Raw genomic sequence first — 72,089 nt, forward strand, 5'->3', positions numbered from 1 at the left:
GACCGGATTACAAAGTACTGTCTCTTTGAATATCAAATATCTTTAAGAGTTACTGATTATCAAAATTATATTCATTTTAAGAGCATCTTGGCGGTACAGAATTTTAATATACAATTGAATGGCATATTCATATTTAAATGATCTATACTTCTATAGTATTTTCGCCTGATACTCGTCAGGGGGTAATCGTCAGCAACTAGTAGAGCATTGGAAATAACATTGTATATCAGCAATCGAACCGTGGGATGGACTGTAAATAAATCGCCTCTGCGTTGGAATTCATTTACGTTTTCAAGAATGATCTCATACTGAACTGTAAAGTTCGTCTTAGAAAGTCAATAGTATCACGGTCCTCAGAGAAATATGTTCTGCGTAAATAGAAGTGGTAAACAAAATCAGCCATCGCTAATAATACTATTCGCGTGGGCAGCAGTGTATTGTATACTTCATTAAATATCTGTTCCTATTGGGAGCTGTCTGTATCGTGGAAGTAAAATTATATATAAATGAGTCGGGAGGTTATAGTTACTTTCTGTTCATTGTCGACGAGGTTGGTTCAGACCAAAGATTAGTTTATAAAATTGTTATCCATGGCTAAACCCTGTAGGCGCACGGTGTACAGGGGTAAGGGGTTGCGTGTAGAGAGGAAATGGTCACGCAGACTCGATGAATGAATGTTTAAGCCGCACCTCCATCGTCATAGGTCCGCGTTTCTCAATCGGGGGTCCGCGAAGCCTCAAAATATTTGATAACCTATTTTGTATTTTTATTGTAATTTTGAAAATCGCGAGGCAGTTTCGCTCCATTACTAGTAAAACTCCGGAGCTCACATCAGCAGATGAGATGAAATATGATACTTTGTGGACTCATTTTAATTGCTAAATTGCCAACTGATACAAACATTTTGCTGTTTAGAGATTTTCTGTTGGGGAGTGTGGAAAAGAAAAGTTGAATGAGTAAGGTCAATCACGGTTACTTCGAAATGTTTGAAAAAAATCCATTCTCTCCTGTGATACATAACCATTTTTTCCATAATAACTTCAAGATAAGCTGCTAGATAAAAAAAGACCAGGCTTGACGTTATATGTTTATTAAAATAATAGTTTGTCAATTTTGGTGCCAGATTTGCTGCGATCATACCCAAATGTGTCGTCTGGCGCGTTCCGCGTTATTCTTACATTCGCCACCATCTATATTTGTGGAAACGGATTTTCGGCACTCGTTCATGTCAAATCGAAGGCGCGGATTTTTAAGACACGACCACTTATTTCAAGAAATACAGTTGCAGAATTTGCTTTGAAATGATAACAGTAGTCAACCCAATTTCTATACGTGAATAGTATGATCCTAATTTCAAGAAAAGTCATTTTGGTGATGTTTGTCACTAAGGCTAAACTTATCATTTGCACAAGAAAGATGGCGATTGCACGATAATTGAGCTAAATTTGAACTAAAACTTCGTGGGGTTCCGCGAGGTCCGTGACGGTCCGAAAGGAGTCCGCGAAGACAAAAAGGTTGAGAACCACTGTCATAGGTGGTGCAGACGGAAAAGTGCACCTTCCCTTATAAGCCCTTTATGTAATACTATTCACTAATATTTAAAATGTCATTCAATTCTGATGTACAATGTTATTTCCAATTCTCTACACTAGTTGCTGACGAATACCCCAGAAGAGTGTCAGCCGAAAATATTCGGATTCATTTCAATGTGAATATACTTTTCAATCATATTGAGGCTCTTTACCTCCAAGAAGCTCTTCGAATTCTGATAGGGTAAGAGTTCGAAACCATATGTTCGGCCCAAAGGCCTCAGACGCATGAAAATTATAAATTGTTATCGGCTTATCGCCACAAGCAATATAACCAATTCATATTGTCAAATTTATGCCCCTTTAAACTTGTTGACTGACTCTCCTCTGGAGCGAACGTCAGCAAATGCGGTAAACCCATTTCGCAATTTGAGATAATTCTTCTCGCTGTGGCGTAATAATGAGAAGTGAACAGGCTAGTGAACTATGATAACAATTTTTAATATTTATAAATCAATGAGATACATCACTTATATGGATGTATACCAAGCTAAAATAATAATAATCTACATCTGGTCCGGCTAAAATCTGCAGATCCATTTTCACTCAAATTCATACTCAAATGTGAAAGGGATTTGGATGCGCTGATCAGCACCCGAATGCCGCTCTGCTCGGTTACATGTTAGAGATGCTTATTTCTACTAAAAGATTACGGACGTATACCTACCTTTTTCGTTCAGTTTCGCTGCGAATTTCTGGGAAGCAACTGTGAAGGTCTCGGTAGAAAATATTAAAAATGCATTCCGAAATGCGATGTCGACTGAAGGTGTAGCTAAAATCGCAGAAATTAATGAAAATAATACCGGTCTATCGCAACCCCCGCACACTATACAAAGTATCGTTTTGGACTTGGATATTCTGATAGTTTTGAATGCGTATAGCCGTGCCATTGGTTTATGATTTAGCTTAAGGTCAGGCGCGTAAGAGCTAAGATCAAAAGGGGTAATAAAAGGGAATAGGCACAAAAATCGCTGAAATTTCTATGTGCTTCGTGATACCAGGGCTCATGAACATGTTTAACAAAATATTTAATTCGGGACTTTTTCGTGCTCCACGCGATTTGCCTCCAGCTCATACCTCATAGTTATTGTTTTGTGTATATTCCGAATTCCATATTTGATAAGTGTCTCAACAGCCATAACTCCTTTCGTGCCAACAAACAATGCGTAGGTATTGCAAACACTCTGGTTGCTCTTATTATTTTTTGATATGACGATAAGGCGGGGGGCGGGGGATTTTTCACTATCATCAAGGGTCGTATCGAAAAAAGTTTGAGAACCACTGGCTCAAAATCATAAAACGATTGGGCAAGTAGTGCACGTGGTACTTCGTTACTGCGTGTTTCTCGACCAACATTTCTGAACAAGCCCCACACCCCTTTCAATTTCTGTCATATATGCGATACTGACGCTGCATACTAGTACAGTGCTCATTAGGTAATGAGAGAGTTCACAGAATATACAAGTGCATGTACAAAATGATTTATTTAAGTTGATACATTGGCAGTAGCCTAGTCCCACTTTTCTTTTGGCTGCTACCAGGGCTTTGGAGCCGGAGCCGGAGCCCCGGAGCCGTGTATTTTTACCGGAGCTGGAGCCGGAGGCAGATCTCTACATAAAATTCAGCCGGAGCCGGAGCTGGAGCCAGTTATTTGAGGGGTAGCTCCGGCTTCGACGGATTTCATAAGATGCTATAATATATGCAACAACCATATCTGCATATATGCCTTCGCCAAATTAAGAATCTTTTCCTCTTTGGCGCTACCTTTTCCGACTAACCATGTTCCTGGGGATTTAACAGCAGAGCAATCATATGTTCAATGTTCAATTTTCATACATGAGTGCCGAGCCTCGGTATGCAAAATATGCCTGTGAATATTGTGGGTATTCGGCATAACCTTGTTGGTTTACGGTTCGAAAATAATGATCACTATGTATTACGCGAAATGAGGGAGAGGATAAAAATGTGATTTCGTTGCACATGGCGATATGACGAGCACGAGCCGAGAAATTCCATCTCATTGTTGCTATGAATCGGATGAGCAAATACTCGTTCTTTCGTGATAGTTCTTCGATCGGGACGCGAAATTGGACAGTGTTATTGAGTATGCAATTATGCATGCTAATTGAAATTCATTACTGCGCATCATCGTCATGCACTCCAGTAAGGATTTTTGAGCGTAAATAGGGGATGGCAGAAGAGTAGCCCAAAACCCCATGGTGTTTTATGTTGGAGACAAATTACTGATTTGATACGCGGTTTCCCATTTGTAATCATATGTTTCGTAAATTCATTCTTGATGTCTGCTTGATACTCTAGTATTCCCGGATTATCGCGCACTGTGACTTGTAAATGTGCAATGTGCATACTGCATAGTTTAATTCGTTATGGGCATGGCGCAATGTGCATGGCACAGTGTTTATTTCGATTGTTCGATTCGTTTCAACGGCAAATATTATATTCCGATAATCTTGATCGACACCGCATGGACTGGTAACAAGTGCACCAATATCGAACGTCAAACCATTGGCCATTTTGGTACAAGTCGAATTTCTATTGATCACTTCGTTATATCCGCCCATATTTCTCTTACTACAGTTGCAGTTGAATAATAATCGCACATTTAAAGATTGAATTGAGCTGTATGGCTTAATGTCAACGAGTACAGGGCCAGTGTTAAAACGCCGCATCAGAATTTGAATGCTTTACATAAGCAATGGCACGGAGTAAAGTACGTTCTAGTGCAGCTATGATGTTGTCGGCAATTGACAAGTATTCATTATGTCGTCACAAGCCCGCACGGCGGCACCTTTGTCTTCATGCATCCGATGTTACTGACGGCTGACAGACTCTAGATTACTATAGATAACTAACCTACGGGTAAATTAGTACTCTATATAGACCAGGGGTGGCCAACCTTTTCGGCTAGAGAGCCACATGAAATCGACGAACGAGTGCGCTGCCCACTAGCCGCGCCGGGCGCGTAAAATTTTCAAAGTTAATATTATTTTAACTTGGGTATATTGCGGGTCGATTGTATACCACCCGCTGGGTTCAGTTTGCAAGGACAGGACTATCCGACATCAGGAAATATCGATATCGAAGATATCCGCTAATATACGACAATCATTTTGTGTCTACATTTCATCGTCGACGATCTTTCTGCGAGCGCAAATGCGAAGACTTTCTCTCGTAATAGCGAATATAGTTAGAATCAATCGGCTAAATCAGGCGTTTTATCATTTTCCCGTGGGGGTAGGCTACAAAGAAAGAAATCGTGTGACAATTAAACACGCGATGCGTGAAGAAAAATTTAACCACTTTTTCAGTTTATAGTTACGACGATTTACTAAAAATGTGACTGGACCCTGGATCTGCCAATGCGTCGGAACTGATATTTTAGTCATCAACATCCCAAGTGTCGCAGCCAGACTAATCATATTTTTGGTTGGCCTTGCAAGTTCACAATCTGAGCAATTCAATTTCGATAATAAAATAGATAATTTCGATAATATAATGTGAAATTAGCTCGCGGGCTACTCAAAACCTTCTCGCAGGCCACAAATGGCCCGCAGGCCGCGGGTTGCCCGCCGCTGATATGGACAGACTCCTTCGATAGTTTTCAGAACCAGAGCCGGAGCTGGAGCCGAAGCAATGGTAATAATGCGGCTCCGGAGCTGGAGCCGGAGCTAATGTATGATAGCAGAAAGCTCCGGAGCCGGAGCTGGAGCAATGTAAATTTGCAGCGGCTCCAAAGCCCTGTTGGCTACTGCAAATTTCGGGAAGTAACAAACAGAAGACTATGCAAGTCTTGCTCATAGCATTTGATAGGATATATCATATATGTATGAAGAAAGAGGTATTCCGGAGATACAAAGCGTCAACATAACAGGGTTTGATTCTTACAACTGAGAAAAAGTCTAGTCGCTGTTAAGCGATATAATGTCGGTGATCCAAGAAATGTAGTCAGAAACTTTTGTGTACACGCCGGGCGTATCCTTCAGTCCGCATTGATCTCCCCAACTCGTGATGCCCCACACAACAAAAGGCGACAATTTATTTTCTGTGTCGCGTTGGCACGCGAGAGGACCGCCGCTGTCTCCTTGGCAAGTATCAGCGTCACCCTGTATATGCGCAAAAGGAGTTTAATACTGCCCCCATCCCCACAGGCGTGGCTTGCAATGAAAAACTTATACTTTGTCGGGCTGACCAAGTGTGCTTTCCTTATAGTTTCACTACTTAGTACTTACTCAGTTGCTGGTTCACGTTTTCGCACCACTTCCATTCTCGTTTTATACTTTTAAGTTTGCAGGGTAATAAAATGTAATGGGAATTTGCATCACTTTCATGAGTGAGATTGTCATAGTATATCGTCGAATTATCACCTGTATCAATGGGATTGAACAATTTTCGGAAGTCGCATCTATATACTTGTCGGCTCGTTATAGTCGAGTTGCGTCAGTCTCGAAAAATATACTATGCGATTTCGAAGGAAATAACCCCGACTAACCGCTAAATGTATGCGAACGCTATGATACTATTTACGTGAGTAATTTTCGAAAGTTATCATCTACTTCCCCTCAAAGAAGTTTCGACATATTCTGGGAAACGTTACCTATAGGTTTATCAATATATATGTAGTTTCTGGCAACCTCTGTATAGCTCATATATTTTGATATCACCTACCCCAGCACAGAGCATCCCATTTTTGAGTCTTGTCCCGTGAGTTGTTCGACACTTCTGCTCGGATCTAATATTTACCTTTCCTCCTTGAAGCTCGTGGGGGTATCTGCTAGGTGCTAAATTACATAAAGTTCAATATGAAACAATGGATATCATGTAATCGCGACTATATAGTTTAATTGACGAAGCAAGTATTCCGTACGAGGTGAAAACCGATCCGTATATGCCTAATGTCCATAGGTCGGTGGTTCGAAACTGGGGTTCAATCGAGCCCCAGAGGATCGTCGAGTCATTCGAGTATTCGGCAGAAGTTACGACACACACCCAACTCATATGACTAGCGATGATACACTAGTCGTGGTGTAATTGGCTGCAGGGAATCAGTACTCGAATTGTAACTGTTATGGTGGTACTTTATGCGTAATGACGTACGCAGGAGAAGGCTAGGGATCGAAACCGAAGTCCCGCGCCATTGAAATATCAAATCCATCTCCAATAACGCTGTTGCGGAACAATTTCCAATGTGAAGCCTCGTATTTCTTAACTGGTCACATGAAGCAGACAGCTGAAGTCTATCTGATTCGCAGCAAACATTTTTTATAATCATTTTTTCATGATGCAATGTTAATGAATTTTTTCGTTCGGCACTGTTGTCGATGCAGAGTTCATTTTGTGCACAAGATGCCAATTATACAGTATTGACTGTGTAGTTAGATAGGTAGGCCTGTTGTACAATTTTGTTTTTGCGACTCGACGTAATGTTTGGGTTCACCGAAGACTCGCCGATTAACGTGAGGGATAACTACATTTGTACTGCTAGGAACCAAGGCTATGGAGGTATCATGTCAATTAAAACATCCAGCCTATAGTACATAAATACCGCAGTCCATAGACTTTTAAGACAGAACGTGTTATTGGACGCTAGCCATCACCCAAGTTGTAGTACAACAGCAAAGACTCTACGATGTAGGAAGCAGGGATGGTGTGATGGTGAGGTTCACGTTCGCTTTCTGTGTGTGATCCTCCGAAATTAAGAGGTTCACGTTCACAAACGAACCTTGGTAGGCTCTCTACTGTGAACCTTTTTTCACTTCATTTTAACACATTTTGTTGAAATTTATTGCATTTCAACTGCTGGCCACTGGATGCATGGCGCTGGCAGCATAAAATAATCAACACTAAAGGAGCATGCACCTTGACCATCTCAAAAATTCTACTTGCTGTGTTACAAAAGTTTGCTCGAAATATCCTGCTTTTCGTTTGTGAATATTTGGTGACTCTCTGCTGTGAGCTAGACCCGCAATCACACAACATCAAGAGCGAAATACACTACATGTAGGTAGTCAGTCAATGATGCTTATTCAACCAATCAATGAAATTGATTTCTGTGTCTGATGAAAAAATCTAGCTGGTGTACCAGTCAATCTTGAATTCATATGTTTTATGCATAATAGAAAGCAAATCCGTGCGATTGGGGTGTTGGCAACAGCTGTATAACTTGTAAATGGGGCAATATCGGTAGCAAGTAGGCCTATAGAAACACTCTGCTCAATATCAACGTAGCAGTACTTAGACGCCAAATATATTGTCCGGTTTGGCCTGAACCGTCAAGGCGTAAGCTTATATTTCCTTACAAGACCTCGTCGAAATTGTTGGCAAAGCCACGGAAGATATTGATTTTATGGGATTATTATGCCATTTGATTGCCCAGTTGTACTTCAACATTGTGGCATTATGTGGCCCGAGTCTTCGCTAGGTATCGTGTACATACATTGATATAGGCTATCACTTCACTGAAATGCAGGGTTAGAATTAGCAAAATGACGTCACGTGACGTCATGAGGTTCATGTTCGCGTTCACACGAACCTGAACCTTTCCGAGGTTCACACCATCCCTAGTAGGAAGGCTTCTATAGTGTAATATTAAGCGATAAATCGGCGGTTAGCCTCGTAATTGATATAATTATTAATAACTTACCCTGATCATACGATTGCGCTCCCCAACCGCTTATCACGCATGGGGCGTTTTCATCGAAATGATCCACACTCGGGTCTGGTAAGCATGCCGGGTTGGCGTACTCACTGTAACACAAGTAAAATTGAAAGGTGAAAATTTCGGCCACCAGTCAAAAGATTCAACCGGCATCCTCGGTTTGGAAAGACAAGGTAGTTTCGGTCTTTTATTACATTTCATTTCAAAACTATTTTTACAATGCTCTTGGTTTGAACCTGAGCTTGTGTGTAACGGAGTACTCGAGTGAGTTTTATTAATTGAACTAATTATTGAGTGACGCGTTTTTCTATACCGCGTCCACTTCTGATGTAGCAGTAAGTTCGTAAAACTACTTCCTTTTAAAATCTCTGATTTTGGAAACTAGAAGGTAGTTTAGTGATCAGTTTGATGACTGAAATTGTCTTAATAACCGCCTGCAATGACAGCTGTATCACTGTAACTGTATATATTGTTGAAGACTGTTGCGATTCAGGCATCAGGCATTTTTCGTCAGTCGCGTAGATCTATTTTCTCGTTACGAAAGTAGCTCTCTCCAATTAACCACATTTTTATATTGAAACAACCTAATTGTGTAGTTTCAGACTTTTCCTCCAGTACCTCGAAAGTAGTGTTGACACGTTTTGAGAATTTCGTCTTCTCTTATAACATAGTTGAAATTCACAGCGTACGGCCTCCTACTATAGTGTAGCAACTCTGACTACTCTGAACACATCCGTTTTTTGGAACATAACGGGACCACAGGAGGGAGCAATCAACCTCGGTCATTTGGTGCACATAGCATTCCACCCTACAAGGAAGTGATCGTCAGGCCTACTACAATGTAAATCATTACAGAACAGGCGAAAAGTTAATGAGAATCGGTAAAACGCAACGACGAAGCAATGTCGTGAGCATTTTGTGAGGTAACAAAAGAAATAACGTCAAAATAAATAAAACTGAGTTTGATGGAACAAGAACGCCTTCTAACCTACTAGGATATCAACAATGTCCGGGTTTAATATTTCCATATCCTATAGTCCAGTGTTTCTCAACCTTTTTGTCTTCGCGGTCCCCCTCCACAGTGTTAGTTTAAAGTCATCTCAATATTCGGACAACCGGCATCTGTCGTGTGTATATATTAAATGTATAGGCTGCTGATGAACAGCAACAAAATGACTTTAAAAAAAAAACTTATTATTTATCAAGAGATTAGGAAGACTTTTAGGATTTCAAAGCTAATTTTGTAGATGCATATCTTGATATACTCGGCCGTGTCTTCAAAATCCGTGCCGTGGATTGCTGGATATGAAGCAGTGCCGAAAATGCCTCTCCACAAAGATAGGTGGTGGTGAATGTAGTAATAATGCTTAACGCTTTTGACGATACCTTTGGGTAAGATCGCGACATATATGACACCGAAATTGAGAAGCACATCTTCCATGAACATACAGCGTTCAGTTCAGTTATTTTTATCTAGCAGATCATCCGAAAGTGTTTCTGGAATTGCGGTTTATCAATTAGAATCAATTAGAAATGCGCAAGAAAATCGAAAATTATTCGACCTACTGAGTTAAATCCCAAACATATGTTGCGAAAATCATAAATTAAAACCGGTCAGAATCTCCGTTTTCACAAATCCTGATCCACGCTCATCTCTGGTGGATGAGTGTTATTGGTATGTTCAACGAACCTTGTTTCGACACAGCTTCCATTAACTTTCTTCAACTTGATGAGGGCGATGTCATATGGTGGCGAGGTGCCACCCCTATACTCCTCATGTTGAAACACCTTCTCGATGGCCATATCCTTAACACCAAGAACATGCGCGACTTTACAGGCTGGAATCTTTATCATCGATTTCGTCGCAAGATAAAACAAACTTAGACCATTTAAAGAATTGTGATCGAACGGAAGAACAGACGATCTCCTAGCTATGCGATGGAATTTCTGAGGTGTCTGTGGGGGTAATGCATCAGAGCCAAGTCAGACACATGAATATCCACTGGGTGGGATTTCGAAATTGTATTAGATATACCGCTAGAATCATAGCAATTGGTCCATCATTGGAAACAGGTAGGCCTATATCATTCTAGTCCGTTGTTCGGATAGAAACCTCGCATGTGTAATTGGTGGAGTCGGTGATTTTTTCTGCCGACTCGAACACCAACTCCGACTCCAGACATTTTAAACAGACCGTCTCCGACTCTATAGAGTATTTAAACGTACCGACTCCGACTACGGCTCCAACTCCGGCTCCGACTACGACTATTTTCCTCACAGAACACCGACTCCGTCTGCAACTACAAATTTACTTCGAAAATTACAATCCACCTTGACGGTTGAATGAATTTCATTTAACCATCAAACACATGTAAACATATTGCTCACGATGGCAGGTATAATTGTTTCATTGTGGCACATCTCGAAATATTCACCGTGCAATTATCATGGAATTATTCGTTTCGAAATATTCTTCCTCTTTCGTATATTATAGTTTTTATAACAAAGCCAAGCCACGGATGCAGCGTTTGGTTATATTTGCATCAATTTTACAAGTGACGTTGTCGCTTACAAAGCCAGACGAAGTATTTACTCTTTCATAATATCATCATATAATTCCAAAAATTGCACCGATTGGCGACTTTATCAGTAATTTTGTTTTAGTCGCGATTTGGTTGCAATTTTCTGTCTCTATACAATTTGCAATAAATGTCCAATTGCATAAATATCGTTACTAATAACAATGATTGTTAATACATACAAATCCTATTCAGAGGTGGTCAAAGTAGTCAAGAAAGTTACTCAAGTAGAAGTAGAAGTAGAGACGAAAAAATCTACTCAAGTACGAGTAGAAGTACTTCTTCCATAAGCCACCTATAACTACTTGAAGTAGAAGTAGAATTGTCTGACTTTAAATCTACTCAAGTAAGTAAGTAGTTTTAAAAACTGTCCTAATTCGTTCGCATCGACTGTCAAAAACTGCGAATTGAGTTATGCGGAAGGTGAAGAGAGCCTGATTCGTGTTGATACATCCCAGGAGGTATCAATTTTCGACAGAATAAGCATTCTTTCGCATCATGGGATGCAAATTATAGTATTGATATGAAAATGCGATATACTAACCTTTTGTTTACTAGAAGACCCCGTTTTAGAGACTATCATGGCATGGCGCCCTCCCCCAAGGTCCGTAGTTTAGTCGAAGAGCAATAGGGAGAAGTTGTATAGGATACGGTGTAAACACTTTGCGCGATTAGTAAACGTTATTAAAAAATATGGTGGACCTTAAAAATGTCATATTGTGTAGCTTTATTTCCGGAATTTAAAGGCATTACTACACTTGCTTTTATACTTCAACATGTATGTTATCCAGACAAAAGAACTGATATTAATTAGAACTCAAAATATATGATACTGGGAATTGAAAGTGAAGTATAAATACTACTTCTAAAAGCGGAACATGTATTTCATGTCTTTATTCCAGAAAGTTTCAAAGGTAGTATGCTAAAACAGCTCTAAAACTAAAAATAGTCAGAGTCCGCTTTTCCAGATTAGGACACGCCATGGACATGCTAGATGACGATATGATAAGTAAATGCTAGATTGCGAAACATCAGTTTCAAACGTTATGATGAGCCATATATACTGTGATGAAATATTTCATATGAGCGAAGGGCGACAATGTGGTATGAACGGAACCACGCCAACCCGTTGCCTAAAATATATTCACCGGTACTGTCGTGAAATTATACTGGTTACACCGTATCCACTGCGCGCTCAGCGCGACGAAAATTCTGGGCTTTACTCCACTTTTATGAAAATTAAATGGTGATACTCCGTGAAAGCAGCGTCGAAATTCCTCAAGCTATCTTCCTGATTGAAGGATTGAACTACTTCTACTTGACAAACTGAAAATAGCGAAAAGTAAGTAAGTAGATCACAAAATATTACGAAGTAGAAGTAGCGGAAATCAGATCTACTTAAGTACCAGAAGTAGAGGAACTTGAGTACTTCGAAAAAGTAGAAGTACTTCGTTACTGACCACCTCTGATTTTAAGAGACCTTTTGAAGGCACTTGTTTTCATATTGTAGAAGTTGGAGTCGGAGTCGGAGTCAGGAGTATTTTCACAAACTCCGACTCCGACTCCAGCCAGTACTTTTTTCACGACTCTAACTCCGACTCAAAGGCGTTCTAAAAAGAGACTGCGACTGCGACTCCGACTCCATTAAGGGAAAATGAGCGAAACTCCGACTTAGACTCCGACTCTATAATTTGTTCGCGAAATCCAATCAATAGCTATACTTCGTAAATACTAAATACGTATTTAGTTAGCCTAAATCATTGTTTACACCCAACGCAGCAATTATGTAGATTTCGACAATAGCATGTCTGTCACGAGGATTATGTTACCAGACCAAAACTGTAGTAGTTCTGTCTTACAGATCTCCAGCACTGGTGTGTTATATTGATCAACTTACCTGTTGATGTTCGTTTTCCAAGTGAGTGCCGTCGTCCAAGTTGTAATAATCTCCGACACGCACCAGATAATGTGTTTCGTAATTCCTGCGAATAAGATGCGATCAATAGAAAAGATACTATCCAGTATAATTCCATGGATGCACTGAGTTTTGTGAATGGGTACCAATTTATAGAGATCAATCGTGGTGGTGTATATAAGAAGTGGTACATTCAACTCATATATCGCTCATATAAAGACCTTTCCGTAATGTAATCTGACAATCTGAAATGATGTCTTCATCTTAAATCTTCATGCAAACGAGTCGGTCACGACCATGACGTCTGTCACGGGATAACATGTAAAACTAACATTTAATGATATCGCACTATTACCAAAGCTGTCTCGTAAAATATGTCTACCATCAATACCCGGGATGAAGACATTGTATTGCGGAGTGAAATAGAGGACAATCCGTACCTGTTATCGGATAAACCTACCTTACTCGCTGAATGCAGTGTGCAGCAGTAAGAACCCAGCATTCTCTGATCAACGTAGCGCCGCACACGTGATGCGCGTCGAGCCAATCATTTATTCGCGCTTTTCGGATGGCTGCCTGCGAATAATCCGAGATTAAATGATACTGAGATTTGGCATGCCTGTGTGGGTGATGAAAGTAGTCGATCTTGCTACTCAAGTGGAAGTGAGTTAACCATCGTAAATTTCTACCTAATTACAATTAGCATTAGAAAGATCGGAAGAGTAGGGGAGACCGGGGACAAATGTAACTAAGGGAAAATGTACAAATCGACCTCACCGCTAGTAGCGTGAAGAAATCGTCTTGATATTTTAAGTGCCCACTGCGCATGCGGTAGTTGTGTCTCCTGACATACCTGAAGTTACGTTGTGTTACGACGTGAAACCCCGGAATAATTTGGAAAAAACGAACATTTTGACACTTGAGTAAATATTTTCTGATCTGGAAAAATTTGCTCAGAAGAATAATACCTCAACCGGTTACAACGTTATATAAGTAGCTCGAACAATGTTACCACAGTCTATCTATTTCAGATGAATATTGTAGAAGCCATAAGTATAATACCAGAACAGATACTACCAAGACATACCAAATCTAACATGATCAATGATTATCTAACGGAATGGCCATACAGAAGTGGTGATGCCAATCTTAGGGTTCAGTTATTCCCGTGATTCTACCACCCTTTCTCATGCTGATTGACTTTTGGTGTATCGACTTCAGTGGTCATTTAAGAACTTGCCCATAACTGAATCTTTATCCTCTGACTTTGAGCATGCGGCTCACGTACATTTTGTCATTTGGTATAAGCAATTTATTTTAATTTTGTACAGAACAGAAGAATGTCATTAGCTTCGACGCCACATAATGCTACGTCCTCATTTTGCTACACCATCATCTGCCAATTCAACCAAGATATTTTAGCAAGTTCGGTTTCACAGCTTCGCAGGTGACCGAATGCCCAATCCATTATGCAAGATGAACAACTGTACCTCGGTAAAAGAGGCCGAATACGTGTAGGGATACGATGGAATGAATATGATTCTCGTACACTTTGAGCTCATGAAGAAGGCGCTAAAAATGATACTGTATTCAGATGACAAAAATGCGAGGGGGCGTTGCCCGCAAGCGTTCAAACTTCTCTTTCTTCAGTTTAATGCAGCAATACCATTTGTGCTCCCGTTTTTGTTGTTCATTTCGTTTGTTTTTAGTAATAAATAACACTGTTATTATTGCCCCTCATGGGAGGTTATATATATATATATATATATATCGACTTTAAATTAAATAAAAGGGCAAAAGTAAACAGGAAACAAAAGAACATCAAGATAATCAGTTTTGGGCCCTTGTTAAGCGCCTCCAGCGTGGGCGGACGTGGGCGTCTTCGAGCGATAGCCCGCGTTGCGCTAGCTCGGTCGAGCGCCATGTGGTTCTCTTCCAGCCACCACTGCGTCATGGCTCCGTCGGAATGTGGTTGATGATAGCGGCGGCTGGTTGATCGTTTTGATGCCGCACTAGATGACCGATTAGGCAGAAGCGTCGTTCAGCATGGGACGGCATGGGACCGTTTTTGTGAGTTTGCGCAGTGCATTGGTGGATATGTGCTCCGGGTGGTGGATGCCGAGTGCGTAGCGGATGATTGCATCGTAGTTGGCGTTGAGTGTCTTAGCCAGCTTTTCTGTCAGCGTGAGTGCTTCTATTCCGTACAGAAGAACCTGTTCGACAGTGGCACGGAAAATGCGGGTCTTGAGCTAGGTGAGGCACTTGAGTGCGGAAGAGGCAATGTAGCCGTCTTGCCGCGCTCCATGCCTTTGCTCGCCTCGCCTTCAGTGCTTTTCCAGAGTCCGCGACGTCAATACCGAGGTAAGTAATACTCTTGACATTCTTGAGCCTGACTTCTCCCAGTTGAATTGGTGTCGCGTTCTCCGGCAGAGTTGGTATGGCCAGAACCTCAGTCTTCTTGGCATTGATCTAGAGGCCAACAAGAGCCAAGTATTATCACGAACAAGAATGGTACCAAGGTGTCACCTTGAAGCACGCCAGCCGAAGTGGTAAAATCTCCGCTTGGACCGTCATCTTTTCGGACTTGCGCTCGGGTGTCAATGTAAAGGGCCATAATGGCGTACCTTATCACCTCAGGAATTCCATAGAATCTGAGGATCTTCGCCATGGCTGGGCGCGAGAACGAGTCGAAGGCTTTCGCAAAGTCAACAAAGACAGCCGAAAGATTCTGTTTGTGCGAGAGGCAGGTGTCAATGATTGTGCGCAGTGCCAGGATGGGCTCTGTTGTACCGCGGGATGGTCGAAATCCATTCTGGACATTCAGGAGCTTGGTAGATACTTGCTCACGTATGCGAAAGAGCAGTACTCGGTAGAGCAGCTTGGCCGCGGTCTGCATAAGGGAGATGCCTCTGTAATTAGCTGGGTCACTCGTAGCGCCTTTCTTGTATATAGGCACGATTTCGCTCTCGAGCCACTCGGGCGGCACCGGGCCGCCATCGAGGACACCGTTCATGACGTCGAGTAGCAAAGGTACAACGCCCGAGGTGTACGCGGCCGTTGGGATGTCGTCCGTACCGGTGGCGATGAATTGTGGTACATCACGCACGGCTATCCCGAGCTCAGCTAGCGTGATCAGGTTTGTATTGATCGCGAGAAGAATTGCTGCTGATGAAGGCGGTGCAACGAGCACATCGATGTCCGGTGCAGGTGTAGATAAGAGAGTCTCGAAGTGTGATGCGAGGTCTTGCGTACAGGCCTTCACTCGGGTCCTCTTGAAGCCAACTAGTTCACCGATGGCCTTCCAGGCTGCTCTTGACCGGGCTGCTTCCAACTCGTTTTCCACGGAAAGAGCAATAGCTTCGACTCGTTCCTTGCGAGCAGCGTTGTAAACGTTAGTTAGGTGCAGAGCGGCCTCGTTAGCATCGCTATGTGCGTCCAGTGTTCCAGAGGTGTACGCGGCACGTCTGAGAGTCTTGAGGTTCTGGCGTGCACTGAGCGCCGATGGGTCGGATTCCCAGGCTAATCTTGGCCGTGGCTTGCTATGTGCCTCACCGAGCGTTTCACGGGCTGCATTCTTGACTGCTGCCACAAGTGGCGCAAAGGCGGTCGGTATAGTATTTTGGATCTTGAGGGCGTCGAGTGTGTGCATGGTAAAGTCTTTCATCTTATTTGCGTCCTTGAGATCAAGCCAATTTGGTAGTGGCTCTTTCGGTGTACGCTTCGGGACGAACGGGAGGCGTTCACGAAGCGTGGGCAACACCATGCGATGGTCACTCCTCATCGTTAGCATGTGCACCGTTCGGCAGTTCGTGAAGTGGCGCCGTGCGGGAGCTTTGCAGCAGATATAATCCAGCCGTGTGTTGCGTTGGCCCATACCGTCAAATGTTGTCCTGCGTTTCGGCTTAATAGAGAAGTTGCGTTGAGAGGAATGAGGTCGCAGCGGTCGAGTAGATTGGTAAAATGCTCAGAGTTGCTATTTTCGTTGCCAACTGGGAAGCGAAGTCGCTGTGAGCGCTCGGCCAACGTGGCATTCATGTCTCCAAGCAGCATAGTTATGTCGCGCTACGGGTATGTGGAGGTAATACCTTCTAGTTGGTCGTAGAAGGCGAGCGTATCAGCTGGGAAGGCAGTGGTTTTCGGACATGTCGGTCCATACGCACACACGAGGTGAAGTTTACGGCGACGGAGTTGAATGCTAGCTGTGATAACCCGGCTGTTTACAACGCAAATCTTTGCCTCATCGTGGAAACGCCGGGACATGATTAGACCGACGCCTCCTACTCCGCCTTGGTTGGCAGGTGACTGGACCATGACAATGCCTGCGCCTAGGTCTTTTTCGCGGAATGGTTCGGTGAAGTGCTGGCGATGTACTTGGATTGCCAGCACATCAAGCTTGAGGTCAGTCACAAGTGCGGCAGCTTCTTCCTGGCGCCACGCAGAGTTCAGAGTTCTTGTGTTCAGAGTTCCAAGTTTAACTGTTGCTTTTAGGCTAATCCTCAGGGATCTTGGTTGAGGCTTCGGGTCCCCGGCGTCGCCCAGCAGATCCCGGCAGATGGGGGTTCAATTGCCCCTGGCTACGGGGCGATTGTAACATTTGAGTTCCGATGTTCGCGACTCACAATTTCCATTATTCATTGTTGATTGAGTTCCATTGCAGTTTTTATATCAACTATCGAGTTGTTGGCTTCTTTATATGAAACTTTGGAAAATTTCCAAGAAAAAAAAACGTAATGTTGACAAATATAATAAGTGTTACAACTGTCCCGAGTCTTCCCTACTCGTGGGACTATGGTTTTGGTAGTAATAGATTTGGTCGAGGGGTCTCGTCCTTTTAGCAGTTAATTGGTGGTGACTTTTTATAGTTGCAAAATTTATTTTCTCGACTAATTTTCTTGACTAATGACAATGCAAATAGGTAGGATCTTCGGAAATATATTCAGCTACCGTGATACAGGGGTTATTTCACGTGGTTCTCATGGCAATTTCATTCGCAAAAGTGACGCAAACCTATCCCAAAACCGCTTCCTACTCATCAAAATCCAAGTTATAAAAAAGAGGTGCTTTAGCCTAAAAACGTTTCAGGCAGAAGTGGAATGAACCTAATAAGTAGGGCGATTTTTATTGACACGTCAAAATAAGTAAAAATTTTGTCAAAATCGTAGCGTTAGGTCAAAAAATTGTCAAAATCGTTGACTAAGACAATTTTTTGCAGCCTGTATTTCGTCTGTATCGTAGATGTTTGCACTGTCGATGAACCCATAGCATATATACGGGCTATGGATGAACTTAACATTTGACATTTTACAGCTTGTAGTCTAAATTATAGGCCTACCGTTGTAGACGGCCATTGTTGGCTCATTGTGAATCATTAACTGTCAAATGAAACAAATGGGTTGACATGATGTTATGCTCAACGTACCGTGATATCCCAATTGAAGCAAAACTGCGCGGGCATTGGTTCTTATATCAAGAAGCGCAATATGGAAAATTGTGATGTAGACAACATTGTCAGAATGAAGCAACACGGTGTGTCACCAGCAGTGTACGCATAACTTCAATGTTGCCAGCCAACAACTGCTGCTATTGAACGTTATTTGTCCATTCTTGGCAAGCTACTTGGTAAGGACAGACACTTTCCATCGGAGAATGTAGTAAGTATCTTTATAGGCTCACATTTTCTTAAAATAGTTTTTTCATGCAAAAATATGTCAGTTTTAAAATCAAAAAAGTTTTTCCAGACCAAACTACATTGTAAGGACAGACAGTTCCAACCCGAAATGAAGATAATTAGTACAATTTAAAGATTTCATGGTAAAACACCTAATTTACATACATAAGGTCAAAATTTGGTCAAAATTATATTTGTCAAGATCAAAAGATGTCAAAATTTTGATTTTTATAGAACAAATCTTCCGTTTTAAGGTAAAAAAATCCCCCTGCTAGTAACATAGACACTTGAGTACGCAGTGAAAGTAAAGGCAAAAAAATCGAGTACTCCGACGAAGTAAAAGTACTCTCTAAGTATACTCCAAGATCACACCTGCCAGGGATATTGTCCTGGCTTCGATTTCGAACCGCCCGTTATTCTTGTCGTGATCGCTTGAGTTATCTCGCTGTAGCGTTTTCCACAACTTCTCACAGCCACTGAAAGGAGATCACGTATCTATGAATGCTATATATTCCAAGGATTTTATAAATGTGACAGACAATCCATTGTGACCGCGGTAATATTGAGTACTATTGTTATTGGTTATTGCTATCGCTGAATGGATCCATAGATCGCAACATATCACTTGTTATCTGAAGTCTAGATATGAGGTGGAAAATAAAGCTGTCTGAAAACAGTTGTTGTATCTTCAATAATCATATACACTCAACCTCCAGCATCGAAAAGTCTTCCACACAAACGCTTCAGCAGCTGTATGGTAAAGCTGAATTGAAAATATGATTGCTTAAAAGTGGTGCTTGGACTATATTAGACGTACAAATGTGCCGAGTTGGTGAAACAGCACATTGCCTTCAGTAAACATTTGAGCCTTCGGCAATTGACACACCAATGGCCGTCAAGTTGTGCTTCATTTTTGTGATCTCTAAGAATTGAGAAATTTGTTGTGAAAATTGTGAAAGGCAATATAATAAGTCAGTCAGTAGCACTATATAGCATTTTGCATGGCAGTAATTGAAAACTAATGACTAGAAAGCTATTATTGGCTGACAAATTATGATCTGGCAAGGCTACAAGAAAACTACACATATATCTCGATAATAATTGGGGTAGTTGTGCCGTGTTCGTGGTAACGCAAAATATGGTACCAGAAGGAACCGATGTCCCGATATGCAGCCCACGCCACGGTCTAAATCTGGGCAAATACGCTTATTTTCCACGCATGTATTTCCAGCGTAGGCTTCGCCAATGGAACAATAGCTGTCGAAGTCAGATAAAGGATGCTCACATCACTTGCTATGCGTGCAATATACAAAATCGGTACACATAAAGATATGCGAGATATATGCAGTGTGCAAACCTTGTTCTAACGGGATAGTATTGAGCTGGCAAAAATTGCTAATAAACCGAAGTTGCGTTTTATTATGGTTACTAGGGATGGTGTGAACGTGAGGTTCACGTTCGCGTTCTGTGTGTGAATCTCAGAAATTTAGAGGTTCACGTTCACCAACGAACCTTGACAGGTTCTGCACTGTGAACCTTTTTCGCATATTACAATTTTCACTTCATTTTAACACCTTTTGTTGAAATTTATTGCATTGCAACTGCTGGCCACTGGTGGCATGGCGCTGGCAGCATAAAATAATCAACACTAAAGGAGCATGCACCTTGACAATCTCGAAACTTTCACTTGCTTTGATACAAAAGTTTGCTCGAAATATCCTGCTTTCCGTTTATGAATATTTAGTGACTCTCTGCTGTGAACTTGACCCGCAATCACACAACATCAAGAGCGAGGTACGCTACTTGTAGGTAGTCAGCGAATGATGCTTATTCAACCAATCAATGACATTCATATCGTTGTCTAATGTAAAAAAACCTAGCAACCTTACGGGGTCAATCTCGATTTCATATGTTTATTGTATCATAAAAACCGAATCCGTGCGATTGGGGTGTTGGTTAATGGGGTAATAACGGTAGGGAATATGAAAACCTGCTTACACTCTGCTTAATATCAACGCAGTCTGGCCAAGACGGTTAACGCGTAAGCTTATATTCCCTTGCAAGTTCTCGGCGAAATTATTGGCAAAGCGACGGAAGATATTGATTTTAAGGGATTACTATATCATATGATTGCCCTAGTTGATAGCCTACACATGACAACGTTTAAAACGTCAATATGTAGGCCTACTTCAGTATTGTGGAATTATGTGACCCGAGTCGTCGACGGGTATCGTGTACATTAAAATAGACTATCACTTCACTGAAATGTAGGGTTGGAATTAGCAAAATGACGTCACGTGACGTCATGAGGTTCACGTTCGCGTTCACACAGAACATTTCAAAAAGGTTCGCGTTCACACGAACCTGAACCTTTCAGAGGTTCACACCATCCCTAATGGTTACCATATTTTGAGATACGAAAAAGAGCGCAATTTTTACAAGTTACGAAATTATAGCTGCCAAGTGGCTGCTACTCCACTGCACTGATCAGATTCTGATTCCGCGTCATTTATGGTATTTTTTTGTTATCTGTGTACAGTTGCGTTGTTTTCAGGGCTATAACGGAGGACAAATTGTCAGAAGTATGGTAACCCTAGTCCAACCCATGCAATTACTGAACAGCCGCAAGCGTACAAAAGGAATGTTAGGGTTAGGTAGGAAATAGGGATGCATCAGGATGATCACCCGGCTTGAAACTCATTATGCCGATAACTGAGTGCAGAGCAGTAAGTGATTATCCCGTGTACAAACCACACGATCGGAAGTAGCCGAAATACATTATCCCTATATATATAGTTACCAGGGTCAGTAATGGACTGCTTCTAGTTTTATGGTACTCAAGCAGACTTTGTCTGCATTTTCTACACACTCAATGACAGGCATTGTTATTTTTGGCATTTCGGGAACCCAATGCCAAAACTGCCAAAAATAAACTTTTGAAAATGACCAAAATAAGGCTTTGTCAAAATATAGTTTTTATGAGAGCTTTCGCTAAAAATGTCAACCGGAATTGACAGAATTTTGTATGAAGCGACAAAGCAAGTGTGTAAAGCAGAATTTTTGACTCCGAGCCCGTGAATCCCGCAGAGGTCCGCATACTTCTATCCAAGGGGTCCATGAAAGGTTAATGAAAAGGTCAAAAAGCCCTGTGCATAAATCTGGATTTACGACTAATCTGTGGATTGAACAATCCAGGGATTAGTCTATAGATGATATCCAGCGATTAGGAAGTAGATGATATTGAGCGGGACTAGGCGATAGAAGATCTCTGCACGCCAAAGTTGAAATCAGCATATTTCGGGATCTGTGATAGCAGGCCCTAATTTTAAAATTTAGCGCGATTGCTAGGTATTTTCCTGTTGTCAATGCTCATGCATTTTGTTACATCATGTAGCCGCCAAGCGCGACCCAGACCTTATTTAGCTCAATGTGCGTACACCAAATTCCATTCCCCTTCAACTTGCAATTGAAAACTGTGTGCATGTTCAATGTTTAAAAAAAACTGGCAGATTGCGTCGCGTCTTCCAATAGGGACATCGTTTCGTCAATGGACACATACGGTGCAAAAGGCTCCAAGATCTCTGCCTACGATAAATACATATATACATCCATTCCTTTCCTAGTTTTTCATTGCCGGGTGGATAATTATCCATGTTATATTGATTATTAAACTCACTCATGATTTTTCACCCTTAATTGGGTAGTGAAGGCTGCAATCCAAGCGTGTCAGAAACCCTTTTTAATTGTTATCATAAGCATTGTTACCTTAGTGAATGCCGTTAATTTTTCACGCAAGGTGAATCGACTGTTGAGACTAGATATTGCGGAAGCTCTGGGTTTTGTATCGGATAAAGTTGGTCTCCAAAATCGTTTTCAATTAGGATTGAAATCTTCCTGTTTGATGGCACAGTGCGGATACTGCATGTTTTGTGACATCCGTTTCATAAGAAAGACCAAACTGAAGCGTTTTACATGGTTAATTCGAATCTATAAATATGAATTGATAGCGAAGCCAAAATTGCCAAAAATTAAATCTGAAAAATGCCAAAAATAAGCTATTTTTGTTATTTTGGGCATATGGCAAAATAACACGGCCTCTTCATCTGGGTATATTAACGAACACTAAACAGTCAAGACTATTTACTTTCAGAAAGCACTTTAGGGATTAGTATGGCTCATTTTTTTGATTTACATTGTCACAGGATCGCGTGAATTTCCGCCCGTATCGCTGTAACCGAAAATATTTTCCATGGTCTCGCTTATTTGCAGTGGCATTAGTCATGTTGTGTTAATCACGATGATAAGTCTTTTAATTTCTAAAGTAACCATAACTCTCCATTAACTACTAGTAGTATGCGACTCCTCCACCATAAAGTAATTACTTGAGAAGTTTTCAGTGCTTTCATTTTCTATTTTTACATGAAGCAGTTTTGAATAACTTGGAAATTACTACCTCTTACTTGTAATTGAAATTTGCAACATTTAATCTACGTCTAGACATCCGTAGCAAGGGTGATTACTTGAATCACCTATAGACATTTCCACGCTTGAGATGCTGATTATTGATGTACATACATAAAGGAAAAGTAATGGAAAGACCACCACGCACCGCGCACGCCAAACCTTCCGGAAACCGTGATTTTCTGAACTTTCGTGCAGCAGCGAACAGTCAACTTGCAAACATCAGTGATATAACTCACGTGGTACAAATCGCTTCGTGGTTATGGCCGAGAAATCACCGGACATTGTTCGGATATTGTTGATCGCGCCAACGTCGACTGGTGCTGTGAAGATGTTGTGAACGCGGTCGTTTACCTTTATCTTTACCACGAACCCCGTTGTTGCAACTAAAGAAGAGACCATGAGACCGCGGCCGCAATAAGCTTCGCTCTATCCGTGACATTCATAGCAGGTGATAGTTTTAGATGAAACAGTTTTTACACTGACCTTCTATACTTAATTCGTAAGGAGATCCTACATTTATGAAGGGAAGACGTCTTCTGGTCATCATGACATATCTGCATCCATTTCCTACTTTTCTGCCAATATCAATCTAAAAAATTACAGAAAGGTGTTAGGATCAGTATCATGACCAGCCATATCGATGTAGCCAAGGCAGGGAAAGTAATGGTATAGGATATTCGAGCAATATCGGAGCTATACATGCGGCGTTTGTCTTCGAAAATGTGAGGGTGGACAAGAGCCAGTTACAGGAACAAAATCCACTAACTATAACCCGTTAGGGTAGGATCCCAATATCATTTCATAGTTTCAAAACATCACAAGATTGCTATAAAATGAAATGATAGAAATGAGTCGATATGACTATAAGACTCTCAATCACATGGCCCATTAATGAAGGAAGTAAGGAGGGGTCAAAGTTCACCCTAATTGGAACTTGTGTTCGGTTTGGTGCGATATGACACATAGATTAGGATTTACTTGATATTAAACTGAAATACCGCACTGGATTTGGGTTTCAAAACAGTAAATCAACTCATTTCCGACCCTGTAGGATTTCGAATTTGCTGTCCACTATTTCTGGTCGCGAGTGTCATGATCAAATCTCATTTTGGTGCTTATATTAGCCGTGTTAGAGAATACAAGCCTTCATGTATCCACCGCTTGGATAGCTTTACCGCCAACACGTCGTTTGCAACCGAATTCACGCACCATTCCCTTTCTGGGCATCATCTTCATGATCAAGTTCTGCGCTGGCTGTCCGTTGCAAGACGCCTGGCCATCGTACAGTCGAACCGTCTCCCTCGACCTCGTGTGCCATCGGGCTTTGATTATGACTTCGTCCCCCGCAACGAGCGGGCTGTCGACAATGCGCTCCATGTTTCTGTTACCTTTTAGATGAGAAAATTTGTTGGCAGTTGGCGATATTTCGAAAAATCACAGCACCGTGATTGAGTCAAGAACTTGATTTGCCAGTACTTAAATGTGCGTGTACGGGGGCCTTCGGGCGCCATTCCAGTATAGGACACACCAAATTATCCTGAAACGTTGTGTTCGAGATTTCTCATGTATTCTTGGAATACTTGGGGTTATACTGATTTTGATATTTTCAAAACAGAGCAAACATCGTCGAACTCCTCGCCAATACCCATAACATTAATAGCGAAGTCCGTAATGGTGTGCCCGTGAGGTTCATGTTCGCGTTCTGTGTGTGAACCTCAGAAATTTAGAGGTTTGCGTTCACAAACGAACCTTGTTGGGCTCTCAGCTGTTAGCCTTTTTCATATAGTACAGTTTTCACGTCATTGTAACATTTTTAATTTTAGTTATTTTTATTTCAACTTCGGAATCGACACTAAACGAGCATGAACCTTTATAATTTCAAAAATTTACTTGCTTTGCTGGATAAGTTTCCTCGAAATATTCAGCTTTCCGTTTGCGAATATTTACTTACTCTCTGGTGTGAGCTTGACCCGCAATTACACAACATCAAGAATACACTAGGACAGGTAGTCAGAGAACCATGCTTATTCAACCAATAAATGAAATTCATATAAAAAATACATCGTTGTCTAATGTGAAATACTTGGCAGGCGTACCGGATCCATCTTGATTTGATATGCTTATCTTGTCATATAAACCAAATTCATCCGATTGGGGTTTTGGCTACTGTATAACTTGTTTACGAGGTAATATCGCTAGAAATTATAGAAATCTGTTTTGCACTCTGATTAATATCAATGTAGCAGCAGACGCCAAATAGATTGTTCGATATAGCCTAGATCGTTAAGGCGTAAGATTATATTCCCTTGCAAGTCCTCGCCGAAATTGTTGGCAAAGCGACGGAAGAATATATGTGATTAATACAACATTTGATTTTTCCAGTTGATACATTTGGTGACTTTTAAAAAGTTGCATGTACCTCAGCATTGTGACTTAATGCGGAATGAGTCGTCCCTATGTATCGTGTATAATATTTTATTACTTTACGGAAATGTAGGATCAGAATTAGCTATATGACGTCACGTGACGTCATAGGTCCGTGTTCACGTTGGCGGTCACAGAAAGCCTTTCAAAAAGGTTCGCGTTCACGCGAACCATAACCTTTCCGTGGTTTGCACCATCCCTAGCCAGCAGTTCCCATAACGAACTGCTATAAGCTCGAAAGTTAAAAATCGTATCAAGTTCATTCAGAATTCGTTCTAGACAACGGCTACGACAGCTAAACCCAACTCGAGTTACGTATAAAAAGCTCGTATCTAAGTCAGCATGTAACGACATCCTAATAGAATTACATAAGGGCTAAAGCCTTAACCCAGAGGTTCTCAACCTTTTTGGCTTCGCGCACCCCTTTTGACCGTCACGGACCCTCGCGGACCCCCTCAAGTTTTAGTTCAATTTTAGCCCTATTATGGTGTAACCTTAATTTGTCTTGTGCAAATATTATCTGTAGGCTTGTGATAAACAGCAAAATAGTGATTTTTCTTGAAGATAACATCATACTATTTCTGTAGAAATTGGTGGACTTTTATTATTTTAAAGCTAATATTTCTGCTGTACTTCTTGAAGTACGTGGTCGTGTCTTGAAAATCCGCGTATTCGTTTTGATATAAACGAGGAGTGCCGAAAACCATTTCCGTAAAGATAGATGGAGGCTAATGCAATATTTACGTATAACGCTTCCGACGATACTTTTGGTGTGATCGCAACATTTATGGCACCAAAATGAAGAAACAAATATTTTATGAACATATGACGTCCCGCATCCAGTGCAGGGACGGGCAACATACGGACCGCGGGTCGGATTCGGCCCGCGACGGCATTTTGATCGGCCCGGAGAGAGTTTCTACCGTCAAAGTGAAATCCTAATCTAAAAGTATAGTCAAATTTTATGCTCCAGAGAATGAATCCAAGTGTTCCAACCAGAGACTGTCATGAAACGACTTGTTCTGTTCGGGTTAAATATATATTTATGAGCAAACAGTTTCGACCATGAACAATTGAACATTAACAAGACGAGGCTGCATACCAATAAAACTAGGGATATGAATTTCAGGGTTGGGGCGTAATGCTTTGATAGCAACGCAACACTCCTTGTTCATCAAAAAATCAGCCTTGTCGATAGGGCATCCGCAATAAGAATGCTTCAAATGTGATAGCCGAGCTTTAAGAGCAGGTATATCATTGTCCGATTAATGACGAGTGTCAGCCGCGAATATTCGGGTTCATTTCAATATGAATATACTATTCAATTTTATATCAAAGTTCTGTACCTCCAAGAAGCTTTTCCCTGCATTGGGACAAAGTATGGAAATACTTCGGATTTTTTTTATTTCAAACGACTGCTCACTAACTTGATGAGACTGACAACTTCAAATCGAGAAGGTTTCGTAGACATTACGAAGTCACCCTGATTGACGTTACTATCTCCATACTTTTATTTTTTCCACAAACCTCAACAAAACGTCTCTAAAGAGCAATATGTTTGTATCAGCAGGTTATTCGAAAATTGGCAATGAAAATGAGTTTCCACACTACCATCGTCCATGTCGGACGATTATTATTATGATATGAGTCATGAGGTTTTAGCAGTTGAGGTGCGAAACTCCCTCAAGCTTTTTCAAATGAAAAAATACAATAAAAATTAGGTTATCAACCATTTTAAAAATTTAGAGGTCTCGCGGACCCCATGAAATTGCTTCGCGGACCCCCGGTTGAGAACCGCTGCCTTAACCCTTAATGGGCCTAACGGATGAGGCACCCAGGTGCTTCCATATTTTTGAGTACTATACTGCTGCGTCATCATTTGTCACGACAGCAAAAAATGCACAAGTCACTATCGCCACGATTTACACCTCTCAATTTATATCTAGACAGCACCGATGGGTAAACAAAATCCCGTGTGCGATAATGATAAAACACAATACAAAAGCAGTTACTAATATGACTTATTTACAATGCCAGGTCTTACCTGAAACGAGAGCAATGAAGGCCAAAATTGTAGTTGTCAATATCATCATTCCGCTTGGCGAGCTTTGAGTGGCCTAAAAACTGTAAGTAACGCGATCTACGCTTTCAAACTAACTAGCTATTCAAACGAGATCGGTACATATATTGACGTAAGCTGTCCACTTTACACATCGCCTTTAGGCCATTCCTAGACAGGTGTTCATTGTGTCGCGTATTCAATCACTGACTATTGCTGCCAGTCAGCCCGCCAATCATCCTTGCCTAGGACTTGACGAATTACTTAGTTATTCCGTCTGTCTAGTTTCTGGTGAAACTCAATCTTTTGTCATGGCGTTTACCAATGAAAGATGCTAGGGAGACGATTTATGGATCACAAAGCAATGCGATATAAATCGTTGTCACGTCTCGAGCAAGAATATAATTATGTGATAGCTTTAAAATTTCTTGATTAGGACAGTTATACAGCCTCGAACATTTGCTGAGCGAGGCTGGGCTGAGCTAGGCGTTTACACTTCACAAGCGCAATCATTTTTTCAGCACCTCCGTATTCTGAAAAGCCATTTCCGATCAAATGGTCTGCTTGAATTAATTGGAATGCTACGCGAAGAAAGTGTCTTAAAATTTGCCTCTCAAATTCGGCGTCATCCACCCATGAAATAGACCTAAACTTTCTGTATACTCAACAGCATCGCAAGATCAACGGATTATGCGATCGTTCCCGAAATGGGTTTACATTCGCCCTCATTTAACCTATGTCTAGCATCGCAACCTCACTGTGATCATTTCTCGCACGCGAAAAGCCCTATCATTTTAATGAGTCCGATCCATTATTTAACGCTCTGGGCCCCGTAGGGATTGCGTATAATTACTAAGAGCTAATGCGTCCTACCTTCCACTGGCCGGCCTAACTTGCTAATTTACTGATATTGCCACCTAAACAAATCGCCGCACTATTTCCGATACGTGTGCGAAATAGGAAGTTGTTGGGACAATTTAACGTGAAGGTATGAACACGTCCTTTCGGTGAGCTGTATAGGTAAAACTCCTACGCTGTGACGCATGACGAGCTATATAATAGCAATTTACGTTATCCATGAGTCAGCTATGAATAACTTGTGGATCGGCGATGTTTCTCCTATTTTGCACTTTTCGACTTGGTCTGGATGACAACAATGTGATACTCGAAGTTCGAGAATATATATATATATTAATGCATCATCGTGCGCAAAAATAAGATATGAAGTTCCTTATGGTATACATAACACGGAAAATAGGGTATGTAGTCCTAAAACTGGTACAGACACTAGCAAAGCGCGCGGCTCACTGTACGTGGGTGTACATCGCTTATCCCTCTGATCTGAGCAATCACAATCTTATAACTTGCGTCCCGGCGGTAAATGTGATGAAACTCGCATCAATCGAAAGCTACTGTCCAAGTGTTTCCGAACACATAAATCGCGTAGTTCATCGTAGTTCTGCATAATCATGTAACGCAGAGGTAGTCAGTACCTAAGTACTTCCATTTTATCAGCGTAATACACAAGTAGCTTTCCTGAATCGAACTATTTACTCAAGTGGCTGTGTTTTTCACTTCTACTTGAGCAGACGTTCAGGAAAAGCCACTTAATTTTACCACTATGGATTTTTAAATGTAAAAAGTCATTTTGTGATTAGTTCCGGTCACTTTCATCAGTGAAAGAATCACGTGATGTAGTTTCAGCATGTCTACAAGACGGTCACTCAATCAATCTATATTGAGGACTATACCTAGTGCAGTCTCATTGCTCATTTTGCGTCGATGGGTGCGAAGATACATATTCCAATTTCGAAAGTAACCGCCTCCAATTACCTGCTATTAGTATCAGGAAGTTCAATACATTTTCGACTTTTCATTTCCTAGTTCCAATTGAAGTATTTATGACATAACTTGCGAATTGCTACTTCTATACTTCTATTTGAGTGTCAACGTCCGCTACGGTTACCCCCTCAGAGTGCGAGTCACTTTATGTAACGGAATTATGTGTTCATAGCCATTTCAATTGGTGGAATCGAGTCAAATACCCCACTTATGGAGATATATCTCATTAAAATAAGTATCTTGAAAAGCTTTAACGAAAGTGGGCCGTGATGCAGTCGTCAGATAAGGAATCATATTGACGGCTATAGGCCAGGTGGAAAATAATTGTAGTCTTAAAACACCATGAATCAAAACAGCAGACCTGTGGACGGGCTGTTGTTATTGTGTGCCACGCCAGTAAGCAGAACGCACTACACTGCCGACATATATATTTTTTATTGATTTTTGACGGTTTTCCCAAATTGGAATGAGCATCGATGCATAATTTGACATCAGAAAGTGCCCGAGGCCCAACCTGCATCCTTACGTTATCATGTTAATTTGGCAAATGCAACAATTCTTCGCTTTACAACAGGCCATTGGAGCAAGCCCATAGTTTATCTTGAATTTGATCATTGACATTGTTACAGCAATATTTTGGGATACAGGAAGATGACTGTCTCTCTGGTGTACGTATATCTCTAAGGCAATGGTTCTGAACCGGGAGTCCGCGGCCCGTAGGCGTCAGCGAAACAATTTCAGGGGGTCGCGAAGCCTCTAAATTTGAATAAGGATTGATAACCAAATTTGTATTTTTTTTTTAATCATCGGGAATTCACGATGCAGTTTTGATTCATACCTGCTACAACTTCAAGACTCGCATCAACAGCATGGCCGTCTGAGATGAAAACCCTACGGTGCAAACTCATTTCAATTTCTAAAGTCTCAATAGCATAAAGATGCAAACATATTGTCGTTGAGGCGTGTTTTGATGATGTTTGTGGAAGAAATAACAAGTTAGGGCAGTAAGGTCAATCATAGGGTGACTACAAAAGGTTTACAAATCATCTTTGATTAGAAGTCGTCAGTCACAGCGAATTATCATTTTGAAATAGGAATTCTGGAAGTTTTTCCTAATCTGTCCCAGTAGCAGGATTGAAACCACGCCACGCAATCTATGTTCATCTGTAATATACATTGCCACTATTAGAAAGTAAATTCAATGTGAGGTGCTACATGTGTGTATATATAAAGGGTTTTATGTTGCCCGACTACTAAGGTCTTGTGCACCAGGCCTGAGGGAGCTATAGTCAAATCAGATACGTCTACACAATACAACAAATTCTACGACCAGAATAACCATACACGGATCGGTCAACAGACCGTCCAAGGTAGAGCTGCTACATGGAAATGACTGCTGAGCTGTATCATACCCAAAGTTGTTGTTGCACGTTAATGTTACATTCGGCATCAACTATCTTTAGGGAAATATCTTTTCGGCAATCGTTTATATCAAATCGAAGGCGCGGATTTCCAATACACAACGGTGTATACTTATATCAAATTTCTACGTATAGTTTGATGTTACTTTCGCGAAAAGTAAATCTGTCGCTGTTTATGACTTGTATTTGCATAAGGCAGATGAGATTTAGATGATAATTGAGCTAAATTTGAACTGGAACTTGAGGGGGTCCGCGGGGGTCCGTGACGGTCTAAAAGCGGTCCGCGAAGGCAAAAAGGTTGAGAACCACTGGTTAGACACGAGGGTTGGACGTATAGTTACTATTTGCAATCTGCACACAAATAGGTAAGAAATAACATCTACCTAGTTATGCAGTCACTTTATTGTCGAACAATATATTCGCTCACAAATCAGCAACCAGGAGTTCGATATTACATGTGAAATGAAAAGCAATGTATACAATGTTTCGCTGTCCCGCTATCGACAAATACTGGTATACCGGAAACGGCTCCGCTATCCTTGCAGGGCGAAGCTCCCGAATGCCAGCCGTAGCAGCTGAGTCAAAATACCGCTCACTGCCGCTGATTTCGTTCCTTTAGCGAAGTCACTGAATGAAAAGGAATGACTGAGTATTTACAACGATATCGAGGTTAATCCTTTAGGATATGAGAATGATTCACATCATTTCCCACGTTTTTGGAGTACTCAAGGTGTCAGAAATGTAACTTCCGCACCCCAAACCCCCCAAAGAAGGGGGTCAAAACTATTTTCGTGAATGAGCATAAGTGATAGAGTATTTTTTAAATAATTTATGAAACTTAATTCATTTTTTTTTTCACGCAAGGCGCGAATAAATATGGCCGAATATATTGATATTGATTATTGATGTTATTGATATTGATATTGATATTGATACATTGATTATTGGGTACCCATACCCCATGAAAAATACGCATGAATAAGAGAAATGGCCATTTCGGCGTCGGCCGCGACACAAGGCGGTCCAAGACATAATGAAGTTTTAGGACATGCAACATGCGACTCCGAGAAGTGTGCCAGAACGATCGACAGCAAGAAAACCTTGGCCGAACCACACTGCCCTTATGCACACCGAAAACGTCGACAGCCTATACATACACAATATAAATATATGTTTTACTGTCCGTAGGCGCCGAAATGACTGACGCTTGATGTTACTGTCCTGGCAATCTGAACCCCTAAAGACAAATGCCATCCCGCAGAGAAAAAATATCTAACAGTGAAGAACTACCAATTTGAAATCGCTTGCGTCTTTTAGTTTAGTGCGTTTGGACGATTTTACTCTTTCGACATAGCAGAAAAGAGGTCATGAAATAACATCAAGTAGTGAAGTCATTATAGCAACGATCCGCCCTAATATGTTTGACTATTACTTACGGGCTCTGCATTTCCCCAGACGTGATGACGTGCGCAGAGATAGAATACTAAAATTGATCAATATATATGCAAATTCCGATATCATTTCCCGCTTCAATGATGAATCAGATACAATTTTCGAAGATCTTGGGGCGAAACCCCAGACGTTTGGTTGATCATCGTGAGGGAACCAAGACCACCGTTTGTTTGGGGGGGGGCGGACAAAGGGATGTTTCAGCCCTGCCAGCAGTCTGTACCAACGTGCACTATTTATTCATGTGGTTATCTTTTCCCGTTACTCCCACTTCTACACAATTATACTTGGTGCCGTGAAATAGAGGTGGAAATAGTCTATCACTGTGCCTATATGAGTAAGTAGCCTACTGCAAGCAGGGGAAACATACTTTACTACTACTCCGGAAGTGTAAAAATTACTTTGTTGCTGACCCCCTCTGAATACACTTGCTACTTACTGTTCGATAGCCAGGCAGTACGCTTCCCGAAAGGTCCCGTGCAACGACTTGCTCAACCACGAATCCATCGCCGTCTTGTCCTCTCTCTTCGTGAATGCAGTAGAGTTAAAATCCATCGTCAGCGCGTCGTAGCTCGCATCGCACGATATCAAGTTGATCAGATTATTCTTGTCGGAAGTGAAGCCTGCGAATAGCAAAACGGCGAGCTATAGTGGAATGAAGTTGCGTTTTTTTTTCAAAGTATGCCCAATGGCGCATAATGGATACGAGCGCGGATACTTGGTATGAGCCAATGTGATAACGTTCCCATTCAGAGGTAGGCAGTCGCGAAGTAATTAAACTTTTTGAAGAACTCCAGAGTTCGTTTTTTTTACTTACGTGCTCTACTTACTCATTTGGATATGTGTGACAACGCACGCTTCTACGTAACACTATTTTAGACAATGAGCTATGGAATTTGCAAAGTGGAAAGTATAGTTTATGGCACGGGCGGGCAACTTCTGCAGTCGGCGGGAAAATGAAGTACTTATCGGGCCAGATTCCTGAATAGATACATCAAACGCGTATTTATCCACCTGTACAAGGATTATTCGTATATAGTGTTAACTTTGAGTTTGAAGCATAGAGACACAAACAGTATCCAATGAATTTATTAACCTCATGCAGGGCTACTTCAATAGCTTTAAGTCAATGAGAAATCTGTGATCCATGAAAGTTATGAACAGTTTCTTTGAAATCTGACTGCATGTCGGACGCCAAGAAAACAAGAAACTAAAGAATAACTAACAATCGGTTATTTGTGTCAGAAAAAAGAAAGAATAACCAGCAGTCACTATAATTTGACGTAGTAAACAAGTATAGTGGAGAATTGCGGCAGACTGTTGCCGCGCTCAACATTGTCATGTCCGACCGGAAGCTGTCTGCGAGCCACACAAAATGAGGTAGCGGGCCGGACCCAGCCCGCGGGTCGTATGTTGCCCGTCCCTGGTTTATGGGATATATTTTTTATTGCATTTATAAGTGAAATCGCCAGCTGCGCAAAATAGACCCTGGAATTGAATTAATTTTCGAAAATTGAACCCATTTGTAGTGTCACCAATATTATGCTTTGTCGCGAGGATACCCCTTGCAAAAATGTAGTCACCTCCACTGTACTACTAAGAGTATACGACCCATGAAAGAATTGACATTTAAAGGTATTTACTTGAGTATACTTTTATGACAATAATTTATTTATTACTTCCACTTAAAGTTATTTTGACATATATTGGGACGAAGTTGTTTCCAAGTTTACTTGAGTATCAGGGATTACCATTGGTACCGTCTCTGTTGAGAGTCTTGAGATTTAGGCGTTGCATTGACTTGAGGTGCGCTTAGGAGCCGCATGAAAACTCCGAACCCCAAGGCCTATTGCAGTTTTGTTATCCTGAATCCTAATCCTGTTTAACTTCGGGTTTGGAAAACCCCTTTCGCTTACAATGTCAATAGTTCCTGCACATCAACAGGTTTAACGCTATACAGTTGAATGATATGTCCGCCGTTTGCGATGAGCTATGTATTGTACACTCGAAAAGAGTGAATGTTCACACCCGTGTACCATCCGTGATATACGCGTGCGGACTGGATGTTTGGGTTACCATATTTTGAGAATCTGAATAGAGGACACTTATTTCAAATCTTCAGACTTACTATACTGGAGTAAATGCTGACAAAATATTTAATTTATCCCGACTTTGTGATCGGTTGATTAAAAAAGGTAATAGTTCTGGCTCAAGTCCCGAAAGACCCTTCGGGCCGTAACTTGGCCGCTAATTCCCCATATCTGAGTCCAATTTCCTCGCACATTTAACCAAAATCTTCAAAAAATAGGACATTTAGGCGTCCTCCGATCTCACTTTCAAAAAAGTCAAAAAAGAGGACAAATCCTCATAAAAGAGGACGTATGTTACCCTACCGGATATGCACCTGTGGTAAACGAAACCACGCAGAACGCACCTCAGTCCTCGGAGTTGCACCACTTTATAATTCAAACACAACATTTTAATCCAGATGATGGTTGCAAGTAGGGACTAAGAAAGTTATTCACGTAATCAAGTAGGATTTATGAACCCGGTATAATTTTGAGTCGTGTACCGCATATGGAGGTGATTACACCCATTTTTAGTCATTAGTGTACAATAGATGGCTCAACGACAATGGCGATCATTTCATTCGGGCTAGTTTCGCAATATCCCTCCACCTCCCGCTTCGGCACGCACGCAGTAAACCACTTACTTGGAATGAGCAGTTCCAGATTTATCGTAGAATTGAAGGCGTGCAGTTGAAAATTTCCTTCCATGGGAAATTTGAAGTTCGGCCTGTTCCTACGATCGTAAGAAGAGATAACTCACTTGAGCGCGAATATTTTAATTTGAAATCTAACTTTTACTTAAGGTTTTTTCGTGAATACAAATTCTATCATTTGGCCGAGCACAATGTAAATGCATGATCAAGTGAAAATTGTATCGAACAACTTTTCACTGCAGCGTAGCGTGTCAATCAGGTCAATGTCATTCTCGGGTAATTATCCTGCTTTCACGCCATTTCCAATCGGCGAATACGAGTCAAATGCACCTACCTTCTTGTAGATAGAGTTTTGTGGGATCTGTTTAACCACACTCAACGCCTATGATATATCTCCCTAAGAATCGGTGTATTTACTCATTAGAATGGGCGTGAAAGCAGCGTTTTGTAACACACAGTGCCGTTTGCCTGATTTAAAAACTATATGGTGGAGATCGGGGACTTAAAATACCCAAATTTCCATTCACAGTTCAGTTTCATGGATATCAATCGTACCGGGCGTACATCCGAACGTCATCAACTCATACTAACAAGGGCAAATCAATTTATGAAAGGGACAAAATATTTCACGGACTGACGTTCAAGTTACGATTGATATGCGATGATGTCACAATGCTTACGTGCGAGAGAATATGCGGACGAGAGAGACCACCCTTTCGCAACACAGCATCTCAACGAACTTGTAAGTGTTGGTTCTGGTATACGTTTCGGAGATGATTATGGCTTTGGATTCAGGATAATCGATCGAATGGGATTCAGATTAACGATTTTTTGACGCTAGATATTACTTTGGGCAGCTGTGGAACGAAAATGATAAAATTTGACCTGCTGTAAACGACCATTGATGTCGACAAACACTGGCAATAACTTGCAGTATTTGAGGATTTTTGTGCTCTGAATAAATTACAGTCATCACGGTATTTGGACATGACACTGTGTTGGAATTATATTCAATATTTTAAAATATTTAGTTCGACAGGAAATGAATCACTTACGAATATGATGCGACCGCCGACATGTATCCGTTTATCCATCCCTCGTCCGCGAAAAATTCGATTTTAACTGTAGTGTCTGTGAAGTCATACTTTCCAGAATATTTTCCGGTCAACTCTGCGTTGTGTCCAAGTACAACACTGTCAATAATGAAATGCACAAACGCGTAAGACACTTGCTGTGTGGCAGGTGTCTGAAATCGTTCAATATATGCCAGACGTATGTCAAAAAGTAGTCAGTGTCGGTACTCAAGTAACAGTACTGGTAAATAGAAGTATAGCATTTTCCAAGACATGTGAAAGCTACCTCAAGTGGAATTAGAGAGTGAAGAATTTGAAAGCACCCAAGTCAGCAGTCTCAATATATGAAATCCGCCAGCTGTTTATCCTAGAATCTAGATGGTTACTTTTGGAATTGTGGGTTGCATCTTCGAAACTGAAATAGAATGACTGTCGACACTACAAACATGTGCTATTTCCGAACATACATCCAGTTACTGTGACACACTTGCACAGGGGTTGTTATCGAAATTATGTTAGAAGCGTTGGAAAAATATCATATAACTACTTTTGACTCTTCAAATTCAAACGTGTTAAACGTGAATACTTTAGACCGAAAATCTGTAAAGTAAAAGTTGTCTGAAAACATAGTAACTGGACTAACTAGTGAAGTGGTTTCCAAAGTGGGCGTCAGTACTCAGTACCCTTGGGGGCGTTTGTGGCCTCAGAAGGGGTGCTATCTACAACTTGGACGATAGGGGGGCGCTGATAGCAAACGTATGGTCGCTATGGACTACGGGAAATTGTTTTGGAAAATCCGTGAATTAATAGCTCTCTCTCTTTTTCTCTCTCTCTCTCCCTCTCGCCTTCTCTCCCTCTCTCTCTCTCTCTCTCTGCACCAAAGCCAGATTTATGAATATCTGGTCGCGTAGTTCCCGCACGTATAACGGTGAATTCAATCAAAAATCGCCACCCACGCTCTCCCCAGATGTACATTTCCAACTAACTAAATAATCAATCATAATCTTATATAATGAATATATTTAGTGACACTTCTGGCGCACAAGCTATCAGCACACATTCAAACACACGTACAACGTGAACGATGTAGTTTTAAGCGCTTATCTCACCAAAACGAAGTAGGGCAGATGTGCTACCGATGAGACATCGGGACCGGAAATACTGGAGAAATTATCTGTGATAATCCCATTATCACACTGCGATACTTTGTCTACAATGGCATACTGGAAGAATCTTTTCTCACACGAAAAAAAAATTCGACCTGCGTGAGTTATGGCGTCTGTGACAAATGATTTATGTTTTAGGGGGTGTAAAACAAATTTGGATCGACATATACATTTTTCTATTCCACCTTCTAGACCAGCAAACCCACAATATTTTTTTTATGTGAAGTATATGGCTTGTTAAAGTATATAATGGGACATATTTTTGAATCAATACCATCCTCGAGTGGACTATTTTCAATTCAATTACAAAATTTATAGGGTGGGGGACCAATGGTACCATAGTGAAATCAAGCAAAATAGTTGGACCAACTAATCACTTAACAACCGAAACACGACTACATACATAGATGCCGTAGATCGTAGTTACCTGTGGTGTTTTATCGTTGTTGCGAGGTATTTGAAAGTCAAAATGTCGATTTACGGATAGTATATGTGTGTGGCATGTGGCAATAATTTTGTAAGTTTCGGCGGAAATCAAAACGTGATTTTATCCCAACAATTGAGTTGATATAATCTATTTCATTTCATTCTTGAAGGTGGCGACGAAAGATTCTTCATTGGCTTGCTGTCGCTTATATTATTATAGTACACAAAACAAGATGAAAAATTCGGGTTTTGAATGTATGTCTCATAGGTTCCATGGTCGTGTGCCATTGGACCCACCAGTTGGTAGGGACCGATGATACGCTCGAGCAACAAATTTTAAACGTTTATAAATATTTTATTAAAACGAGGATATCCATGTAAATGTCAGCAATAGGTGGCGCTTGTATCAAAGTGGTGAGACAGCAAAAGATCTACTATTCTCGGCTGAAGATTTGAGGGCCAGTGATCATCTTGCAATTTTTTGCAACCATCGGTACCACATCTCACCTACGGTAATTTCGAATATAAATTGCATTGTATGACTATTTTCAATGATTGTGTCTGTCCTAGAATTCATCTTCAAAAACGGAACTCTGACATAGCGTGCATAACGTTCTTCGGGCTGCCAATAACTTTGATCAATCTACACGACAATGTAGTGACTGTGCAATGAGCCAGACAACTTTTGGTGGGGTATACTGTAGGGATGGTGGGAACGTACGGTTCAGGTTCGCGTTTTGCGAGGGAACCTCGGGCATTTAGATGCTCACGTTCACAAGTGAGCCCTGGTCGGTTCTGCACTGTGAACCCACATTTTACAAATTTTCGACGCAATAATAACATCTTTAGTTGCAATTCGTAGCATTATGGTGCTCTATGGTGCTGGCAGCAAAAAATCAACACTAAACGAGCATGCACCTTGACAATCTCTAGAATTTCACTTGCTTTGTTACAAAGGTTTGCTGGAAATATTCAGTTTTCCGTTTGTGAATGTTTCGGGACTCTGCTGTGAGCTTGATCAGAGATCAAATAACACCAAGAGCAAAATACACTGTAAATCTAAAAGGTGGAGATTTCCTACATTAAAACTGGTTCACCATTTTGACCATTTCTGGTGGAATGCAACTCCACCCCCCATCATGGTGGAAATACTTTCCACCCTATATGGAGGAATACCGTCCCCCCTATATGAGGATTACCTTCCACCCTATATGGAGGAATACCCTCCACCCTATATGGAGGAATACCCTCCACCCTATATGGGAGACTACCTTCCGCCCTATATGGGGTAATACCCCCACCCTATATGGGGGACATACCTTCCACCCCAACCTAGCTGTCAGCTGCCACACATCTTTGCTTTATGCAATACTGCAGAATACAAATCCAATTAAAAACATACAAGTATGGCATTTCATGCATTTTATTAGGCGTATTCGAACAGTCATTACTATAGGGTTACCATATTACGGAATCAAAAAAGGAGGACAATTTTACCAATGCAGGAAAGTTAGTTGATCAAGAATGACAGCAGAGTTTGCTATTTTTTGCTGGAAAACTTTTGGTGTTGAATGGGAGTGATGACTCCAGAATTACCATCTTTTCACTTAAATTTAGTGGTGTTGACTAAAATTAAAAGTAGGCACTTACAATCAACTTCCGAATGACCCGCTCGAACCTCCGTATGGTAAGCCTACATAACTATGATGACAGTTCCATTGTTTATGGCAACATATTGGTAGTCCTCACAACGGAATTTGTCAGCTCTACGCCAGGCAGCTTTAGCAGGTATGACGAAATGAAGGTGAGGGTGTGCTTGATAGTCTTCTGAAACTTGATGTTAAATATCCAATGAGCTGCGATCAGAAGAGCAAGTGCTTCATCAAAACTTTCAATGTTTTTTGAGAAGATGAGTCCATCCAAGTGCAGGCTCCATTGCAAATTGTAGACCATCGTTGGATATGGAGAGATAGAAACCTGAAAGATATATTACTATGAAATCTTCGGACTTCAGATCATTATGATATCGAGATAGGTTTAGTACATGGGACAATTTATATTACCAATGCACAAGTTATTAACATGACTTTGTGTCACGAAGTGTTGCTCATTTGATTTATACTTTTAAAAATAATCTTGTCAAGTCAGTCTGCTTTGGTCGCAATGAAGTATATATTTCAGTCACGATGAAGTATATATTTCAATCTCATGAGCTCCAATCCATTACTAAAGCTATGCGACGCCTGTACCAGGTCTATGAAACTATTTAATTGAGCAATTTTGACACTTTCTATTGGTAGAAGTTGTTGGGGCATATCAGAAATATGAATTGACTCGTGACTCGGTTATGAAACACTGGTCTACCACTATGGTCATTTACACCGGGCCGGAATTATTTATTTTTCATTCCGTATTTGCCGACTTGTAGCACGGGCCACTTGTAGGAATTTTGTAAGACACCGCTTACACGGATGAGATGGCGAGGTAGAAACCAGACTAGAACTACAACTACTGAATTTTCAAAAGCAGCAACTACAACCTTTTTGTCTTCTCGGACCCCTTTTGGACCGTTACGGACCCCACGGGAGCGTGCAAAAAATGACTTTTCTTGAAAATATTTTTATCAGTAGGCTCTTGGCAATTTAGCAATTAAAATGAGTCTCACAGCAGGATATTTCATATCAGACGGCCATTCTGTTGATGTGAGTTTGGAGTTTTTAATGAAGCGAGGCGGCCTCGTGATTTTCCTAATTAAAAAAACAAACACAAATTACGTTATCAACTATGTTATAAATTTAGAGGCTTCGCAGACCCCTGAAAATGCTTCGCGGACCCCCGGTTGAGAACCACTGAACTAGAACTACAACTACTGAATTTTCAAAATCAAATAATGAAAACCTTAGTTAGTTTACCATCAACTAACTAACTGTTTAGTTTTAACAACGTGTATTATACATATTACATCATCTATCTACGAACAGCTTACCTCTCCAATATGAAGAAAATTGTCATATCCTTCTCCAAACATGGATGGTGTACCAGCACGCCAATCCACCACTCCATCACCTATAAAGCAGACGCAGGTTATTAGAACCATCGATGATTACTTCTAGTGTTCCGATATTTATTTTGAACGCGTATAATTTTCGGAAATGAATCCAACTGTAACCGGCTGGTACGAGACAATGTTATTGTGAAAGCCACGATTATTGGTGCGGCGCAAGTCAAACAAGTTTCTACAATTGCCTCGCAACGGCAGAAGTTAGAGAGCCACTGCACTTGAATTCATTCGAAAAAAGTTGTTAGCGGAAAATTTGCAATGCCACACAATTTCATGAAATAATATTCTCACCAAGTAATCCTTGAATAGTCTCGGGAACTTTAGGCCACTTTATCTTGCCTTGAGCTATATTGTAGCGGCTCTGTGTTGTGTGCTTCAAAATATCAAACCCAATCAAGGTTTCAGCCTCTTTCAACATCTTAATATACATAAAATATGATACACCTGTAGCAATGACAATTCATACTATAGACTACTGTACTTACCCATTGAGCATCCCATAGTGATATGATATGATACGATACACCTGTAGCAATGACAATTCATACTATAGACTACTGTACTTACCCATTGAGCATCCCATAGTCAGGAGTATCTCCGATAACTGAGCCCCTTCTAAAATCTGATTTCTGCGGTGTTGGTGGGTCCTCTTCATTCGGTCTAGGAGCGTGACTTGGTTTGGCTCCCTCTTTTTAACTTCTTGTTGTATATCTTTTATGTGATTATCAATGCTGTGTTGATCTCCGACAAGATCCGGACAGAAATTTTCCTGAAAAATTAGAATTTAACTAGCTCATCTCAAAACCAAGATAAAAATTAACTGGACTTACAACCCTGGCTCTTTTGCATCTTGAGCTGCTGGTTTCTTCTTCCTCAATAACATTCCTTCGTTTTGTACCATACTTCTGCTTCATCTAATTCACCAATTTAGCTTGTAACGGTCTTCGATATTCATTGAACTTCTGCTTTAAGGCAATATGCCACGAGCCCTGAAGAAATTGCAATTATTGTTACACTCGACTCTGTAGAGGGCACTAATACCAAAACCAAGAAAAAAAACCTAAACAGCCCGCAAAGTCTGAAAATCGGCATTGTTTCAACAGTGGCAGTGCCACGACACAATGAACATAACAATGGTCAATTTTGTTGAGCGATTGTTGGGAACAATGCCGATTTTCAGACTTTGAGGTGGTTCCATTGCATGGACTCAAGTCGCGATTTGTGGGTGACTCGACTTGACTCAATTCTTTTAAAAAAAAATACGTTAAATGACTCGACTCGAATCAATTTTTCATTGCAACTTCGAAAAATAGTTATTTCGAGTATGAGTCCTGATACTTGGCAAAATAGGGCCAGAAACTGTTAAGACTGAGGAAAGTTACTGTATTCTGGATGGGAGCCAATCACTTTAGCAGAATTGACAAAAAGTGGATTGAACTGAAAACCTAACATTGAACGTAACGACTTGGACTTGGCTTATCTTGTAGTTATTCTGGAATTGTGGTTATTGCCTTCAGAAATATATTGAAGCGGCGTACAGTGTACAGGTATAGTCATGACAAAAGAGACCGTAGGCGCCGACTTACGAGGTTACGAGGTGGCGCAGGTTCGGACATTTGGATTTGCGAAAACTGTCGCCGAGGCTGCGTAATACCAGCGCGTATTTAATTGTTCACCAGACATCAGTGACTCGCTAATTGACAGCGCTTCCGGACTCTTTGGCAAGCTTATCATACGCCAAAAATCGTCAACAAGAATAGATTATATCAGGCATGGGCAATGTGCGGAAATTTGTTTGGGCGTCAACACGTAATTCAATTAGTATGTGTTGGCGGCCGTCGATATTGGTGCGTATAATACGCTGATATGAAAACATACATTAGTCCGGAATTCACCTGTAATGGGCAAGGACAGTTTACTATGGATATTTGCCCAGGACTACAGGTACATGCAGCTGACTTACATAGCTGGAATTTTCTTCGTTATTGTCTTTCAAAACTGGATAGTTTCTTATTAATGCCGAGCATACTTCTTGATACTGACGCGCAGTGGGGTACCTGTTAGATAGATCGGCATATAGTTACCTGATATCTATCCAAACTAATGAAATGCATGCACGAGTTTCAAAACAAAATACGATGGATGAATTGAATAGAATTATACTTACAAAGTATATTGTAAATGATCTTGAAAGAGAATTGTCCTGATCTCTTTTCTCAGTCTTGATGGAATTACAATATTGCCAGCGCTACCACACTGTAAAAAATAATCATGGGTGTACCCATAGTCTAGACCTGGTCCCACCTGAGTCATGTTGACATGGAAAAGGCCCATGATAACTTGTCGACATCCATGTAGACCTGTTGACATCCATGTCCCTACCCATGTCCTAATAATGCTTCAAATTGACCTTTCACCTCTATTAATGTACACATACCCTGTGGTTAGATGTATTTAGCTGTATTTGACATCTGGAATGTTTGCAAGAAAATCTGCGAAAAGTTCAATGAACTCGCTGACGCTGGCGCAAACTTCATGTTGAAAACGCAATATGTCGCCACTGTATGATGGAAACTCATTAGTCCATCGACAGATTCCCAAACGAAATGGATTGTCCACTTTTTCTAAAGAGTATCGCACTTCATCGTCGGGTTGACATTCTTCGGATCCTATAATGAATATAAATGTCATTACCATGCATGCACTATTCAAGGCACACGGGTTGATAGAATACATATGAATAGTTTCCAAGGTGGTTTAAAGTTGTATCAATCACAGCCAGTTAAGATGACAAAAATCTATTAGCACCTCATTACAATGACCTTGTCTATGAATTGTCTCGGTATGTACAAAATCTACTTTTCACTTGACAATATCAAGTATGCACACATGCACAGTCTTCCATTCCTTTACCTCTGCACCACTATACTATTTGATGCTACGACCTACTATATTATCCAATTATTAATAAATGGATGGATTATTGCACGGATGGGCGGTTAATCCAGGATTTGAAAACTTGTATTTTGGTGACGGAGTTCAACTTTGGTGATTGCGACCCGGCCAAAGGTTGTTTGTGTCTTTTCTGGGAATTCCGAAAACAGAACTACTCGCTTTTTCAAATCCGCAAGTAAAACTAAAACTATGACTAATCAATCACCTTATAAAATTCAAAACTAGAATTGTAACTAAAATTACTCAATTTTCAAAATCCACAAATATAACTATAACTTGCAACTATACAGTCTAGAGCAGTGGTTCCCAAACTTTTTCGGTGTCAGGGCCAAATTTAGAATTTCAGAGCACGGTCGGGGCCGCACGAATACCAGGGCAATTAAACGGACCCAAATGTCATCAAAATATGAAAATTGGCATTGTTCCGATCAATCACTTGACGCCATTGGCCATTCAGAACAGTCGACCTTTGGAGGCTATTTCGGAGTAGTTTTATTGCCCTGGCGAGATTGCAATTTGCATTTTTGTAATCAGTGCGAAACTAGCTTTTGATAAAGACTGGACCTATCAAATTATGCAGACGCTTCAGTCGTGAGCTATAGGACTACCAATTATATGCTGCCTTCGGGGCGATTTAGAGAGACAGGTTTTATCGCCTAGACTAGACGCGCGAAGCGCGAAAATTTTATGTAATTCATGATTGAATCGGTCAATATGATCGGGAATTGCATATATATTGCCATCAATTTTTATCCTGTCTCTGCTCACGTAATCAGTTTTACAGGTAGAGCCGAGGGAAGTGTGCTTGAAAAGGTAGAGCTCCTCAATAATAATTAAACATCTTCGGACGTAGATACCCGTTGGCAGGAGCGAAACAGCACTTCGTCAGCCCCCCGTAAAAATAGGGTTCCCACAGGGTGATAAACCTATCCCTATCACCTTATTCGCTTTTCCCACGAAACTAGTTGTACTGTTAAGTGAGCCAGCGCGAGGCGCGAAAATTTTCGATAATTCATGATAAAATCGGTCAATATGATCGGGAATTGCATATATATTGCTATCAATTTCTTGTCCTCGTTGCTCACGTAATCAGATTTACCGTTAGAGCTGAGTGAGGTGTCTTGGAAACTGTAGGGCCCATTAGTATGATTCCGTAACATGTTATTTCGTGACCTCCTGTCTGCTATATCAAAAAAATATAGAATCGCCCAAACAGGCTCTTAAACTAAGAGACGCACACGATTTCAAATTGGTATTTCTTCACTGGAATATAATTTTTCCCTGTGGGATGGTATTTGTCTCGTGAGGTTAAGATTGCCAAGACAGTGACAGTATTTTGTATATATAACGACGTTTTCGGTCAGCATAAAGGCGGTCCTGTTCGGCCAAGGTTTTCTCGCTTGGTGCGTCGTGGCGCGGTTAAAGCTAACGCCGATATGCCCAATGCCCATTTTTATAAATCTTGCACATTTTTTCTTGGGGATGAGTACCCAAAAATCAAGATATTTGGCAGCATGAAATCACGCCTACAGCAAAAAAAAATTTGAAAAAGATGCATAAATTTTCCAAAAAATACTCTATAATTTATGAATACTTTGTTGCGTCTATAATTTATGCTAATTCACGAAATAATTTTTAGCCCCGTTCGAGCTCGCCCCCCTCCCTTCATTGGGGGTTTGGCGTGCGGCAGTTACAGTCCTGTCTTTACCTATATTCATAGCCACTGCTCGTTCAAATGGACGTAATGATAGCAGTTTACTCACGACTTCCCTGCAGTCTTAATTAAAAACTCCAGACTCCAAGCAAAGCTAGTGTATTTTATAAATATAAATTTAATTTTTTGTCACAACTCGATTTCCTAATATTTTATGGGGGCCGCAAGAAGGCTAGCTGGGGGCCGCATGCGGCCTCAGGGCCGCACTTGGGAATCACTGGTCTAGAACTTTTTAAAATTTGATACTAGAACTAGTACTAGCAACCTTTTAAAATCAGGAGCTTACGAACTAAATCACAACCAACAATATCAATGGTTTTTGACTGGTTTTCCCGCGAGGCAATGGCGCACACTAAACGCACATTGTTTGTAGGGCTGGGCATAATGATTCGAGCACTTGAATCTGAATTAACTATTATATTATTATTGTAGTATTGTCTTGTAGTATTATTGAGCAAACCAGTTTTGGCCATTATCAACAACTCACCTTATCCACAATCAGGAAGCTGTCGAAGCGTTCATTGAAAATGGTGGGTATGCCGACCACCCAGTCCAATTTCTGATTACCTGAATGAGAAGTGAGAGATCAGCTCAAGTGGAACATTCGAGAAAAAAACGGTTTAAAAATTAAATAAATGCAGTTACAAAAATTAAATGAATGCAGTTACTGTTTGTGTAGTGTGAACTGCAAATATGAGCGTGGCAAAAAATATGCAAATTTCAATATTGCCTTAGGAACCAGACAGTTTTTAAAATCGGCAACTTGAAATATCCTATTTCTATAATATCCTACCAAGTAATGACCTTTATAAATCCGCAACTAACGAGCTATAATACATCGAACTCAGCCAAGGGCAAAATGAGCCCCGCTATTTTGAGAAGCACGTGTGGCCATTTTTTGGAATTAAAAACATAAAACCTACTTTTGAATATTGCTGAATAAAACCATAAGCTGGATAAACTGAGCTGGAACGGAAATTGATTTACTTTGAAACCTGCTCAATAATGTATCGCGATAACATAGCGTACGTCCCTCCCAAGCTTGTATGCGTAATTTAGATTTAAAATCAAGTCAATGTAGCAAAGTCGTAACAATAAGTCACAATAAGTTACTCCTTCCGTATAGTTTGGTTCAAACCTTCTTTGTTGCCATTGTCAGTGCGCGTTTTGACTGAGACCTCATTATACATAAAGGGTGAATGGACATATCATAAAAAGAATGTTGAAAGCTGAAATGCAAAGAAGGTATGGAGCACTAAACACAGGGCGGCAACTGCCGCATCCCAGACCCCTCAAATGGAGAGGGCCCAAGCTCGAAGCACCAAAAATTACTTCGTAAATGGACATAAATCCTATAATTTATGAAATTTAATTCAAATTTTCTTCGCGCAATATATAGTGACTAGATGTTTTGATAATAATATGGGTACCACTCTACCCGAAAGAACAGCTAATTTATAGAGATCAGCATTTCGGCGTCGGCCGTTAGCGCGTCAGGACACACCAAGACGTTGACAATGACGTTTCGGCTAACATGTGACTCTGCGAAGTGTGCTGCAAAAAAGCTCAACGGCGAGGAAATCTTCACCAAAAGTACCGCCACATGTCGGCCGAAACCGATATATATATATGTCAATTTCATCAAGTCGCACTGTTAAGATATAGCTTACCTTTTAATGTATTGATATAAAAACCCGGATTACAGAGAATTCAAAATGTATCATGTTTAACATTATCTTGAATTAGGAGGGAAAATAAATATAAATTTTCATTTCGTTAATTAACCGTACTTTTCTCATTAGGCTATCTAATATCAACACATCCACGGAGACGTATTTATTAAAAATGTAATTCACTGCTCTCCATTTATAAATAAAATCAATACACTGGAGAATATAGCTGAACATGTTGGTTTGGCTCGGCACGCCAACTTACTTTCTATTACTGAAGTGGCCTGCAGAGAAAAATAATGGCCCATCCCTGAACCAACTAGATCTGTGGAATCACTCAGGTAGGCTATTCGATTTCAACCCACCCTCGCGATGACATGTGTTTTTCAGTTATTGAGCACCTACACAACTGCGAAGCTGGAACAAGAATTACTCACTTCCCGAAACCCGCAACTAAAATTTGAACTAATCATTTTTCACAATCCGCGACTAGAACTACTCGACAGATATTGACCGCCAACTAACTAAATTTGCGAAAGTATCTTACTTACCCATAACTTTTTGAATTTCTATCGGAATTTCTTGCGGTTGCAGGAGACTGAGTGCTGAGCTCCAAATCTTTTCCAAAATCTTTGCGGTCAAGTCAACATCCAAACAGGCTTGATTCAGGCAACATATTTTCACTTCTTCCAAAATCTGAACATTGTGACAGATTTACATCATAGCTAATTAATTAAGTTTGTCTGCAGGAGCCTTTAGTACTATCAGTAGTCTCAATTTAAGCACAGGTCGGGCTTGTGGTCGAGGATATGTCAGAACTATCGTAAATTATTTCAGCAATATATATATGTAGTTTGTTTTGTACTATCATAGAATTCTGTAAAACGAACACTTTGTGAGTTTGTTGCAAAGTCGCAGGTTGAATCGATCATGGCAATGTTGTGTTTGAAACCACTGCGTTAGTTTGTACCTACCAAGGGAGCATGGGTCCAAACTGATCTTCATTCTCCATCAGTAGGCCTATTCTTGCTGATGTTCCATTTACGACACTGTCGCGGCCTGATTTAAAAGTTCTTCTCATTCGATCTTGCAGCATCTCTTCATCTGGCGCCCTCTACTTCCACTATGACTTATTTCCTTTTGATGCTCGTCGACGCTAAGTTCGTCTTCGGAAGGGTAGATGTGTTGACTTTGCAAACAGCTTTCTCTGCACAAGTATAGAAGAGTCACGATAATACTTGGCTTAGCCATGGAAATATCTCTTCAGCGCAAAAATAGCAACGTGCTTGTAAGAAATGGATTGCAAGGTTGAAATTAAAGGGGCACCACTCTAAATATGATGTGGTCTCTTAAGAAATAATCTATAAAAAACTCCAATTTTGATACCCGTAATTTTCCATGTATAATGCGCATAATTTTCACGATTTTTTGCCCTAAAATCGGGGGGTGCGTATTATACATAGGAACAACGCGCTTGAAAAAAAATCTCCCTCGATAAAAAACTTGAAATCACACCTATCTTCATTCTTCATGATTGTTTCCAATCGCGCATCACTTTCAGCCATCGCGCGTAGTAATAAGTGGGAAGCGACGCGTGTATCCAATTAACGACAGTCGTGTGCAAAAGCACGCGATCTCCTGCTGAGTTGGTTTGCCGTTTGTACGCGAGCAAAATTAGGTCACTAATAGACACTCGTGCGTGGCAGTTCTCGCCAATTCATCGCGTCAACGACCGGCCCGAACAATCGCATACGCAATTTATACATACACAAGAGGCCATGTGCGCAAGATATAATCGCTTGCGTAATCAGTCGCATCTCCAACAGACCTGTTGCGCATGACATAAGCGTTAGCCTAGGCGCAATCGCATCTATAATAGGCATCGTGCGCAAGATGTCGGTTCGTTGGCCTAAACTAACTCGTTGCCGGCGTCGCAGGCTTTGGCTGCTATCTACTATCGTTTAGACACAATACCGTTAATTTTATAATGATTAGCAATCGCATCTGTAAAAGGTCTTCTCGTGCTCAAGATGTTGTGTCGCTAGCCTGAACTATCGCGCCGCCCGCCTCGCAGGCTTTGGCTGCTATCTACTATCGTTCAAAGACAATCCCGCTAATTGTATAATGATTAGCGATCGCTGTGTAATGATTGTTCAAGACTGACATCGCAAAACAGAATGACATTGTATACGAAATCGGAACTATTCTATTCATGTACTGAAATGTAGGTCGCGTACTATACATGGGTACAGGCTTTTTCCCAGAATTTACATGCTATTTTAGGGGTGCGTATTATACATGGGGGCGTACTATACTTGGAAAATTACGGTAAATCCAATTAACCTAAATATAATTATTTTACTGCATTTTGATTTAATACAGTGTTCAGTATAACAAGTAGATTTAATTTCTTAGCCGTTTTTTTTTATCTGGACCATACAGTGAAAATGTGACGTTCGTCAAAATAACCCCATGGGATATCACCAAAACCAGAGACAATTTGAAAACACCAAGGTCATATTTGGAATCAGTGTCGTTCGGAACCCCGAAACAACTCTTCGAATATGCGTTAAGAGTGTAATCCCAGTATAGTAGCCTACCAATTTATGTCTGGTAATAATTACTTACTTTCATCGTCTGTCAAGATTAGTCGTATTACTCCTTCATCTTGAATTGTCGAGAGATCATACGAGGCAAATGCCTCATCGTAATATAGAAGTTGAATATACTGTCCCCGATATTACTCCGAAATACAGTTCTCACAGTTTCAGCTATCTCAGATCTGTGATCCACTGTAATCACTCGTTCAGTCTTTCATGATCTCCAGCAGCCTCATTTTCAATGTCACAAATATCACAGGAGTAACATTACAAACAACTGCAGTATGTATATCTGTAAAATACAAATTTACATCAGGTTCTTATGTTTCTAGGGTTTTCAAATCTTGAATCAAAGGCTCGAGTACAGCATGATATCCCATATTTTTTAAAGCTGAAGTTTTTTCAATCACCTCAGGATGAATATTCCTCCAGTTGGATAAATACTTCACTTTAACATTGCCCATAGTACGGTACAAAATAAAAGCAAGGAAGCTTGTGAAACGTCTAGGACTACTAACGCATTACCAACTACCACATGATCTACAACTACATACAAATGCATACGCAGTAAACTTCGATCACTATTTGCAGCCGTTTGGCAGTTCCCGCTATATGCCGGTATCTGACTGAATACGACTAAGTTGCTTCAGGTTCGACTATACCCAGTGACGCATTGCAGATTCGGCGGATATATTACAACGAAGACAGGAACAATAAATACATCAATACTTACCATCCAATCCACGTCTTAATACAGCAACAAGCCGTAAACTTTGCAACTTTCACAAAACAACCTATGAAATGACCGACTTCATCAAACTTCCTCTTTTTTGCAATCCTTTTGAATTGAGCGCTACGTCTATACTGTACGCATGACTGGTTTTGTAACCAGATAATCCGGAGTCATTATGGCTCCGTAACCGAACGGCTATGTTTGCGCGCGATGATGTAGCTATGTACGAATCACGATGTTTGTGTATTGCAATATATCCTGTGAGGATGTAACGATGTTTACTTGTGACTCAGCTGAAATAGCGATATAGTGAAATGGTAAAGCGTCCTGCTTCTTGATCGGTAGGTCATATGATCAATTCCCGGCCATGTCAGACCAAAGACTAAAAAACTGGTATCCGTGGCTATCCGGCTCAACGTTCAGCATTCAGGGATAGCATGGTTATCGCATTTCAATCGTCAAAGCATCTCAATGGTGAAAACGAGAATAAGTCTGATTTCTCTCTCCCCCTCTCTCTCCCCTATCTCTCTCCTCCCCTCCCCCTCCCCTCTCTCTCTCTCTCTCGCTCTCCTTTCTCTATGCTCCCTTTCCCTTCTTTCTCCCCCTTTCTTCTTTCTGCTCTATTCTCTATCTCTCCCCTATCTCTCTCCTCCCCTCCCCTCTCCCTCCCCTCTCTCTTTCTCTCTCTCCTTTATATATGCTCTCATTCCCTTCTTTCTCTCCCCCACTATTCTTTCTGCTCTATTCTCTATCTCTATCTCCTCTCTCTCCTTCTCTCCCTCCTCTCTTTCTCTCTCCCTCTCTCGCTCCTCTCTGTCTCTCTCCGTCTCTCTCTCCCTCTCTTCCTCTCTCTCAGTGACGATGATGATGATAATTATGATGATATCACTAAAGCTCAACGTGATACTCTTACTTGATAACCATAGACATGGCTCCCATCATGTCCCATCATGGAAGTTTTTGTCATGTCAACATGAGATTTTAAAACCATGTCGGTGTTTTCATGGAATTAACATGAGAAAGAGGAAGTCATGTCATTTCCATGATAAAATCCATGTTTATTTTTTACAGTGCAGGTACTAGGTGTTTGATGCGTTGTACCAGGTATTGAGGAAAAGTTGGGATGTTGTAGACCACAGGCCATCGTCGGTATGAATGTGAAAGTGATGATTCAACTGGATCATTCGTCACAATAGATTCAGATGAATCCAGTAATGATTCAACTGAATCATCCATCACATCACGTTCAGATGAATCCACAGTTAGGGAGTCGTTAGTGATGCTGCTGTCGCAAACGCTTTGTACTTTTTCTTGGAAAATTGGGTATAGAGGTGAAAAAATTGATAATTGAAGTCAAGCCTAAACTCACCCGTAACAAGGACTCTAATCCGATTATTGTCTTTTACATCAGCATCAGACAGATCAACCCAATCAGTAAACTCCTTATCATAACACTGAATATTGAAGAGTTCCGGCGCCAAATCAAATTTCAGTGCAACAGATGATGGTATATCCTCTTTTGTGCACACATTAATGATCTTGTTGTTGGTATTGAATGTAATTAAAAGTCTCATAATTATTTAGGACTGAAATTACAAATTACAATTAGTTTTCAATTACATCTCACACCAAGTGATCTAAACGGACATGATGGTGGTCATCGACTGCGTAGGCATCTAAAGGTACAAATGATTTTTCATCGTCGGGGTAAAGCAAATATTTCACTTCAGAGTTTTCCACAATGTGACTGTGAATTTGTCTAGAAAAGAAAATTGTGACGCCAGAAAGATATCAGAAGAGTTCCTTTCTCATTCAAACAATGAAAATCCAAATTGTAAATATGCAGCTACTGCATGATGGTAAAACCATAGCCTTTATATAGATGAAGGCTATGGTAAAACTATAAATACAGAACCAGTTTGAATACCCAATAGCTCTATACCTATGGTATGCATGAATATAAAAATGTACTCTTCCTAGATTATTTCTTGCATTATAATCACCAGTTGGCTTACTTGAATTATTTTCCCACCAAACAAGATATCAGCAGAAAAACAGTATCGGGTCATCAGATGCATCATTCTCATCTCGCAGGTACTGCTAACTGCTTATGGCAAGTTCATTGTATTTTTAGTCACGAGCGATACCGGTACCCAATACGAAATCGATTAGGCAGATGGCATAACTTATGAACTAAAATCAACAATACTCATAATTGTGATTAACTCAAAATCAATGAATATAAATATCTTTTTCTGTCGACTGACTGACTGACTGACGGCGGAGAGCGCGCATCGCGTACATTCGAAATTGCCAGAGTCCCGGATGCTGAATTAGCGCCGGTCACGGTTCATTGGTGAGAATGTTGGCAATAATAATATACGTTAAAGGTTTTGGTTATGCTACAGTCGTGAAGGATATTGAAATAATTATCACAATCCATTATTAATATTCAGATATTTTCAAATTTACTAATCCCTTTACTGGTTTAACCACTTGAACAAAAAATGTTTGAAATTTTATCAATATTCCCAAATGCACGCGACTGTGACTTTATATTGAGTGAAAAAACAACACTCGACTCGAAATTCATGTCTGATGACGTTATTAACTAGAAGCCAGTATCGACTGTCATGTTTTAATTAGGCAATACGACAGTTTGCGAACAGTCATTTCTGATTTCCACCATGTCAATAATTGTTTTCCACCAAATAGGGTAGACTATTGATTCCTCCCTCTTTCCACCCTCTAAATTCCTCCATATGTGGTGGAGATACGGTGGATAAAAGAAGGAAAAGTATCTTCCTCCATTTTCCTACCATTTTTTCCACCTTTTAGATTTACAGTGTACGCTACACTGTAGGTAGTCAGCGAATGATGCTTATTCAACCAATCAATGAAATACATATAAAGAATACAACGTTGTCTAATGCAAAAAATCTCGAAGGCGTATGGGGTTCATCCTGATTTAATATGTTTATTGTATCATAAAAACCAAATCCGTGTGATTGGGGTGGTTTGCTACTCCTGTATAACTTGTTAATGCGATAATATTGGTAGCAAGTAAAGAAAGCGTTTTACACTCTGCTCAATATCAATGTAGCAATACTCAGACGATGAATACATTGTCCGGGTCTAGGCTAGACCGTGGCGTAAGCTTATATTCCGTTGCAAGTCCTCGTCGAAATTGTTGAAAAGGCGACAAAAGATACTGATGTTAGGGGATTACTATATCATTTGATTGCTCCAATTGATACATTTGGCGACGGTTAAAAAGTCAGTATGTAAGTATGTAGGCTACTTCGCCATTGTGGCATAATGTGGCCCGATTTGTCGCTATAGGTATCGTATGATAATTATATCAATTCACTGAAATGTATGGTCGGAATTAGCAATATGACGTCTCGCGACGTCATGAGGTTCGCGTTCACGCAGAACTTTTTCGAGGTTCACACCATCCCTTCGGAGTAGGAGGAGATCGATGGTTGGGAGCTCGATAACTGGTTTGGTAGCTCGTGTAGGGGCATTGTGTAAAACAGTGGTTCTTAACCTTTTTTCCTCCAGCGCCCCCTTTCAAAAATTATCGGGCTCTAGCGCCCCCCCCCCCATTTTGCCGTATTGTAGGGGACTGAAATAAAGACAATGGGTAAGAGGGGGGCGTCACATCACTTCGTCAGCCCCCCTCAAAACGATTGTTTCGCGCACCCATAGCATAATGAACTAAACTTCTGTGGGCTTTGCGGCCAAGAACCCCGTCGCGTTATTTCGATGGTGCGCAAAGTTTGTGTGGCTTGGTCGCCCTAGGCGCCAAAATTTTCTATATTGCATTAATGAGTAGGTGGTAACTGCATACATATGTCGCTATAACATTTTTATCCTCTCAGCACACGTAATCAGATTTACCGCTGGCGCTTAGTGAACTGTTATCCTGGGAAATGAAGGCCACGTAATTAATAATTAAACATATTCGGACGTATACCAGTTGGTACAATTACTTCGTTACATGTTGTTATTTTGTTACCTCTTGTCGTCTATATAGTAAAAAGATATTGAAACGCATGAGCGCATTAAAATGAATTACGCTAAGCACGCGATTCAAAATGGGTATTTCTTCACTGGCAAATATTTATTCTCTGGTGGATGTTATTTGTCCTGTGGGGTGTGGATTGCGACGACATGATAATTCGGCGCGGGCGATTTAAGCATCTATGGAATATTAGACTTATAGGCCTATACAACGAAGTTTACGGTCAAAATAGGGAAAATCAATCCTCTTCGGCTAAGGTTTTCTCGCTGACGATATTTTGGCAAACTTCTCGGAGTCCTATATTGGCCGGAACATCATATGTCTTCGTGCATCGTGGCGTAGTAATAGCCGACGCCTAAATGCCTATTTCTATTTTCTATAATTATTTTGTTGCAAATAACCCTAGCAAGCGTGACGGCAGTGTTTTAACGGGAAATTAGCGATCTGAAAGTACGCGCAATTTATTTACATGAATTATAATAACCCACTACATTTATGAAAACATAAGTAGCAAACATCGTCGCGTAGCGCGACCAAAAATTTCGGGATTTGACATGTTTTGCGGAATGTTAATTTGCCCTGAATACTCATTAAGGATATGTCCTACTACTACATCATCTACTGCGAATCCATTTTTCTTCAGCCCCCCCCCTCCATATCGCCCCCTGTGCGTTTTCGCCGCCTTCAAAATCGCCAGCGCCCCCCATGGGCAAGGTTAAGAACCACTGGTATAAAAGGTTTGAGAAACATTGAACTATTGGATGTTGGCACAGCCTACTTGAGTACTCCAAGACAATAGAAGTTGTTGGTTACTGACACCTCTACAATATAGCACAGAAAGTCAAAACAAGGAAAATATTAATATAAAATATACAGAATGGAATCGATTTAAGGTCAGTTCTGATTAAAGTCGATCAATGGGGAATGAGCAAGACTGATTTTGCGTCTGACTTCATTGTGCTTCACAGTTGAAGAATCCACTTGACAGCTGTGAATTTATATCCTTTTCGTGTCCTGTTCATATCCCTTCATGAGACTCACTTGCTAAACTTATAGTCCATTTTCATCGGCGGATGGTAGAGTGCAGAAGAAAAATCGGGTACTTCCAATCCGTCCAAGTATTGCAATACTTCTTCCTCAGCTGTTAATACGTGAATTCAGCTCATGGCATAGTATCTCAACGCGACTTATGATACGAATGGAGCCTGGTCGAGCAACGTTCCTTAACCATTTTGTGAGCGCGAACCCCCACATTTATTTGAGTGATTGCATGGAAATCTGGGGAGCTTATCACTATCGATAGGTTCTAATCCGCGTCTGATTAACAGTTGGAGTGCAATTGTTAGCGTTCGTATAGTCCGTGGGGCCATGGTAACCTTCAGAGAACACTGAAAATTACCGAATACGGACATAGGTAAAAATAGGGACCGATCTTGTTAATAAGGATATTGCAGTTTCATAGTTGAAGTTTGAACATTTGGCCTTTCAATACAGCCCCTTATTACGCGCACCGCCAAGGGGTTTGGGGGACCCTAGATTAAGAACATCTGCCATTGAGTATTGATGGTCAGGAAAGCGATAACAAGACACAGCATTTCTCGTAGGTGTGTAGTAATGTCCAATTATCCATGTTTTTCAATGTTCATGTATTGACTTAATTTGGTTTATAAATCCAATAAATAGATTTTACAGGTCAATTCGAAAATTCATAGACGCAATATTTGCACACACGCAGTGATCAGCAGGATTCTCATGAGGCCCAACAGCGGCAAGAAAGTACGAAGCCTTGGTCTGCTTTTGTCGCACTATCAAACCACAGAACTGACTTAAATCACAGAGACGAAGGCCCAACATTAGCTGTTTTTATACTTACTGGTTGATGGAAGTATCCTGGCGACTGATAAAGAAACGACCGCAGCACAAATCCAACTCAAATAACTCCACATCTTTGCTGTTGACGATTCAAAGCAACAATACATGTACGCTCGTAGACTTATGTCCTACAGATTGGAATTTTGCTTTGTGAATATTCAATGCTGCAGAAAACAGCCTGGGGGTGACGATATGACTGCTATTTTTATGTTCAATTACGATTCAGTAAGAGCTATTAGATGAAATAATCTTATCCGGTATTCTTTGAAGATATTGAAGGCAAAAGTTGTTATTGGTGAGTAGTTAATGAAGTCACACTTCGGCTGGTGTTAGATTATCGCAGTTGATCATATCAAAATATCGACAGTGATATCTGCTGGATTCAAGACTATAATAACAATAAACTCTTAAGTTTACTTCGATACGAACCCATGATGCAAATGCTTGTGTGCTTCAATGATAAGTGCAGCCTACATGGATATCAAATTGAAATTAGTACAGTAATACGGAAAAACGTTCCCCTCTAATGCAACACGGAAATAATAGAGTCATTCCCTAGTCAGTTATAGCGGTCTGGACGCTGCATTCTTTATCATATCATTGTAAGATTTCAGATATGAACTGTCGTGACCTGTGATGATAACGCTTTGTATTATCATCCAGTCACGTGACAATATATGTGCTTAGGTAATCGCATCTGCAAGACTAATGAAGAAAGCCCGATGCTTATTGACGAAATCCGACCCTCCATCATTCTTGGTCACACAGATTGTGATTGTACTATGTACCAACTAATACCTTTTGCCCATTGACGTATTTATAAATGGGCGTCCGTATCATTCAATTATATTTAGGGTGCATGACATTTCAGTAAAGATAGCTTAATGGTGGAGCGTCCGACTTCCTGGTCGGAGAGAGAGAGAGAGTCTTTATTTTCATCCAACCTAAATACGTAAAAAAACAGACGGCAATGATGGTGGTACAGAAAATATGTATATACAGTATTCGGTATCAGATAGGAATGATCGATACGACTGTGAAGGTCAACTAGTATGATCACACCAGCATCAAACAGGTACACTTGACTTTAAACATGGAAGATACGAGGATGCTAGAAATTTCCAAGTTCATATATCAGTTCCATTGCGGTCACACTCCCACAAATTTCAACGACTACTTCACCTCGGAGTCAAAAGCTCATAAGTAGGCTACGGCACACGCGCGTCAACGAAGAACAGCTACCATATGATCAGGACAGAATACAAGAAAAGGCATTGCTCTATCAAGTACACCGGACCCCGATTGTAGAACAGCATCTCGCCGGCTATCCGACAGTCCTCGAGCATGTCCGCATTCAAGTCGAAATAGAAGCAATTTCTTCTAAACCAGTGGTTCTTAACCTTGTCTCCAGCGCCCCCCGCTGAAGAAAAATAGCATTGCAATAGATGGTGTAGTAAGGACATATGATTATATAGTAGAACAATAGTTTTATATACCCGTCAATTCTCATTGCAAACTAACATTCGACAAAATTTGTCAAATCACAATGTTTTTCGTTGCGCTCATCGCGAAATATCCACCGACTATGTTTCCATGAATGCAGTGGTTTATTTTAGTTTACGTAAAATGAATGAGGCGTACTTTAGGCGTACCATTATAACACTCCAGTCACGCTACTCCAAGTCGTTTCGGCACCTTCCTAACTTTTCATTGCATCGCAGTTTTGTGGTGTTTTGAAATGATGAAAATATTACTAAACTAATACTGATACTGGTAGGTCGTAGTTTCAATCCCCGGTCGGGTGAGACCGAGGATCGGATTATTGGTAAATCAGGTATCTCTGGCTTCCCCACTTGGAGGTCAGCATTTCAGAGACCTGTTGTTTTGATATATGATAGTCGCATATCCTCCTTTTTTGCTGCCTGTCTCTTCCACCGCGGGAAAATTTCATGCCAGAAAATATGCAATAAACCAAATCTTGTTCACCTATAGCCGCACGTAACATTCAATTCCATTGATAAATTATTGGAGCGAGTAACATAGGTACATAGTCCAAGGGTGCCCAACCTTTTTTGATATTTGCTGATTGCTTCTTTAGTGTACGGCCGTATGCCACGGACAGTCTCACGCAGAATATATAACCGTAAAGTCAAATATCCCAGTTAAATTACCTTTCACATGGCAGATAGATCTGACGATGTCTGCATAATCACTGTTTTCTTATGAAATACCTTGTACAAGATAATTTCTGCTTGCAAATGCAAAACCCTGTATCTCATAAATAAGGAAGCACCTTTCAAAAGCCCATGCGACTGCTTTGGCGTCACTATTTGTGAGCATCATCATCCCTCTCCTGGCAGATAGATAGAGAGAGAGAGAGAGAGAGAGAGATCAGATTTATTTTCGCCTACACCATTGAGATGCTTTGACGATGTAGATGCGATACGACCTTTAAGCAAGGTCATCTAGTCTGCACCCACTTATTTTTCTCCTCCATGCTATCCGTGGATGCTGAGCGCCCACCTGGACCGATCGAGAAGCCGGACGCATAACCATTACACTATCTCGCTCGGTGAATTATTTTAACAGCAACATCTTCGCCATATGGTGGTAGTATTGAATGTACCAAAACGAACGAAGATGATAGAAAGATACCAATGCTGCCATTATGAAGCAAAGAATCACATCAACTGATAAAATCGCTAGGTGTCGCAATACATTCGCTTCTAAATAACACTGTCAACTTGAGCCCCACCGATGTCTGAAGTCATAGAAATATCGGCATCGGCATTCTCCAAAAAATTATATATCGGTCATTCGCGTGACGGTATCACTTCATCTATCGCACTCTTTGATCATCACGGGTATCTCATTTTACTTGCTATCCTGAGATTGCCTTGTTCACATCATGGTTCTTTGATGTTTGAACGTTTAAGCACAACGCCTTTGCTGTCGATGAATATCGGAAAAATAGGACGTAGTGGATTTTGTCCTTGTCCTGCGGCAAAAAGCAAAGTATGAGAGTTCTTCCTTGTTTCAATAAGGTAGGACTGATCTACGAAGTCCACAGTAGATCAGTTCTTGGTGAAAATTTATAAAGATGTGCTTCCTCAACTGTAATACAAGCCTTTTCGAATGGAGTCGTATGAAGTTGACATGGGATGTATTTTTCAATTGCTTGTTATTAAAAAGAATTTGCACTTGAAGCATGTCGCATTTTTGTATCGGCTGAGAATATCGATTCCTTGGCTAAAACTTAGTATATCGGTGGTATCGGTCTCACTCTACTCTCAACCCCTAACATCACGAACACACTATTATCGACACGGCTCATTCTCGCTCTCAGAAATACGTCAACATTGCGCAATAAGTTGTCAGAAATCAATATTCAGGTCATATTGCAGACAACTATTTCTTAATTGTTCGGGCCATTATCCTCGAGTTACATTGCAAAATACCGCCGTTCAAATACACTTGTAATGTTTTAATATCTCAAGGTTATAGGCCAAACTACGGGTGAGGTGACGTATTTGGTAATGCATACATCAGGGGTGTCAAACTCAAATTGCGTCGCGGGCCGGATTTAAGCCTTCAAATCGCTCGCGGGCCGGACCAGTCAACTGATTGCAAAATGTTACCTCGTTCTCTTGCTTTTCACTTGAATACATTGAAAGCATATATAGATAATACACAGATAATAGAGTTTTTAAAGTAGCAAGTCGCAACACCTTTATGCGCGAACAATAGAATTGGCAAAAATGCGATGATAGTCGGGTTGAATACAGTTAAGAACCGCTAAAACAGTGCCGTTATAAGTTTTCATATTCTATGCTCCCTTTGATTTAGTCGTAATCTGGTGTTAGCCCTGCATATGCGTTGTGGGAAATACAAGATATCTAATTGGAAACGCAGACGTTCGAATTTGGTTTAATATTATTAAACCACGAGTCCGGTTCCTCTCGTGTCTGGGGATGATTTGGTTCGGAAGTGACACAGCAGAGCGACCATGGATATTTCAATTGTATATTTGTGCAACAGCTTCCTGGATGTACAGAACGTCAATATACAATTGAATACACTATTCAATTATATTTGTGATACTAATATATTTTCCATGGTAACTGCATATAACGGTTCCGCCTTGGCGTTTTTGCTTCTGTGAATAACTACTTTTTGGTCAATATTTGCATAAAAATATGAAATTGATGTGGGCTTTCCTGAAATTGGAAGTCGATTGCACCGACTTGTTACTAGTGGTAACTAGAGTGAAACCACAGCGCCGTAGTCGGGTGGTTATAATGGGGCTTATGAACATGGAAGTATTTCCTGAAAAATATCTCACTATTGTTACAAATGTGCTGGAAAATAGAAGAATTTATCAATATGCGCCCGCCGATCGTATGTTTTACACCCCTAGCATACATCGTATATTGTCTTATGTAACGCATTGTACATTAGGTGTCTTAAGCGGGTGAAAATATTAAACCTATGAATAATATGACTGTGAATCTATAAAGGAAGGTACTTAAAACACGACTATGATCTGAAACTATATTTACTGCACAGGGATTACTGGAGCGGTAACTGCGAAGTTTAGTTGCAGCCACTTCATCATTGTCGAAGCAAGCTTTTAATGCTTGAGTCGAAGGTTCTGATCCACCCCACGGAAAGGTAAACAACCTCGCTACGAAGTTCAAATATGTAGACGTCGCGCGCGGCAGCGACGCGCACGCGTCAGACGGAGATCCGTCACAGATATCTTTGACAGAGCGGGTCCTTATCGAACCCATTTCGATGTCACAGAGGGGTCATTGTTCTCTATCGATCATGGAACTATATCTGTAAACGCAAGTCGTGTATTCCGCAGATTTGTACAGTAGTAAAACGCGTATTCCAGGTCAAAGACACTTTCCGATAGAATTACTTTTGCGGACATTACAGATCAGCGAGAATGAGCCGAATACACCAATTCATATATACCCCAGAGGTGAATCGGGTTCCGTTTACGTGCGCCGCGTATTGTGGTGGTAATATGCTCGTCCTCATACTCCTGGAATTATGGGGGCCAAGAATATCGAACGCTTGAGAACAGTCATTGTTTTAAAATTTGCAACATACCTATTCTGACTATATCTCACGTACGTCTTGCATGAAGTATCCTTTATCAGCTGCAGTCAGGTCGCTGGTGCCTAATTGATCATTTGTTTCTAATTGATATAGTAATATTTCCACTTTGTCGTCTCTGTCGGTACCCGGAAACCATGAAAACATGAAATGTCATATCAAGCAAATTGATTTTTGTGCGCCATCACTGACCGTGGTGCATTTCTTTGTACGTCATCATTCGTCGTGCTGTAAAAGACTCACATCAGGTGATAGGCAACGAATTTTTGTTGAATAAACAACTCAACCTTACAGTGTTCGGAGTGATCGAATACGGCGCATAAATTCTCGCGCGCGTCTCAAAAATTGTCTTTAATGACAGACCGGCGTTTAGACCAAACGTAACATATACTGAAATAGCAATGATGCTAATTGATCACTCAAAATTTACGATGCTTCATCGGGACTTAGTAGAGATCTCGGATAATCCCCATGAAATCTCATGAAGCAATAAAGTGTCCAACCACCGAAATCATCGATCAGGTGTATGCAATATAGAAAGGATTTTGTTATAACTGGCGGAAATAATAGGAGCCCTGCGCCAGGAATTTATCAATTGCGTTAACAGTGATCTCACCGAGATTGCGACCTTAAAGTCGTGTTATAAAATGTACCGATTTTAGATTTTCTGCTTGTCGGAGGATCCATTGAGAATTCAACTAAAAAGTTATGTCATACAATCCAAATTCAGCAATTGTGCTTGTTACCGAGACATTTAAAGTCAGAAAAAGAGGGGGGGAAACTATAGTCATCCTTTTCAAGTAAAGTTGTAAATTATTACACAAGTACAATTGGAAGTAGCGGTTATCAAGTTAGTGAAAAAGTAAGTGTTCCAGGCGTATAGCTTTGCCTAATATAACTGAAATCTCTTAAGTGTATAAGCACAATCTAAAATCAAACCCATGCACTTATTTATGTAAGAAACTAGCCAAGACCTATCTTGAGTACTCCGAAAAAGTTGAAGTATACTTTGTTACTGACGTACTCTGGAAAACGATTGCGTCACAAGTTTAAAATAGAGGTTCCCATTAACATAACATCACAGTCAGGCCATGTAGGCCTATACCATGACGATAACGTAGCAAACGTTAATATGATGTGTGATCTAACAATGAGACTGGTATCGTGTTGTTCCGTAACTTGATGAAAACCACGTGCCAGCGTACACAAAACTTTTATAAAAACAAGTGCTTGCTGACTATCAGAACGAATCGAATTATATTCATCATGGATTCGTATGCCCCATTAGAATTGTTACCCAAACAATGAGTATGGGTAATAAACTATATTTATGATCTTTACGGAGCAATAGGAATACTTATCATTGAAAGTCGATACCAGTGACGCAAAACCTGTTCCTAAAGCATAGGGACTTTCGATGATCCAGCAATTCGGAATTGTCGATATCATTCCCCCTCCTCACGTGAGATACCATCGCTTATTTGATTCATAAAGATTGAGCAACGTATTGAGCTTAGATTTGTTGTGGGTGATTCCTCAAGTAAGCCCGTGTTACTAAATGAGGCTTTTATCACGAGGGAGAAGCGATGCAAATAACTTACCTCGTGTGGGAATCGAAAAAATAGAATCATCGAATCCACATGATTGTACGACAAAAGTTATGATGGAATATACTTCCCCAATCGATAGTAAAATCACAAGGCGAGATGAATCAACAGTTCCCATCGCTAAGGCTGCATATTTCTGAATCCTAGGGCTTTCTGACTGGTTTCGGTATTTCCGGAGCCCCCATTTCAATATTTTTGTACCATAAATACAGTAGACCTTGAGAAATATTTACCGAGACTTCCATTGATAGTACTCACGACCAGCGGTCTGACTCAGCCGATTTCCACCTGTTTTATAGCACCGTAACATGAAATATTTTGAAATCAGCGAACCGGCTAGCCTCAGTGGTTACTTCCAATCATTTTTTGTAACAGAAACAGCGGAAATATATGCCTTTTATGACAGAATCGGATGTCAGAAATTTGGATCCACTCTCTGCTTACAACCAAAGGTGATCAAAGTAGTCAAAGTATAGTGGTACTGATGTAGACGTAGAGGAAACGTCATAAATTTCTGACTTCTACTCAAGGACAGCTAGAAGTGAAGCGATGTCCAAGTAAACAACAATGCCGATCTGCCACCACCTACACCAAATTGGCAGCCATGTAGACGGGATATGTCGTACTTGCCAGCAACAAGTAACTGTTGAGCATTTCCTCTTCCATTGCCCCAGATATTCAGGCGAACGAGAGTCCTACCTGGAATATGCAGCTTCGCAAAAACATCCTGACCCATCCCGCCACGATCTTTCCAGCAGTCGAATTTGTAATGCTGACCAGAAGATACATTTAATTGAAGTATGCAAATATAATCGACCTTGTGCAAAAGGCCATTGCTGCCGATCACCATGATACAATACAACTATACAACAACCTGTAAGTATTATTCTATGCCCATCTTTCCCCGTGAACAACTGGTAAGTAGAAGGCGTTTAGAGTAGTAAATCGTTACTGACCAATTGGTTTACGTCGCGCTACAGTGTAAATCAAACGAAACCAAAGCTAAAACAATATGTATGTGTTGGAAAAGTGTTAATGTATAATAAACATCATTCCAGAAGGTTAACTGTGGGCATAGATCATGGTTGTAATGACTGGACACGAATCGCGATTCTTCGTTGACTCGACTTGCCTCGAGTTATTTCCTACAAAATTTAATACGGCTCGAGTCGAGTCAATTTATTTATTGACTCGACTTGTACTCGAGTCATTACGCATGACTCGAACAAGTAATGTGACTCGACACGTTCTATGTGACTTATCGAAGCCTCGTATATATGAGGACCGATTATTCAAAAATAGGTCCAGACGCTGTCTTTTATCTGTCTCAATAAACATGAGTGAGAAAAATGCGTATATTATGAATCAGAGGTCCTTGATATCACCCAACAGCTCCTCATAATTGAGTTGAACTTGATTTTGAACACGGTGCTGACTTGGACTCGGACTCGAGTATTAACGCTATATTACTCAGACTCGACCCGTTGCTCCCTGGCTTGAACTCGGACTTTACTAGAGGGTGAATTGAAAATTATTCGACCTGACTCGATACAAAACTATAAAAGTCAAATTTACTGGTGAATCGGAACCTAGTGACTTGGTTGCAATTCTGGTGAGTAGAGAATGAGAGTTCTAACCTACCAACCCTGGACTATCGCCCCCTTAAACCCTTCCAATGTTTTCCGACACAATGACGTCATTTTTATGACGATGCACGCTCATAGCAAGAATGCAGCGAATGTATTTATGAAATGCTATTACTAGAACAATCGGATTTTGCAACGTATGGGTAATTGCTTGTGTATGAGCGCTGAGCAGTGAACTCTCGCAGTGCCACATCGTTCATTTCACCTAATCACACATTTACCGAAGACCACGGCTATGGCGGAACGCATACATCATTACGCCGAGTGACTTATAAGTACGTTTGAGATTGATTACGGAATAGTATCGTGCGCTGAATATACGAGTATTGGACGGTGATTGATTGTATAAATCCTAATGTCGCTGGAGAGTAGCGCGATACGATCGATAGCCGGCATCGAGGTCATTCACCTCGCCAAATACTTCACCCGGCGGCCTAAGGAGCACACGTCTGTCTCGCCTTAGTTACAAAGTTTACTTGAGACAAGTATAGATATGACACGTGGTAAACCTACATCAGTCTACTTATGTAACTTCAGCGAAAGATAACTGCTGGCTTTCGTAAAACAGCACTGCAAATCAGTGATAATTTTGGTTTGTGAAATCTCGTGCTTTTAATGAATTTCCGAACTTTCGGATGAGCTTACCAACACTCACTGAAGCTGCAGTATTCACTTCTATGTTTTGAAAGTGTGTGTATGCTGATAATTGTCTATGTGGTGTTTATATCAATATTTGATAGCATGCTTTATAGGGATTTTATGAACCAATTATACGCACATAAATGATACATTCTTCATAAAAGTAGTGATTACTTATATATCGAGTGATTCATCAATGCTGTTTGTAGCGTTATAATTAGGACATCACATACTTTGATAACACGTCATATTTCTATGATTAGAGAATAACGCGGGTGACCAAACAGCAACGCCATTTTTATCGCCTCGTCGACACAACCCGGCTGTCTAATTATTTTCATCATGGTTCTTACTAGCAAGGATCTAAGGACTTGACTGATAGCGCCATACCACGATTTACGACGCTGAAAATTTGTCACGGCCACTTATGTCAAGTTCGATTATAAATCATCATTTATCTACTAACACATGGATAACAAATGTGTAATATATACACTAGGGTTATGACTAAAAAAAAAAAATTTTGCCTGTAGCAGGAATTGATGAACATTTTGGTATAAATTAATAAAATTATAACCATTTTGTTCAAATCGAAAAAAATGTCCCGCACAAACTAACATCAATTTTCGACACTGGTCCAAATATGGAAAAAATTTAAAATTCAAAGATATTCTTTGCTACAAATTTAATCTTCAAATATATGTCCTTTTACACTTATTGTAAAGTTCATTCATCAATTTGACTTCCCTTTCTGTTATTATGTTAGTGCCAGGGACATCTAGGACGGACATATCCGACTTCCAATGGGGTTTTGGGGCACTTTATCGCTGCAGGACATTCGACCGCAAAGACAGCAGCAAATAATCTTTGGTATATTCTAGGGCCCGACCGATATTGGATTTTTGGGTCGATACCGATAAAACCAACATCTCACACCTTAGCCGATAACCCCAATACAAGCAGCCGATATTAAAAAGAAGTTGGATGTATACATAAGCACATTTTCAAATCTTCAGAGGGCATTTATTTGAACATCTTTACAGCCATTGTTATACTTGAACATGAAATGAATTAGAAAGGCTGCATCTGGACACCTGTAAAGTGTAAGCTATATGAAATATATCAATATTCTCAGTGTAGCGATCAAAGATTATAGTTTTCTGGCTTCCTTCCGCCATGTTGTGACGTCACACGCTAATTGCCGTTAATTTTTCATCTCCAATGGCCGATACCGATAATTCTTTCAAAGTGTGATATCGTCTCGATATTATCGACGAACCGATAATCGGTCGGGCTCTAGTATATTCCATCTTTAGACATCTGGTTAGAATACCAGTCTTCCTGACACGCATTTGCGATAAATAAGCATCTCCAGAGTTATTCTCTATCTGGGGAAGTGGAAGTACGCAACGCAAGCCTTGAGCACCCTCTCGCATTGCGTAGAGATGGAAGTTTATGCCATTTGATCAATGGTAATCTATACTATTTTCTTTGAAAGAACGGCATGTTCTGCACATGCCATAGATAAACTTAAAATCATCCCTACATCCTCGGTTTTCTAATATTTTCATCTGAAATTCGTGCTTGGTGGACTGCATCTAGTTTTCGTAGTGTTTTACCACATCATCTCGAAATTTGTAGCTGAGAGTTGGATTTCTTGTGGACGTTGGATCGAAGAACTCTAATATATGCTTTAAGAATCGATAATATGATGTTGGCCAGGGATATGAAAACCCATGCTGATCATTGCATTTCGCAGTTTCGAAACAACGCCATTCTGCCGTCCAGTATCAACAGATGCTACGGTGTCACATATGATATATGAGATTTTCAAATTTTTCTGTACATTATATTCTTCTAAGCGGTTTTCTAGACCTCTGAAAATACCTAGAGTTGTTCTACTTTCGCTTTTTCGAACACCCAGTTTGATTTTTGTCAGACAAATTGAAATTATACGATATATACAGCCTACATCTAAAATCGTAATTAATAATTATTTATTAATTATTTAATATTGACTGTAAACAAGAACACGATAGGAATAATTCAATCTGGGCGATCGAAATGTACCAAAATACTATTTTAAATCTTCGCAATTGGAATTGGGTCAGTTAAATTCAAATCAGTCGATAAATAAATTATATAGTCTGTATCTACAAAAGAAAGCCTATCCTCCATACAGTGAAAACTGGAAAAATTTTGTGCGGGAGGTTTTTGTTCAAACAGTCTTAATTTTTGTGAGTTTTGAAATCAGGACACAAAAGCTCATCATTTGTGACTACAGGACAAACAAAATTTTGAAATTTTTTTTCTAGTCATAACCCTAATATACACATGTCGACATATACTCTGGGTCCGGAATGCCATTTTAACATTGCGCTGTGAAAATGATGCGGTCCAAAAGTGTTGTTGTTGATTATATTTGTTTAGCGCGCGAATAACATTTTGGCACATGTCATTATCCTCAGAGCGCCATCCAGAGGTGGTCAGTCACGAAGTACTTCTATTTTTTGAAGTAACTGAAGTAGATTTTTCCTACTCTCACTACTTTTAAGTAGTTGTGATTTAGACTACTTCTACTTCTACTTGACAGTTTTCAGTTTCGTAGGCAAAAATAAGCGTAGCATACCTACTTACTTAATTACTTGTTAATCACCACTCCTACTTCTACTTGAGTAGAAATTCCGGCGTTACTTCTACTTCTACTTGAGTAGCGACGGTGACTACGTCGATCACCTGTGGTGCCATCACATACAAACTGTACGATATGTACCATTTTACTTCTTTTATACCTCTCCGGTATCGATGTCATCGCCGCTTAACCGTTTTCTAAACTACTGGCACACATTATGTTACTGCTGCACATTCCAGAGCAGTGGTTCTCAACCTTTTTTATTGTGACGCCCCCTTTATGATAGTGAAAAACTTCGCGCCCCCCTTATCGTCATATCACAAAATCCAACCGGGATGCTAGCAACTCCAACAAATTGTATGGTGGCATGGAAGGTTATGACTGTTGATGAGAGAATTAAAAAATATGAAATTCGGTCTATATATAGAGAGAAACACACGTGAATTGGAGGTAAAAATTTTTTCATCAGTTGACCGCTTCTTCGCTCCCCCTTCAGATGTTTCACTGTAGCACTTACCTACGAACATTAGCAATAAATGTTGGGGCGTCACACTGAAAGTATCCTCCCCGAATCACCAAAACGTAACAGTTTCGCATACTTTTGCCTACACCTACAACGAGACATAGATGTTTGAAAACCTCTATCCGCAAATTACATCATCGGTGACGCACTCATGTTTTATAGATGGTGCATCGAATTTCGCCGAGGATGATGTATCATTACCTACGGCAGATTATAAATAAAACATTCATGCCGATTAATACGTTTATACGTGGTTTAAACGAGAAATACTTTTCTCTGAAGTTACGTAGTTCTTTGGTACCGACTGCTTTACTTTATAATATTTTCAATGTCATAGCTTCTTCTTTCGTATCGTATCGACGTTACCTTCCGAGGAATAAACAAAACATACACACAGGTCACGTAGACCGCGTGACGGATGTCTTGGGAATAATCATCAACTCCCATTTAATTCATTCGATTTGTGGTATTGATATCGTGAAGCGAATTGTGAGGAGCATATGGACATTAATGGGGGACATGTTGAATAATGAGGCATGGATTAGCACTTCTTCGGATTCCATCGGATTATGACAAAATATAAATAACAGGGATGTCAATTTTTTGTCTGTGGTATTGCTAGCAATTAAATGTAATGTACACTGTTTTTTGACCTAGATAGCAGTTCATCCAATCTCCCGTATGCTAATCTCTGTCTTACTCATTGACCGGAGCTGCTATATAGCCCACATATGCAAAGGATGATGGGTATATAGTTCATTTAATGTAAATATTACCCTATCGACCCTTGAACGACATTACCAGTTTCAGCAGATTTCCTCGCCCAGGGCGCAATATTCAGGTGTGTATCACCTAACTTTTTACAACCAACTTATAGTTTTGAATGTATCATCACAACAGCAGCGTGGGCGCTTACATGTCATCATAACGTCACAAATGATTTTCCCGCTAACCACATTAAAAAATATACAGCAATACCCGCGATCTTACCTGGGGTAGAAACCGGGATCGGAATTGGCAATCTACGGCAATAACCGCTACGGAAATAGATGAAGATATGGAGTTTCGTCGATTAACTAAGAAGTCACGTGATAAAGACTTATATTTGACAAAGCATGTCCTTTGGAGCATGGTATGAATAGCATGCCAGAGACGGGAAAAGGCATTTTCCCGCATTTTTGTCATTCACCTTTTTCTGTTTGTCATGTATACGATTTGAGCCTCAGCTGATATACATTTATATCTGCAACTAGAGTAAATTTTCGCCACTGACAAGCAGAAAGAGTGTCATTGGTGTGTAGGACTGATACATACATCACCACGGAAAAGATATAGTAAGATAGTGATTTGATTATCCGATGCTCCGCGGAAGAGATTCGAACAACCACAAACGGACTATAGGTCTAGCAATAACATACTTCTCACACAAAAGGAGTGCTACTACAGGTCGTAAATGCAGGCAAGTACATCATGTGTATGGCTAATAAAATACCTTTCAAATCAACAGCGAGACTACTGGTGATTTCATGCTTGTGAGAGCCCTAAATCCATAATTGGAAATATAATCCTATAACTATATTAACCAACACCGAAATATCTTCATATCCAAGTCTTCATACTCGCAAAATTTAGTATACGCTATTTCCACGTATGTATCATTCGATAGCTTGAATACGCGCAAAATCATACGATCGCTTCTGCTCTACAACGGGCATCCCCTACTTCCTAATATTGGATAGTACTAACTAACACGTGATCGTAATCGATAGGCATCGAGGTATATTTGTATTAAAGAAAATAATATGCAATGTGATCTCTTCTACGCACGTTGCCGGTGTATTCATAAATGCGGTTTCGTACAACGTAAATAAGCCCTGTGAATTGGCGTTCCCAAAATAGAGATTATAAACCACGACAAATGCTAAATATAGATTTCACAATGCGGACGATGGCTCTGCCAGTGTTACAGAATCATAAACACCGTAACTATACTATGGTATTATGTTATATAGAGAGTTTTATATAGGGATGAAGCCTACTTTATTTGCTTGGAAATGGATCGAAGTTGCAAACCACGCCATGCAAACGAGTGTAATTTATCGATAGTAGAATAAAATTATCCAAACCTACTGAATTGTCCCAATTCAACAAATCCGGAATTTTAAATGGGGGAAGAGTACCCTGTTGCAAGGTAATGGTTGTGTGTTTATGTATAGATGCAGTGTACAATGTACATTGAACGTGTACAACACATTTATACTGTACATACTTTTGCATTTTAATATCAAACAAAACATTGCGTACATATTTATAATACCTTGTGTAAAATTTTGAAATAACATATAATAATTTCGCTATGCTGTTAACAGATTTCCGGATCAGCATTCCAATTGCACGATATCATTCAGGCAGTCAATCGGATGTTAACAACTGCAAAAATGCTGCGACATGTACGACTGCGATCCCCGTAATGAATTCAGGATGCAATGCGAAATCCTACAATCCCAATATTAATAATGTATTACTTTACAATTGCCTCGTATCTCAGCGTCAGCATGAAAAGCCAGACAATGAACTTTCAATAGCTTGCGGTAAGCTACATATTCGCCCTCGAAAGAGTTTCATGCAGTTGATCCAAATAAATGCACATTTATTTAGACACAACCAACGGTATTTATCAACGTAAAGGTGCTTTCACTCATATTCGGGGTCGCTACACAGTTGTGTCTCAGAAACCTTCTCATTTGTGGTTTGCGAGTTCAATATGCAAAAATAGAATTATATGCTTGCACTGTTGATTGGATAGCTAGAGACAATCATAATGGGGTGATATTTGCCATATATTCTATCAGTATCGGTTTCCGGGCATTTGGAAACTGCTTCGTAATTTGATATTCCAAATAAATGTAGTTCAATAATATATATATTTTTGGTGACGGGATTAGGCTTCGAGGTGGTCTCGGAAGAGCATTATATTTCACCAATTTGTATTCACTTACTCAACGTGCTGATGCTGATAGTCGCAAATAGTCGCAAATCAGATTCGTCAAGACAGGTGGCCATGGTTCGCATGATTCATTTTGTGCCTACTTTTAAATATTAGGAAAATTATGTGTGCAATAGTAGACATCACCTAAGAGCGGCCCTCTAATCTGTTTCAATCACGAATTCGATATCCTTGATCCTAGCCAAGCAGAGATAGAAACAGCGTGTGAAAATTGTACTTGATATCGAATGAGAGAATACATTTGAAAATCATTGTGAGGTTTGGAAGGGGAAAGTCACCGATAAATTATGGTACATGGACATATGGTACTTAGTTAAATTCGTGTCATGGAGCATCATTAAGTTTAAGGTGGACAATGGACATCTGTCATTTAAACATCACTGGAAGCTCGCATCTATTTTATGGCATTGATTCCCCGACCGCTCTGACCTCTCTCAATCCTCACGCATGCGCAAAATGCATTGTTAAATGGACACTACGCTTCACATTTGATGTGTTCTCAAATTGAAGATAGAAGAAAGCGACCGTATTCGGACTGCCGCTAAAGATTTTTATAAAATGTACCATTGCGCTCCGCTACAGCTATAAATCTCTGAGGTATCGACATTATATGTCATCGCTTCTTAACCATTTGCAGAGTTTCCAGCATGCCGTTCCTCGCTGTTGCCACCTTCGTCTTAGTCCCACTTCTTTAGTGTTTACGTGAAGAATATGTGATGCAACACTCACTATGCTTCCACCTGGTGCATAGGCACAGAATTGTATTGCAACTTGCAATATGCACATGTTTACCACACCTGAAGTAC

At 40.4% G+C, this 72,089-nt stretch overlaps 3 protein-coding genes and 1 long non-coding RNA gene across 6 annotated transcripts; all 4 read right to left on the reverse strand.

The window, feature by feature from the left end:
• Nucleotides 1–5,390: 5,390 nt before the first annotated feature.
• LOC145436282 (tryptase gamma-like) lies at nt 5,391–28,256 on the reverse strand. Its single transcript, XM_080313643.1, has 11 exons — nt 27,360–28,256; nt 24,101–24,279; nt 23,375–23,480; nt 23,128–23,274; nt 18,800–18,903; nt 13,220–13,335; nt 12,742–12,826; nt 9,956–10,071; nt 8,251–8,354; nt 6,276–6,388; nt 5,391–5,713 (listed from the first exon to the last, which is right to left on the reverse strand). The coding sequence occupies exons 1-11, from the start codon at nt 27,406–27,408 to the stop codon at nt 5,510–5,512; spliced, it is 1,323 nt and encodes a 440-aa protein (XP_080169769.1). The 5' UTR covers nt 27,409–28,256; the 3' UTR covers nt 5,391–5,509.
• A 2,764-nt stretch (nt 28,257–31,020) lies between these two features.
• On the reverse strand, nt 31,021–56,265 carry LOC145436283 (uncharacterized). Its single transcript, XM_080313644.1, has 6 exons — nt 56,107–56,265; nt 55,275–55,374; nt 35,864–36,001; nt 34,800–34,888; nt 32,526–32,709; nt 31,021–31,264 (listed from the first exon to the last, which is right to left on the reverse strand). The coding sequence occupies exons 1-6, from the start codon at nt 56,210–56,212 to the stop codon at nt 31,171–31,173; spliced, it is 711 nt and encodes a 236-aa protein (XP_080169770.1). The 5' UTR covers nt 56,213–56,265; the 3' UTR covers nt 31,021–31,170.
• Nucleotides 38,881–50,829, reverse strand: LOC145436284 (uncharacterized). 3 transcript variants are annotated; one of them, XM_080313647.1, is made up of 11 exons: nt 49,502–50,829; nt 47,848–48,080; nt 47,425–47,569; nt 45,691–45,770; nt 42,702–43,203; nt 42,498–42,591; nt 41,365–41,523; nt 41,020–41,303; nt 40,826–40,952; nt 40,460–40,539; nt 38,881–39,450 (listed from the first exon to the last, which is right to left on the reverse strand). In XM_080313647.1, exons 9-11 carry the CDS (start codon nt 40,950–40,952, stop codon nt 39,196–39,198), a joined length of 462 nt encoding a protein of 153 aa, XP_080169773.1. In that variant the 5' UTR covers nt 41,020–41,303; nt 41,365–41,523; nt 42,498–42,591; nt 42,702–43,203; nt 45,691–45,770; nt 47,425–47,569; nt 47,848–48,080; nt 49,502–50,829; the 3' UTR covers nt 38,881–39,195. The 3 variants fall into 3 exon arrangements, with proteins under 3 accessions (XP_080169773.1, XP_080169772.1, XP_080169771.1); XM_080313646.1 differs by lacking the exon at nt 49,502–50,829 and having other exon boundaries at nt 47,848–48,224; XM_080313645.1 differs by lacking the exons at nt 41,020–41,303; nt 41,365–41,523; nt 42,498–42,591; ... (3 more) ...; nt 47,848–48,080; nt 49,502–50,829 and having other exon boundaries at nt 40,826–41,004.
• Nucleotides 50,884–55,268, reverse strand: LOC145436285 (uncharacterized). The gene is made up of 2 exons (XR_013914244.1): nt 51,576–55,268; nt 50,884–51,516 (listed from the first exon to the last, which is right to left on the reverse strand). It is a non-coding gene; the product is annotated as an uncharacterized LOC145436285 (long non-coding RNA).
• Nucleotides 56,266–72,089: the final 15,824 nt, after the last annotated feature.

Source organism: Botryllus schlosseri, chromosome 3, assembly GCF_051294905.1.
Source record: "Botryllus schlosseri isolate E-star chromosome 3, Bs_hap1, whole genome shotgun sequence".
Lineage (NCBI taxonomy): Eukaryota > Metazoa > Chordata > Ascidiacea > Stolidobranchia > Styelidae > Botryllus > Botryllus schlosseri.

Coding starts and splice junctions, on each gene's coding strand:
- LOC145436282 (XM_080313643.1), bottom strand. CDS start 27,408: ATGATGATATTGACAACTACAATTTTGGCCTTCATTGCTCTCGTTTCA. Junction 23,275..23,374: donor TTACGAATTAAGTATAGAAG/GTCAGTGTAAAA, acceptor TCTCTTCTTTAG/TTGCAACAACGGGGTTCGTG. Junction 8,355..9,955: donor GGAAGCTGTGTCGAAACAAG/GTTCGTTGAACA, acceptor CTTGTGTTACAG/TGAGTACGCCAACCCGGCAT.
- LOC145436284 (XM_080313645.1), bottom strand. CDS start 40,964: ATGTATATTAAGATGTTGAAAGAGGCTGAAACCTTGATTGGGTTTGAT. Junction 40,540..40,825: donor GACTATTCAAGGATTACTTG/GTGAGAATATTA, acceptor TCTGCTTTATAG/GTGATGGAGTGGTGGATTGG. Junction 39,451..40,459: donor ATTTTCTTCATATTGGAGAG/GTAAGCTGTTCG, acceptor TATATCTTTCAG/GTTTCTATCTCTCCATATCC.
- LOC145436283 (XM_080313644.1), bottom strand. CDS start 56,212: ATGTATTGTTGCTTTGAATCGTCAACAGCAAAGATGTGGAGTTATTTG. Junction 55,375..56,106: donor CAGGATACTTCCATCAACCA/GTAAGTATAAAA, acceptor ACGTATTAACAG/CTGAGGAAGAAGTATTGCAA. Junction 34,889..35,863: donor TCGGCGGTCGCATCATATTC/GTAAGTGATTCA, acceptor TTACGATCGTAG/GAACAGGCCGAACTTCAAAT.